The 72,089-nt window shown below is 40.4% G+C and overlaps 1 pseudogene; it reads right to left on the bottom strand.

The window, feature by feature from the left end:
• Nucleotides 1–21,684: 21,684 nt before the first annotated feature.
• LOC118650533 lies at nucleotides 21,685–22,568 on the bottom strand (annotated as a pseudogene).
• Between the last annotated feature and the right edge of the window lie 49,521 nt (nucleotides 22,569–72,089).

Below are 72,089 nucleotides of genomic sequence, written 5' to 3'. Positions count from 1 at the left end.
GTCTTTCCCTGGTTTTGGTATTAGGGTGATGCTGGCTTCATAGAATGAGCTTGGAAGTGTTCCTTCCTCTTGAATTTTTTGTAGTAGTCTGAGGAGGATAGGTTTTAGTTCTTCCTTGAATGTTTGGTAAAACTCCCCTGTGAAGCCGTCTGGTCCTGGGCTTTTGTTTGCTGGAAGCTTTTTGATGACTGCTTCAATTTCTTCCATAGTTATTGGCCTGTTGAGATATTTAGATTCTTCCTGATTGAGTTTTGGAATGTTGTATTTTTCTAGGAATTTGTCCATTTCCTCCAGGTTGTCTAGTTTGTTGGAGTAGAGCTGTCCATAGTATTTTTTAACAATCATTTGTATTTCTGTGGGGTCTGTTGTTATTTCGCCTCTATCGTTTCTGATTTTGTTTATTTGGGTCCTCTCTCTTTGCTTCTTGGTGAGTCTGGCTAGAGGTTTGTCAATCTTGTTTATCCTTTCAAAGAACCAGCTCTTGGTTTCATTGATTTTCTGTATTGTTTTTTTGGTCTCTATGTCATTTATTTCTGCTCTAATCTTTATTATCTCCTTCCTTCTGCTCACTCTGGGGTTTTCTTGTTGCTCTCTTTCTAATTCTTTGAGTTGTAGAGTTAGATGATTTACTACCATTTTTTCTTGTTTGTTGAGATAGGCCTGTAGAGCTATAAACTTCCCTCTCAGGACTGCTTTCATTGTGTCCCATAGGTTTTGGATTGTTGTGTTTTCATTGTCATTAGTTTCCAGGATGTTTCGAATTTCTTCTTTGATTTCATTGGTAACCCAATCAATATTTAATAGCATGCTATTCAGCTTCCAGGTGTTTGAGTATTTTGGGTTGTTTTTATTGTAGTTTATTTCTAATATTATGCCATCGTGGTCTGCGAAGACGCTTTTTATGATTTCAATTTCTTGAATTTGGGGATACTTTGCTTGTGACCCAATATATGGTCTATTTTTGAATATGTCCTATGAGCATTTGAGTAGAATGTATATTCCCTGGCTTTCGGGTGAAGTGTTCTGAAGATGTCTATTAAGTCCATCTGATCTAGTGAGTCATTTAGGATTGCTGTATCTTTGCTGATTATTTGTCTAGAGGACTTATCCAGTGCTGTCAGTGGTGTATTAAAGTCCCCTACTATGATTGTATTGTTGTCGATGTCTCCTTTGATATCTTCCAGGAGTTTTTTTATGAATTTGGGTGCTCCTGCATTGGGTGCATATATGTTTACCAGGATTATATCTTCTTGTTGTATTGATCCCTTTAGTATTATGAAGTGGCCTTCCTTATCTCTTGTTATGGCCTTCACTTTGAGGTCTATTTTGTCCGATATAAGTATTGCTACCCCAGCTTTCTTTTCCTTTCCATTTGCCTGAAAGATATTTTTCCATCCTTTCACTTTCAGTCTGTGTGAGTCCCTTCTAATGAGGTGGGTTTCTTGTAGACAGCAGATGTATGGGTCATGTTTTGTTATCCATTCAGCCACTCGATGTCTTTTGTTTGGAGCATTTAGTCCGTTTACGTTTAAAGTTATTATTGAAAGGTACTTGTTTGTAGGCATTTCTGTTTTTGTGTGGCTGTTTTCTTTCTGAGCTTTTTATTTCTTATTTTTATACCAGTCCCTTTAGCATTCCTTGCATTGCTGGCTTGGTGGTGATAAACTCCCTTAGCCTTTTTTTGTCTGTGAAGCTTCTTATTTCCCCTTCAAGTTTGAATGATAACCTTGCTGGATAGAGTATTCTTGGATTCAGTCCTTTGCTTTGCATCACTTTGTAAATTTCCGTCCATTCTTTTCTGGCCTGATGTGTTTCTGTTGAGAAATCATTTGACAATCTAATGGGAGATCCCTTGTATGTAACTTTCTGTCTCTCTCTTGCAGCCTGTAAGATTCTCTCTTTGTCCTGAACATTTGCCATGGTAATTATGATGTGTCTTGGTGTGGGTCTTTTTGGGTTCACCTTGTTTGGGACTCTCTGTGCTTGTGTGACTTTTTTCTTCCCCACCTCAGGGAAGTTTTCTGATATTATTTCTTCTAATAGGTTTTCTAATCCTTGTTCATCCTTCTGTTGTTCTGGTACCCCTATTATTCGTATGTTGTTTCGTTTCATGTTGTCCCAAAGCTCCCTTAGGCTCTCCTCCTGTCTTTTCATTTTTTTCTCCAATTGCAGTACGTTTTGGGTGTGTTTTGCTTCCTTGTCTTCTAAATCACTAATTCGGTCCTCCGCTTCTCCTAGTCTACTGTTGATACTTTCAATGGAGTTTTTCATTGCAGCTATATCACTCTTCATATCTTCTTGGGTCTTACTTAAGTTGTTGATTTTTTCATCTGTTTCTTCTCGCTTCTTCCATATGTTATCGATTTTTTCATCTGTTTCTTCTAGCTTCTTCCATATGTTATTGATTTTTTCATCTGTTTCTTCTTGCTTCTTGCTGAGGTTGTCGATTTTTTCCTCCATCCGGTTTATGCACTCTAGGACCCTTATTCTGAATTCTTTTTCTGTCATGTTGCATGCCTCTGTATTACTTAGCTGCTTTTCTGGAGAGTCCTCCTTCTCTTTCCTTTGGGGGTTTCTTTGTCTACCCATGTTTGATCTCACTGACATATCTAGACGTTGAGTCGTTCAGTGGCTGCTCCCTTGGTGGCAGTGACTCCTTGGTCTGCGGTTCCTCTTCGGGCGGTTGCGGTAGCAGCTGCTCTTCAGTTGGCAGCAACTCCTCTGGTGGGTGCTGCTCACAGCTGTGGTGGCTGTTCTGGCTGGTGGGGCGAGGTTTCACGTACAGCTGCTGTTCCTCAGCAGAGGGTGTGGTGCTCAGGAGGTTGCTGTTGCTTGGATCTGCTGTGTTGATTTAAAGGCACAAAATACAACACAACAAGGCACCACGTACCAGGCACTATACACAAATATATTCACGATATTAATAACCCCAAATAAAGGTGACCACCTGAATTAAGAGAATTAGGGGATAAGGAAGAAGGAAGAGAAAAAGAGAAAAGAGAAAAAAGAAAAGAAAATTAGGGACCAAAAAAAGGAGTGCAAAAATGAAAGTGGGAAAAAGGAGGGGGGAAAGTAAAAGTGAGAAAAGAAAGGAAAAGAAAAAAAAAGAGCGAAAAGAGAGAATGAAGTGGAAGAGGGGAAGAGACTTTTTATATGAGGAGAATGCTCCTATAGAACAGCCATTAATCCCAACAAATTCCAGCAACAGCTCCCTGGAGATAAATGCAAACTAGAAACAACCAATAATATAACGATGAAAATAGAATGGAGAACACTAATCCCAAAATAAAATAAAGAGAAAATAAAATGGCACTTTAAAAAAAATGGTAAAATGGTAGCAGTAATAATACTGGTTAAAAATAAGAAGGTAGTAATTAAAAGGGTAAAATCAGGTGATGGAAAAAAGAAGAAAAAAAAAAAGAAGAAGAAGAGGAAAAGAGAAAAAAAAAAGAAAAAAAAAGAAAAAAAAATTGGTTTCTTAGTTAAAAGGTGAAAAAAGAAAAAAAAAATATTGCAGTAGTGAAGGTCCTTCGGTTCTTCTATTCTTCAGTGTGGCTCGCCTTAGACCTGCCAGGTATTCAGGAGAGTGTTGAGTTTCCCTGCGATACACTGTTCCTCTGTGTTGTAAACCACAGTCCTTATTTTAAAGCAAGCCGCATTTGTTTCCCAGACTGCCTTATTTGGTGTTTAGCAAAGAGTCAGTTTGTGGGTCAGCCTCTGGGTGGCAGTGTTCTGGGGTTGGCCTCTGAGGCTACAGGGCCTCTCTGTCCAGTGGAAGTTCACTGCCCAGAGCTGGCTGCGTAAGAGTTACCAGTGCTGTGTTGTTGCTGGGATTGAAAATCCCTCTATAGGCCAGACCCTGTTAACTCCCAGGGACTGATCAGGTTATTTTAATCCTTGATCTCCTACAGGGTGGAATCTGGGTGTGGCTGTGCTCCTTGCCTGGGGGCTGGGGGGAGGAGTCTCACTCTCCGGAGAGAATGGCTGCCTCAGACGTGGGCTCAGGGGTGTCTCAGCACTCAATTCGCTGCCACCTCTCCCGGCCCCCCTTCTCTCCTCAGTCTCTCCCCAGATTCCACTCCTCCGCACACTCTCCCTCTCTTCAGCACAGGTGAATGTCTGTATCCGAAATGTCCCATGAACAGGGTTCAGTGAAAACAAACAAACAAACGCCGGCCGCGGAAACGGGGAAGGCTTGGTTTCTGTAAGCTTCTTCTCTTACCGGGACTGCATGGTCTGATCAGCTCTTCAGGCTGCCCCCTTTAGGCTCAGTCCTCTGTGATCACAGACCGAGCTCTCAATTCCCCCGGCAGCGCCAAGAATCCCGAGGTTCTCCTTTCCCCTGTTAGGGGCTGTGCCTGTCCCAAGGGACGCGGCTGTCTGCCACGCGGTCTCCCTCCGACTCTCTGGGCTCAGAGGTCTGGCAAACTTTCCTGCCCAAATCCCTGGTTTTTTTTACCTTTCCAAGGGAGTTCTGCTCTTCCCGGCTGTAAACTGTCTCGCCAGCTGAGGAATTTCGCCAATTCGGGGTGGATGTTACTAGTTTCAGCTGCTCACTCCATTTGCTCAGGGACACGACCTGGGACGCGTCTGCCTATACCGCCGCCATCTTCCTGAATCCTCTCTGAAATTCTGAGCTATTACAACATCTCCTCCTTTGGAAAAACAGCAAGCAAATACATGGGTCATGTTTTCTAATCCATTCAGCTACCCTATGTCTTTTCATTGGAGCATTTAATCCATTTACATTTAATGTTATTATTGATAAATACTTGTTTGTTGTCATTTTTATTCTTAATGTTTGTGTTTCTTCTTGCTTTACTGTTTCTTCTTTTTATAGCAGTCCCTTTAGCATTTCTTGCATTGCTGGCTTGGTGGTAATAAACTCTCTTAGCCCTTTTTTGTCTGTGAAGCTCCTGATTCCACCTTCAATTTTGAATGATAGCCTTGCTGTGTATAGTATTCTGGGCTTCAGTCCCTTGTTTTGCATCACTGTGTATATTTCATTCCATTCACTTCTGGCCTGGTGTGTCTCTGTTGGGAAATCAGTTGATATTCTAATAGGTAACTTTCTGTCTCTCTCTGGCAGCCTTTAAGATTCTTACTTTGTTGTCGGTGTTTGCCAATTTAATTATGATGTGCCTTGGTTTTGGTCTTTTTGGGTTCATCTTGTTTGGGACTCTAAGTGCTTCTTGGACTTGCATAGTTTTTTCCTTGCCAATATCAGGGAAGTTTTCTGTCATTATTTCTGCAAACAGGTTTTCTATTCCTTGCTTGTCTTCCTCTCCTTCTGGTACCACTATTATGTGAATGTTGTTTTGTTTTGCATTGTCCCAAAGCTCCCTTTGGCTCTCCTCTTGCTTTTTAAATTTTCTTTACAGTTGCTACTGTGTTTGTGTGTTTTTTTCTACCTTGTCTTCTAGCTTGCTGATGTGGTCCTCAGCATCTTTTAGTCTACTGTTTAAGCCTTCCATTGTGTTCTTTATTGCAGCAATGTAATTCTTCATTTGCTCTTGGTTTCTTTTCATGTTGGTGACATTCTCATTCAGCTCTTTATAATTCTCATTGAGTTGTGTGCATTTGTCATCCAGCCGTTTGATCATCCTTATAACCATTACTCTGAATTCTTTCTCTGATATGTTACTAGCCTCAATTTCATTTAACTCCCTTTCTGGTGACCTCTCTTTTTCTTTCCTTTGGGGATTGCTTTTTTGTCTTCCCATGTTTTGCTCTAATGTTTTAATTGTAGATCTGATTGCTTTGCTACCCAAGTTCTTTTGGAGATGGTGCTACTGGTGTGATCTCTCAGGTCTCATGGGCTTGGTAATCTAGCATAGCTCCCCACTTGAGCTATTTGAGTTCTCGATGTAAACCTGCAAGCTGTAAAGGTGCAATTGCAGTGTCTAGAAGTCAGCAGCCGTGGAGGGAGGTGTTCCAATTTTTGCTGTCTAGTGCCCTTGGTTGAAATCACATGTGCCCAGTGGGGAGGCACAGTGGGACCAAGGAACTGTTTGTTGGGGTGGTAGCGCTCAGGAGGCCTGCATTCTGGAAAGGTGTGACTGTGGTGTCCAGAGTTCTGCAATTGTGGGGTGGGAAGACTCAGCTTTTACTGTTGCCTCCATGGTTGGATACACATGCTCCCAGTGGTGGCTTACAGGGGCACCCACGGTGTGTTTGCCAACAGGGTGTACTGATGCACTCTGATGAGCCCTGGTGCTGAAGCCACAGGATTGTGGTGTCTGTGGGCAGGTATCCAAGAAGAGAGAATTCAGCATTTCTACAGCCCAGCAGTGTATCCCTGTTTGTATAAGTGCAGGCCCAGTGGGGGATCCAAGTGGTGCCCAAGGGCTGCTTGTGCAGTATTGGGCTTGGGAGGCCTGCACACTGGAAAAGCATGCAACTATAGTGTCCAGAGTTCTGCAACTGTGGGGTGGGAAGACTCAGTATTTGCTACTGCACCTGTGGTTGGATAGGCGCACTCTCCCAGTGGTGGCTCACAGGGGCACCCACAGTGCGTTTGCTAGCATGGCGCACTGAAGCACTCTGAAGGGCCCTGGCACTGAAGCTGCAAAATCGAGGCATCTCAATTGGTTTCAAGGGGCCTGCTCATTGGAAATGCGTGACTGTGGCAGTGTGTTTGCTGGTGCAGAGCTCTGATGCACTCTGAAGGGCTCTGGTGCTGAAGTTGTGCAGCTGGGTTCTCTGTGGGCATTTATTCAGGAAGAGGGAATTCATAATTTCTACTGTGGGGCAGCGCACCCTTGTCTGTACAAAATCACACCCAGCGGGGGCTCACAGTGGCTCCCAAGAGCTGCCTATCCAGTGGTGTGCCCTGGAGGCCTGCGCACTGGAAATGCATGAATGTGGTGCCCTGAGGTCTGCGGCTGGGGAGGGGGGAAGTTGTACTTACTGCTGCAGGAGCAGTGCACCTTAGGAGGTGGAGGTCCAAGTGTCCACGGGTCTGTGGGTGGGGCAGCAGGATTTTGGCTGGAGTGGCTGCCGGGTCGCGGGCAATGTCCAAGGCCTGTCTGGGTGGTGGTGCTGATGAGTTCCTAGAAGAGGCAGCTCTTCCCTTCAAGATGCATGGGCTCTGTGCCCAAGTCCTGAAGTCTGGGCAGTGCCTGCAGCAGTGGTAGTCTCTCCCTGTCCAAGAGAGCCTGGTCTGCCAGCCCCTGCTGCTCCTGCCAGATTTAACTGTCCCTCACTCATTCACACACACACCACACACATCCACACACTCTCCTTTCATCCCCTCATTCACTCACATTCTATCCCTCACCTCTGTCCTGCCAGCTGCCATCTTTTTCTTTTTTCTCTTTTTAATTTTATCTTCTCACAGAACCTAGACACAGAACCTAGACACAGAACCTAGAGACAGAAGAACTTCGCTGGAGAGAACATGGCAAAAGATCCTGGACAGAAACTGGCCACAGAACCTAGAGACAGAACCTGGCTACAGAACCTGGATAGAACATGGCAAGAGAACCTGACTAGAACCTGGTGACCGAACCTGGCTGGAGAACCTGGACAGAACCTAGCGAGGGAACATGGCTACAGAACCTGGCTGGAGAACCTGGAGAGAACCTAGCGAGGGAACATGGCTACAGAATCTGACTAGAACCTGGAGAACCTACAGAACCTGGCAATAGAACCAGGCAAGAGAACCCAACCATGCTGATCAACTGAAAAAAATAATAATAATTTTATCTTCTTTATCTATCTGATTTATTGATTTGTTAGCATTCTAGTCTCTGTTGTTTCATTCATATATCTAATTTTCCTCTTCTCAGTTCCTACACAATTTTTTTCACTACTCATTTTTTCTTCTCTTTTCTTTCTCTCATTTCTTTTTTGCCTGCTTTCTCATCTTTTTTTCTTTTCTTATTTTATGTCTATCTGCTTGCTCCTCTATTGTCTGTTTCAATTTTTTTCTTTTCATTTATTTTCTTCCTCCTTTATTTAAACCATTTCCTTCTACTATTCCCTAATCCTTTATTCTTATTTTCTTTATTTCATCTATGCATCTACATATAGCTCCCCTTCTTTGTTGTTGTTTTTTTTGTTTGTTTCAGCTTTTTGATTGTTTGTTTTGTTATTATCTCCTCATATTTTTCTTTAATTCTTTTTTTCTTTTCTCTTACCTAATTCTCTCTTCTCTGGCAGTTGATTTTTTTGTGCTCTAGGAGACTTGTGTATGTTTTTATTTTGTTTCTTTTGTTTCATGTTTTGTTGTGTTGTATTTTGTTTTGTTTGGTCAACAATTCCATAACAGCTGCATGACGTGGTCAGGGATGAACCACATAGTCAGCTAGCCTTGGAGGAGACTACATCCACAAAAGGGACAATAACATTCAAGAACCACTACAATAGAAGAACCCAAATAAGTCAAGTAAGGAGATTTCCTAGAGCAGCCAGCTCAGGAGATATAAGAGACTGCACCACTGGGTCTCACAAATACCTACTACATAAGATCACCCCACAAAGTCTGGGAGGCATAGCAGTTTGATCTAACACATAGAAAGAAAAAAAAAGGATCAGACAAAATTGGAAGATGGGGAGACAAAGAAAGAACCCCCAAATGAAAGAAAGGGATGAATTGCCAGAAAAGGAATAAAATGAAATGTAGGCAAACAATTTGTTAGATAACGAATTCAGAGTAATGCTTAATAAGGGTGCTCAAACAATTCAGTGAGAACTAAGAGCAACTAAATGACAATTATAAGGGACTTAATGAGAGCTACACCAACTTGAAAATAGAAATTGAAACAATAAATAATAATCAATTAAAAATGAGGAATGACATAGCTGAAATAAAGAACATCCTGGAAGGATTCCACATTAGACTAGAAGAAACTGAGGAATGAATCAGTAAAACAGAAGACAAGGTAGAAAAAACAACACCCATTCAGAGCAGCAAATGGGAAAAATAAACATTAAAAAGCAAGAAGAGAGTCTAAGGGAGTTTTGGAGAAACATGAAATATCACAATATTTGCTTTATAGTTGTTCCAGAAGGAGCAGAATCTGAAAGAGTAATAGAGAACTTGTTTGAAGAAATAATTGCAGAAAATTTTCCTAATCTGTGAAGGAAAAAGGCACTCAGTTTCAGGAAACACAAGGAGTCCCAATCAAGGCAAACAACAAAAGACCCACACTGCGGCACATATTAATTAAAATGGCAAATATTAAAGGCAATGAAAGAATCTTAAAGGTTGCAAGAGAGAGAAAGAAATTTACCTATATGGAAACTCCAATTAGACTGTCAGCTGACTTATCAATAGAAGCACTTCAAGCCAGAAGGGAATGGCATGAAGTATATAAAATAATGAAAACTAAGGGACTGAACCAAACACTACTCTATCCACTAAGGCTAACTTTTGAAATCAAAAGTGAAATAAAGAGCTTCACAGAACAAAAAAGGCTAAAATGTTTATTACCACCAAACCAGCACTGCAAGAAATGCTGTTGTAAGAAGAAGAACTAGAGAGAAAGAACACAGGCACAAAGAATAATAATAGCAATATGTAAGTGCCTATCAATAATAACCTTAAGTGTAAATGGATTAAGTGATCCAATCAAAAGATAGATAGGATACTTGAATAGATAAGAAAACATAACCCACATATATGAGTTCTACTAGAAACCCACCTCAGAACAAAAGACTCACACAGAAGTTAAGTGAAGAGATGGGGGGAAAATGGAAATGAATCCAGAATGGACTTCAACGTGAGAGCATAACAAGAGATAATGAAGACCACTTTATAGAACAAGAAAATATAACTCTGGTAAACTTTTATGCACCAATACAGGAGCATCCAAATATATTAAAAACTTCTGGAGGATTTTAGGGGAGAGATTGACAGCAATACAATCATAGTAGGGGACTGTTAACACCTTACTGACATTACTGGAAAGATCATCTAGACAAAAAAATCAACAAGGAAATAGTGATCCTAAAAGACACCCTAGATCTGATGGAATTGACATTTTCAGAACATTTCACCCAAAGCTACAGAATATACAATCCTCTTGGGTGTGCATGGATCATTATCAAAGATAGATCACATGGCAGGATACAAACTAAGTCTTTACAAGTTCAAGAAGATTGAAATCAGATCAAGCATCTTCTGAGATCACAATGGCATGAAATTCAAAATCAACTACAATAAAAACATAAAAGTATGCAAAAGCTTGGAGGCCAAATAGCATGTTATTAAACAATTAAAGTGTTAATCAAAAAGATCAAAGAAGAAATTAAAACTTCCTGGAAATAAATGACAATGAACACAAAACAACCCAAAATCTATGGGACACAGTGAAAGCAGTCCTGAGAAGGAAGTTAATAGCACTACAGGTCTACCTTAAAAAACAATAAAAACTTTTAATAAGCTATTTAATCATACAACTTAAAGAATTAGAAAGAGAGCAATAATATCCTAGGGTAAGAAGGATGGGGAGGAAAAAAAATAATAAAGATTATAGCAGAAATAAATGACAGAGAGACTAAAAAATAATATACAAAATGTCAATAAAAGCCAAGAGCTGGTTCTTTGAAAGGATAAACAAGATTGATGAACCCCTATCCGACTCACCAAGAAACAAAGAGAGAGGACCCAAATAACAAAATGAGAAATGAAAGAGGTGAAGTAACAAGTGGCCCCACAGAAATACAAAGGATCATAAAAAAATACTATGAACTATTATATTCCAACACACTGGACAATAGGGATGAAATGGACATATTCCTAGAATAAAAAATTTTTCCAAAATTCAATCAGGAATAATCAGAAACCCTGATTAGGCTAATAACAACTGATGAAATAGAAGCAGGGGAAAAAAAGTCTGGATGGCTTCACAGGGGAGTTTTACCAAACATTCAAAGAAGAACTAACACCTCTACTCCTCAAACTATTTCAAAAAATCTCAAAGGAAAGAATACTTTCAACCTCTTTTTAAGAAGCCAGCCTTATCCTAATTCCAAAACCAGATAATGACACTATAAAGAAAGAGAATTACAGGCCAATATCCCTGATGAACTTAGATGATAAATCCTCAACAAATATTAGCAAATCAGATCCAGCAATACATTAAAATGGTCATACACCATGACCAAGTGGGATTTACTCCAGGAATGCAAGGCTGGTACAATATTCACAAATCAGTAAATGAGATACATCACATAAACAAATTGAAGGAGAAAAATCACATGATCATATCAGATAAAAGGATTTGACAAAATCCAACAGAATTTTTTTTAATATGTATTTTATTCATTTTTTACAGAGAGGAAGGGAGAGGGATAGAGAGTTAGAAACATCGATAAGAGAGAAACATCCATCAGCTGCCTCCTGCATACTTTCCACTGGGGATGTGCCCGCAATCAAGGTACATGCCCCTGACTGGAATCAAACCTAGGACCCTTCAGTCCACAGGCCAACGCTCTATCCACTGAGCCAAACCGGTTAGGGCTCCAACAGAATTTTTTTTATAAAAACACCTGCAAAGTGGAAAAAGAGGGATCATACCTCAACACAATAAAGGCCATATATGAAAAAGCTACAGTGAAGATCATACTTAATGGGCAAAACTAAAGCCACTTCTCCTAAGATCAGGAAAAACAGAGGGATGTCCGCTTTCACCACTCTTATTCAACAGAGTGCTGGAAATCCTAGTCACAGTCATCAGACAAGAAGAAATGAAAGGCATCCAAATGGAAAGGAAGAAGTAAAATTCTCATTATACGCAGATGATATGATATTGTACGTAGAATATCCTAAAGACTACACCAAAAACATTACTAGATTTAGTAGAATTTGGCAATATAGCAGGAAACAAATTTAACACCCAGAAAATAATTTTTATACACCTATAATAAATTATCAGAAAGAGAAACTAAGCAAACAATCCCATTTACCACTGAATCAAAAAAAATAAGGCACTTAGAAATAATCCTAACCAAGGAGGTTAAAGACCTGTACTCAGAAAACTACAGAACATTGAAAAAAGAGATAGAGGAAGATATAAACAAGTGGAAGAATATACCATGTTCATGAATTGGCAAAATCAACATTATTAAAATGTCCATACTACCCAAAGCAATCTATAGATTCAATGCAATCCCTGTTAAAATCCCAACAGCATATTTCACAGATCTAGAACAAACCCTAGAAAAATTATATATAAATATAAATATATATATACATATCTACACTAATAAAAGAGAAACATGGTAATTGGCATACGACCGCTACCCTTTTCATTGGCTAATCAGCGAGATATGCAAATTAACTGTCAGCCAAGATGGCTGCCAGCAGCCAGGCAGCTTGAAACTAACATGAGGCTTGTTTGCCTCAGTGACGGAGGATCGTTGGAGGAAACCACCATTCCCCGCCTGCGGCTGCAGGCCTCTGAGCGGGCAGTTTAAGAAACATTGTAACAAATACCGCCGGACTTCAGCCAGCAGATTCGCAACATTGTAAGCAAAGGCCAGAAACCTACTTTCAGCCGCGGAGGCCTAAGAGCTGGAGCCAAGCCTCAAGGTAAAGCTGGCCCAGAATAAAAAAAGAAAAAAAGGAGCGGTTGGGAGCTTCAGTCACCCCCAGCCTGAAAACAGCCCTCAGCCCCTCACCCAGACTGGCCAGGCACCCCAGTGGGGACCCCCACCCTGATCCAGGTCACCCTTCAGGGCAAACCAGCAGGCCCCACCCATGCACCAGGCCTCTACCCTATATAGTAAAAGGGTAATATGCCTCCCGGCACCGGGATCAGCGTGACAGGGGGCAGCGCCCAAACCCCCTGAGCAGCCCTGCTCTGTGCCTGATAGGGGGGAGCTCCCCAACCCCCCTGCCCCACGGTCTCTGCTCTGTGTGTGATGGGGTAGAGCCATAACCTCCCCATCGGCCCTGCCCTGAGTATGAGAGTGGTGGCACCCCAAACCCCTGATCGGCCCTGCTCTGTGGGTGATAGAGGCCGGTGCCCCAACCCCCTGATTGGCCCTGCTCTGTGCGTGACAGGGGGTGGCGCCGCAACCTCCCCATTGACCCTGCCTTGAGTGTGACAGGGGACGGTGCCCCAACCCCCCAATTGGCCCTACCCTGAGCGTGACTGAGGGTGGCATCACAACCTCCCAATCTGCCCTGCTCTGTGCATGACAGGGGGCGGCGCCCCAACTCCCCAATCAGCCCTGCTCTGAGCCCAACCAGGGGCTGCACCTAGGGATTGGGCCTGCCCTCTGCCACCCGGGAGCAGGCCTAAGCCAGCAGGTCGTTATCTCCCGACGGGTCCCAGACTGCGAGAGGGCACAGGCCGGGCTGAGGGACCCCCCCTCCCCCCCAAGTGCACAAATTTTTGTGCACCGGGCCTCTAGTATATATATAGCCAGCAACTGGAACACCATAACAACTGAAATGAGTGGTCACTATAATGCCCACTGTGGCCAGAAAACTGGCCAGCCAACCTCCTGAAGCCCCTCCCCACAGCCGGCCCTACCCCCAATTAGCCTGTCCCACTCCAATTGGCCCGCAGCCTCTTCCCCCACCAGGCCCCACCCCAGTTTGCCCCCCCTACCCCGATCAGGGGCAGGGCCAGCTGGCCAACCACCTGCGGCCCCTCCCCTTGGCTATCCCCACCCCCAAGATGGGCCCCCACCACCCCATGGGCCCATGGCCCCACCCCCCAGCCAGCTCTACCCCTGATTGCCCCCCCCACTCTGATCAGGGGCAGAGCTGGTGAGCCAACCACCTATGGCCCCTCCCCCAGGATGCTGGCTCCTGATTGGACCCCCACACCATTTGAAGGGGGGCCAGTTCGCCCACCACCCACAGCCTCACCCCATGGCTAGCTCTGCCCCCAATCGGCCCCCCATCCCAATCGGGGGCGGGGCCCGCTAGCCAATTGCCCTCAGCCCCTCCCCCCATCAGACCCAGCCCTGATCGGGCCCTGATCCACCCCTATTGGGGCCAGGCTGGCTGGACCCCACCCATGCATGAATTCGTGCACTGGGCCTGTAGTATGGAATAAAAGAAGACCCCCAAAAGCCTCAGCAATCTGGAGAATTCTCCTATTCTTTGTCTCCCCATTTTGGCTGCCTATCTGGGTTTGTTTCTATATATTGGGTTGGTCTGCTATAACGCCCAGTATTGGTAGGGTGGCCTTATGTAGTAGGTGATCTGTGGAACCCAGTGGCACAGTCTTCCTCACACCACACCTGGATGTTCTAATAATGACCCTTGTGTGCATTGTGGGGGCCTTCCTGTTGTAATTGAATCTAGATTTCTATTGAAACATTCATGCCTGAGTTCACTCCTCAGGCTGGTTGACAATGAGGCTAAACCCCCAAAACAGTGTGAATGCTGCTGTGCAGGTTTTTATCACATGAAGCAGAATTCACCTCAGCAGGGTTTGGAGCATGTCAATATCTCCCTTTGTGACGCTTAATGTATTCTGCTCGTTACTGACTGAAGCTGGCCACTGAGTTTACTGTTTCTGGGCCTCTGGCACAGGCCAATCTCAGAAGGTATAGGTGACTGGCCCTGAGTACCCTGTCTGGAGATATCAGAGATTTACAGCTTGTGGTTCCCTCTGCTGGGGCTAGATGAGTGTGGAAATACCAAACTATACACGAAGGCCTGCTTTTCCTAGACCTGGGCCCAGAAGCAAGTTGGGCAAAGATTCAAAGTACCCAGAGATCTACCTCTGCCTATAGGCTGATTTTTAGTTTCAGTCACTTAATAAGTCTCTAGATTTAGAGCTCAGCAGGGTGTAAACTCCACAGGTTAGGATCAAGAGGGTTTTCAATGGGTCAGGAAATTGCTTACCCCCAAGGCTAAAATGCCTGGAGGTAAAGGTCTGTCTGAGAAAGTGAGCCTCTGCAGTTTAGGGGAATGATTCAGCATAGGAATCCAGGTTTCTATTTCTTCAGGCTCTTTCCCCAGAGACACCAACCTACCCTCTCCTCATGTCGGTTCTAGTGCAATCTGCCCTCCCTCTACTGGAACCCAAGGTGAGGGGCTGAACACTAAATTTTGTGTGTTGGCCCTTTAAGAGGATGTCTGCATTTCCAGCCATCTCTCTCTGGCAGACAGAAACCCCACTCCTTTTCACAGCCAGATGTTGTTATAAGTGCAGCTTATCCAGTTCTGTTACTCTGGGCTGGGGAGCCTGGTTTGTGGTTTAGGCCCAGACTTCTCAGGGGGAACCCCTTCATAGCTGAGATATCCATCTAGAACAGTGGTTATCAACCTTCCTAATGCCAGGACCCTTTAATACAGTTCCTCATGTTGTGGTGACCCCCAATTCATTGTTACAAATTGAACATAATTAAAGCATAGTGATTAATCACAAAAACAATATGTAATTATATATGTGTTTTCCGATGGTTTTAGGCAACCCCTGTGAAAGGGTCGTTCGACCCCCAAAGGGGTCGCGACCCACAGGTTGAGAACCACTGATCTAGAACTTCAGTTGCTGCCTGTGGGAGCCTGGCCAGTCCTTTTGTGACCACACCTCTACCACTCTTAATGTGGCTTCCTCTGAAAATCCTTGGTTATAAGAGTTCTCTCCAGCTAGTCTCTAGTTGATTATTCAGGATGATTTTTCTATATTTTAGTTGTAATTCTAGTTTGGTCCTGAGAGAATTTCAGTATAGCTTGCACTTAATCCACTGCCATCTCATAATCCCATTTAGTCCATTCACATTTAATCCAGTACCTGATATTTTTGGGTTTATGCATATCATCTTTACATTTTTCTATTTGTTCCACCTGTATTTTTTTAATTCCTTTTTCTCTGTTTTCTTGTTTTCCTTTGTGTTAGTCAACTATTTCTTCCTTCCTTTCTTTATTTTTCTTTTTTGTTAATTCTTATCCAAGGATATTTTTCCATTGATTTTTTAGAGAGAGTGCAGGGAAGGGGAGAGACAGAGGAAAACATCAATGTGAGATAGACACATCAATTGGTTGCTTCCCTCATACTCCACCACCAGGGTCGGGGATAGAGCCTGCAACCAAGGTATGTGTCCTTAACCTGAATCAAACCTGTGACATTTCAGTTTGTGGGACAACATTCTATCCACTGAGCTAAACCATCTAGGTCAACTAATAAATCCTTAATATTCCTATTTCCCTCTAATTTTTTCTACTTTCTTTAATTATTCTCCACGATAACTATTTTCTCAGACTAGAGGTTCCCTGAGGTATCTTCAACTGTTTACCATCTGATTAATTTTAACCCCATTTACCTTCCTCTGGCCCTTTTGCATTACTGTTATTTTGCATTTTAACTTTTACTTTCTTAAACCAAAGAAAATAGTATTATTTTCTTTTTATTTTGTGGGTTAAGTATTGACATTTATTCTTATATTTACTGTGCCTATTACTCCTTATTTGCTTAAGAAATTCCAAATTTCCTTTTGGGGCAATTTTTTCTTCTTGAAGAATTTATTATGACCTTTGGTTTATCTGAAAATATTTCTATTTTGTCTCAATTTTTTTTCAAAGATTTTTTTGGTAGATATTGAATTACATATATGAAATTATTTTATTTCAATTATTAATGATACTGGCTGTTTTCTTTTTTCCTTGAAAGATTATTTTTTAAAATCTTTATTTTTGAGAGTACTACAGATGTGCCCCTTTTTGCCCCATATTTCCCCCTTTCACCTGGTTTCCACCCTGTCCCAGGCCATCACCACCCTATTGTGTGTGTCCATAGGTAATGCATATATACATATAAGTTTTTTGGTTAATCTCTCCCTGCTCCCACTGACCCCTTCCCTCTGAGATTTGTCAGCCTGTTCCATATTTCCATGCCTCTGGTTCTATTTTATTCATCAGTTTATTTTGTTCATTAGATTCCTTGCTCATTTATTTTGATTTTTAGATTCTATTGTTGATAGGTATGTATTTATTGCCATTTTATTTTTCATATGTTTCTTCTGCTTCCTCCTCCTCCTCCTTTCCCTCCTCCTCCCCCTTCTCCTCCTCATCTTCTTAAAAAATACCCTTCAACATTTCATGTAATAATGGTTTGGTTGTGATAACTTCTTTAGCTTTTTTTTTTTTTTTTTTTTTTTTTTTCTGTGAAGCTCTTTAACTGACCTTCAATTCTAAATGATAGCTTTGATGGTTGTAGGTCTTTGCTATTAATCACTTTAAATATTTCTTGCCACTCCCTTCTGGCCTACAAAGTTTCTGTTGTGAAATCAGCTGACAATTGTAGGTGTGCTCCCTTTTAGGTAATTAACTGCTTTTCTCTTGCTGCTTTTAAGATTCTCTCTTTGTCTTTGACCCTTGGCATTTTAATTATGATGTGTCTTGGTGTGGGCCTCTTTGGGTTCCTCTTATTTGGGACTCTGTGTTTTCTGGACTTGTAAGTTTATTTCTTTCACCAGGTAGGGGATGTTTTCTGTCATTATTTCTTCCAATAGGTTTTCAATATCTTGCTCTCTCTCTTCTTGTTCTGGCACCCCCATAATGAGAATGTTGATATACTTGAAGTTGTCCCAGAGGCTCCTTAACTATCTTCAATTTTTTATTCTTTTTCTTTCTTTTTGCTCTTCTGATTGGGTGTATTTTGCTCCTTCATATTCCAGATTGTTTATTTGATTCTTGGAATTCTCTACTGTTGAATCTCAGTAAATTATTCTTTATTTTAGTTAATGTATGCTTAATTTCTGACTGGTCCTTTTTCATGTCTTTGAAATTCTCACTAAGATCCTTGAAAGTCTTGCTAAGTCCCTTGAAGCTCTCATTTAGATTCTTGAGCAAGCTTATTGCTCTTGTTTTGAACTCTGTATCTAGTAGTTTGCTTGCTTCCATTTAATTTATTTATTTTCCTGGAGATTTCTGTTCTTTCATTTCATGTTTCTTTGTCTCCCCACAGTTTGGCTGCTCCCCTGTGTTTGTTACTATATATTAGAGAGAGCTGCTATGTCTCCTGGAGTTGGTAGAGTTGGCTTGTGTAGTATTTGTTCTGTTTGATCCAGTGGCTCAGTCTCCCCAATCACCTGAGCTGGGCACTCTAGGTGAGCCCCTGTGTGGGCTGTGTGCACAGTATTGTAGTTGAGCTTTGGTTGCTGTTGGCATCACTGGGAGAAATTGACTTCAGGCCAATTGGCTGTGAAGAACATCTGTGACTACAGTGGCAGAGCTGTTGTGTAGGATTTAACCTTATGGAGCAGGACTTGCTTCAGTGGGGCTTTGGTGCTCACTAAGTCTGCCTCTTGAGTGTGTCACTTGTGGATGTTACAATATGGTATAGTCTGAAGCTGTCCACCAGGTGCATACAGCTTGGGTTGGGCTGCAGCTTGGATGGAGCATGTTCTCATGGAATCCCCAGGATGGAGCAAACAGTTTGAGCCAGGTTGATGGAAACTCAGATATGGCTGACAGTCAGCTCTGCAACAGGGGAGGTCCCAGCACAGGAACAATGACCCCTGTTTGCACCCCTGTCTGGGAAAAAGCTGCCCCCCAGTTCCTGCCCCAATGCCAAACAATCCTATCCTTATGTCCCTGGTTCCTTCAATGCCACCGTCCAATGCTGGATCTCAGAGAGAGCAGGATTGTGTATGTTCATGCATTGGCCCTTTAAGATGTACTACCTGAGTCTCCAGCAGCCTCCATGTCACTCAGCCACAGCCCTTACTTATTTTTATAGCCTGAAGTTTTGGGGACTTCTTTTCCAAGCTTTGGAACCCTGGGCTGGGGGTCTGGTTTGAGGTTTAGACTTCTTGCTTCTCACAGGAGGCTTCTGCAGATGAGATATTCCTCCAGATTAAAAACACACCACTTGTGGGTGTCAGACCAGCTCATCTGTGCCTCCACCAGTCTCAATGTACTTTCTTCTTTACTCTCTAGTTAAAGGACTTCCATTCAGCAAGCTTTCAGGTGGTTCTAAATGATGGTTGTTCTGTATTTTAGTTTTAAGTTTTATGTGTTTGTGGGAGGCAGCGAATACCAGCATTTACCTTCGCCACTATCTTTGTTCCTGAATATCTTTAGATACCGAATGTTTTTAAAGTGCTGAAGAAGTTTAGTGTTATTATTTGCTTCTTTAAAGACTTTCTTTTTCTTGTTGCTCTAAAAGTTTCTCTATTTTGTCTTTTTTGGTGTTCAATAAGTTTGCTAAGATCTTCCTGTGTGTGCCATTCTAGTATTTAGCCTGTGTATGCTTCCTGCTCTTCTTGCATTAATGAGCTGATGCTACTTATCACTTTGGGAACATTCTCAGTACTTATCACTACAAACATTGTTTTTGTCTTATTCTTTTTTTTTTCTCTTTCTGGATCTGCAATTACATATAAATTATAACATTTCATTGTATCTCATGTGTCTCAGACAATTTTCCTTATTTTTCTGTCTATAATTTAATTCAGTTATTTTCTTTCTATATATAAAATTAAGTTTTACTTCTCAAGGTGAAACTTTATACATACTCTTAAAATATGAAATTTTAAAGTTATTAGGCAAGGCAATCATACAAAGCTGTTTACAGCAGCAATTAAAGAAGTGGTAACATTTTACCAGTGTAAAATGTCACAGAATTCAAACCACAATTTGAATTTTCCACAATTCAAGTGCTTTATCACACTCAACAAGGTGTAGTCAGTTTTAAGATAAAATTCCTCCTGTGAGTATTCTGTTTTCAATCAAGTCTTTATCACACAGTAAGATATATGGCTGTGATGGTGATTCTGCAGTGCTTGTTTCAGCCATCTTTATATAGCCACTAGAGGCCTGGTGCACAAAAATTCGTGCACGGTAGAGTCCCTAGGCCTGGCAGACGATCAGGACCAATCAGGTTCCCCCCCTCCCCACCACCTCTCCTCCTTCCCTCACTGCCAATTGGGGCCTGCTGGCCAGGGGAAGGCGCCGCAGGAGGTTTCAATCCCCAGTTTGGAATGTGCAGGAGGCAGCCGATCCATGATTCTCTATCATTATTGATGTTTCTATCTCTAGTTCCCTCTCTGAAATCAATCAAATACATATTTTTAAAATGCAAGGTTTTTAGAGGAAGAAATGTAGGGCAAGGAAGCTATTGGAAAAAAAAGGACAGGGGGGCATTTGAGATAGTGCTCACATTTCAAATAGGATAACATAAGGTGGTCCTCAGGGGGTGACAGGTGAGGAGTGGCAGTGGGTGGAGCAGGGTACTGCGGACTGAGGAGCAGGCTATAATGACTGGGAATGTCTGTGACAGTGACACTGAGTATGTGTTGGGGCCGTCGCTGGGATCATTCATCCCCAAGAGGTTTTGATTCCGGATGGGAGGAGAAACACAGAGAACAGCTGACCTTTCTTAGCCTAGAAGGTGACACAGGCGGCAGGAGTGGAATGTTCTGCTTCCCTACAAATGTAAACAGTGTTTCCCTGGCTGGTTTGGCTCAGTGGATAGAGCATCAGCCTGTGGACTGAAGGGTCCCAGGTTTGATTCCAGCCAAGGGCACATGCCCGGGTTGTGGGCTCAATCCCCAGTAGGGGGCATGCAGGAGGCAGCCAATTAATGATTCTCTCTCACCATTGATGTTTCTATCTCTCTCTCTTCCTCTCTGAAATCAATCCTGCCACTCTCTGGCTGTGCTGCAGTGCTATTGGCGGGGAGGCTGAAGCCAGTTCTGAGCAGACTTAGTATACAAAGGGGCAGGCAGGAAGCCGGAAGCCGGAGCTGAGGTGGCGCAACCAGGCAGCACTGCATACACCATGGAGTGGGACGGGGAGAAGCTGTTGGAGCAACTGGCTTTGGAGTCGGAGGGACTGTGCTTCCTGAATGTCACCTGTGAGTCGCGAGCCATGGGACTAAGGGGAGCAGGTTGGGGGGCTCCGCCATGGTCAGTGCGTGGTCCTCCATGGTGTGCCAGCCGGGCCGGGCAGGGCCTGGGGAAGCTTTTCCCTCCTGAAGCCACTCTTCCCAGGGTGGCGGTGTCGGACCGCTTTTTTTTTCAAATTTTTTTTATTGCAAAGCAAGCTCTGGACTTGCGGTTCCTGGGATCCCTGGGCCATAGCATGTGCCTCCAGGCCTTGTTGCACCCTCTACCCCTCCTCCTACATTGAGCATCAGCCCAGCCTGTGCCCTCTCGCAATCCGGGACCCCTTCAGTGGTTCTCAACCTTCCTAATGCCACAACTCTTTAATACAGTTCCTCATGTGTGGTGACCCCCAACCATAAAATTATTTTTGTTGCTACTTCATAACTGTAATTTTGCTACTGTTATGAATCGTAATGTAAATATCTGATATACAGGATGTATTTTTATTGTTCGTGACCCACAGGTTGAGAACTGCTGCCTCAGGGGATGTCCGACTGCCGGTTTAGGCCTGATCCCCTCGGACAGGCCTAAACCAGCAGTCAAGACATCCCCCGAGGGATGTAGCAGTGCGCTAAGTGGCAGGTGGCCAGGGAGGAGCCCAAACCAGGGCCAGGTTCCACACAGCTCACGCTTATCCTGGCTTCTATGTCTGCTGCCACCACTTGGTAGTGCTGCCATAGATCTCCAGCCATGAGCCCGGCTTCTGGCTGAGCTGCGATCCCCCTGTGGGAGCACACTGACCACCAGGGGGCAGCTCCTGCGTTAAGTGTCTGCCCCCTGGTGGTCAGTGTGCATCATTGCAACTGGTCGACCGGTCGTTCTGGCCATTCCAGTCGCTCCGCCATAACAGTTGCTGGCCTTTTATATATGTAGATTCTCGCCCTAAACTGTACCCCAGCTGTTATTGACAAGCCAATATTTATTATCTTCTTTTACAACTTCAAAGCTATACCTAATCACCAAATTGCCATAATCCAGGTCTTCACTGCTGTAGTCTGGCTTCTTCATAGAAACTATCCTGGCTTGCATCTATAGCAACAGAAATGGGCCCCACAATTGCCACTGCCTTCGTAAGGGACTTATCCTTCTGATGGGTGTCCACAAAGCCAGTGTCATTGGCAACAGAATCCTTGGGCTTATATTTGCAGGATTCAACCTTTGCATGATATGGATAGGATTTCTCTAAGCCCACGCCTCCATTGTACTTAACATACTATAAGGCATTATCCATTAAGCCACAATTGCAGCTCTCATTGTCTTGAGACTGATAGTAATCCACAAGGTTCTGCTCACTCAATGGAATACATCTGCCAATTTTCCAGAACCCCTGTCCTTCTGGTGCACCAGTTGCATTAAAATTCCAACAAGAATTGCACATACCTTGTCATTCACAATAATTATATAACATTTCTCTTTCCAGTCCACAGATGGGGGGATCTCTACAAGGAGAAGGTCCCAACCACTTTATTTTTCTTATGCTTCTGGTTTTAAAGACCATTCACCACCTGCCTTAATTCTTCATTGGTTATGTTAACAAAGGCATTTATTGCCATGATGAAGCTGTTTCTCTTGGTTGTATCCTGATTGTGCAGGTCAGTTTCATATTTTTCTCCCACAGTGCTCTCCTCCATCCTCTTTATTCAAGTCATATAATTTTCTTTGTATTGCCTTCCACTGGCTCCATTGTGCATCTAAATTTCCATCAAGTGTGGAGCAGCTGAAGCCATTCCTAAGAAAAGGACAGTCAGGAAGAGTGAAGGATTCATGCTTCAAAAACTGCTTCCTTGCCCTAGCCGGTTTGGCTTAATGGATAGAGCTTCAACCTGTGTACTAAAGGGTCCCCGATTCTATTCCAGTCAAGGGCACATTCCCTGAATGTGGGCTCGACCCCACAGTAGGGAGCATGCAGAAGGCAGCCAATCAATTATTCTCTCTCATCATTGATGTTTCTATCTCTCCCTCTTTCTTCCTCTCTACAATTAATAAAAATATATTTTTTTAAAAAACTGCTTCCAGAGGATATTGATGGATGCAGGGAGTGGTCAGTCTGAATCCCAGTGGGTGGGGTTCAGGCTGCCCTGTCTACTAGGCCAGAGCTGGGAAAGGTGCCTCCTGGGGCCACCAAACCCTTCAGTTCCAAAGCTGATTCCCTGGTGGCCCCTGGATATTTTCTATTAACTTTTTTTACAGAATTAATCTCCTATTACATGAAACTGTTAACCTATTAATTCAAGTTGTATTTTTTAACTTCTAGAATTTGTACTCATTTCTTCTTACAGATACCAATATTCTATCAAAATTCTACACCATTAATTTACTTATTCATTTTTTTTTGTTTGTTTTCTTTATCAGTTACCAGAAATATATTAAAGTCCTTGTTTCCAACTCTAGTATCTAAATCACTAGGTCTGTTTATTTTGTTTCCTGCTTCTCTTAGATTCAGTCATGGGTACTGAGCATATAGAAAATCTCTTACAGATTTGTTGTGAACAAACTACTCTAAAATAAGAAAGTTTATTTATTAAAAAGTTCATTTATAAAATAGTTTTAAAGGAGGAACTTTGAAGATTAAAAAATGGTATATCATGTCTGTTTTCCCTATTCCTAGTATATAGCCAGGCATAAATTATATATAGCTAGGTGTCAAGCTAAAGTGAGTTTTCATTACATGAAGACTTAATATTTTTCTACTTGTACATAAATATGAATAAATTATATGCAGGTAACCTATGCCAACCAAAGTCAAACACAATTGATTATATTTGTACTCTAACATAATTTCACTAAATCTGATCCATACATTTAGCATGTAGGCTATTTGAAAAGAGTGTTACATGAGTTGAGGGAAAATTTATTGAAATATGTTAAGTATACAAATATTTTTAATATAGTTCTAATAACATGATACTTCTAGCTTGGGAGTTCCTTCTTTCACCATTAAATCCCTTTCAATATAACCTTTGATACACAAAAATGTATGCAGTATATGTTTTATAAAAACTTCTGCTTTTTCTTAACACATGGCTATTATACTACAATATTAAAATCTACATATGAGTCATTTTATATTTGCTTATTAGGACAACATTGCTCTCAGTTAAGCACTTATCTATAATTTTTACTGGAATGGCAATTTTGTAACTATGAAAGTTTCAACACTTTTGTTCTTAGTTTAATCACTCATTTTAATAATCTTTAAATTATCTCCTTGTCCAGTTAATTTTTCAACTTTATAATTTTTAAAATGTCATTTCAAGAAAGACTATAAAATATTCCAATTTAAATTAAATATTTTACCTTAAAAAACAAGAAAGATAGAGTTTTCACTTTGTGTGCTAAATACATGGGTGAAGTTGAACAAATGGAGGATTTCACTCCTCTCCAGACTCTCATGTATTTCTGACTCTTTGTAGTTTAAATTTCAGATGTCATCAAATTAAATTTATGTGCAGTGGAAATAACCCAATTTATCCATCTTTAGTTATTGAGAAAACCAACTTACTACCTTCAGTGTTGCTATGAATTCAGCGCTCCAGGTAAGAGCTTCATTCCCATGCAGCATTCTTTCAACTCTGTGGGTCACTGGCAGAGTTAGTTACTAAAGGATCTTGAGGTGGTGGTGTGTGTTTTTTCCTCTAGATAAAGAATCACAAAAAAAAGATTCCTGAGAGAACCAGACACAGAGAAGTTGACTCGTGCCTCCAAGCAGTGTAATTTAATATTGGGGTGAAACATCCAGTGTTAGGTTCTTATCATCAATATTTCTGGAAAAAAAAAAAATACAGACCTTACAACAAAATAACGTACTTTCTTGCTGGAAGACAATTCCAGCATGACAGCAGGGCTGAATCTGGGAATGGCTGATGGCATTTCCCCAAACATGAATAGGATACATTAAATTGATTGTTTGCTGCCAGACAGCTAAGAGCATCTTAATCTACATGTAATATTGCCTCCTACTGGCCAAACACCTGAACAGCCTTAGGCTAATTCTCCCTAATCTGACAATGGACTCTGTATAGGAAACCCTGACCCTTTGAAGTGTATATCTCTGCCTTGCCTCAGGACAATTTGTGTTAATAAAAAGAATGGGGTCCTGAGACAAGGAGATCTTAGTTTCCTTTAAACTAAGCTCCTCTGACCCCCAAATGCCTTTCAAAATTATATTTCGTCTCTGGACTATTAGACACACAGCCCCTTCTCCAGATTTCCTGAACCCTTCTTAATGCTGGAACAAAAACCCCGGCACTTTCTTAACATAGTTTATCAAATACAAGGAGTGGGTTGAGCAATTATGCAGCCTCTAGCATCTTACATTGCAAATAGAAGCAAGCCAGATTTAAAAATTACTTACAGCTCCCTCAGTCAATCACATAAGGGTACTGCTGAGAAGATCTAAATATCTTAGCCACAACAAAGACAACTATTTTCAGGGAGGAAACTACAGACATAAAATGCTCAAAGCTGCAACTGGCCCCAGAAGGGCTGCACCCTGGGCAAGAGAACAGTGGGTCTCAGCAAAACAAAACCCATCGCCTAACTCCCCAGTGAGGAAGGAGGCAAAGCAACTATTTGTAGACAACAGCTATCCAGGGAGTCTCGGGGCACAGAGATGGCACAACCCTACACTTTTGAATAAATATACAGAACATACATCATTGGCTTTTCTCCAAAGCCCCACATTTGACTGCTGGCAGCAGGAAATGAACGAATGGTAGCTGGTGGGCACAGGGGAGGAAGAAAAGAATATGCTTAAGAGTCTCAGAACACAAACGACAAAGCTGCCTGCTGGTATCATGGGCATATATACAGGGCCCACCTCCCTATTTTCCTGCTGATAGGAACTGCACAGGCCACACTGGTCAGGACAGGAGAAGTGCTATAATCCAGAGAAGACCAGAAAAACTTTCTACATGTCAAGCTGCTTCAGGTTGGAGCCTCATTTAAAGGCCTGGATGAAGAAGAGCTTCTGCGTTGGTGAACATGTGAGATTTGTAGAGAATGGTGCCCTTAGAAGGAACAAAGAAGCTCTGTGCCCTTTTTCCATACGTTGCTCTGTGCATCTCTTCTGTTTGGCTCTTTGTGAGTTATTTCCTTCTTAAAAAAACAGTAATCTAATGTTATCTAAAGTATGAAAGGTCAAAGAAGAAGTCCTAAAAATACACCAGATTCTTTAATAGACAAAAAAGCATCTGCATTTAAAGTAATGTTCTTGAGAAATATAATGAAAAGACAGTCTTTCAAATTCTTTTCAAGTTTTAGAAAGAAAACCCTTTCTTTCCAATGATTTGAACAATGAAAGCCATCCAATAGTGAAAGAGTGTGCCGGGGATGACCAGTGGCCCCTGAATGAGGGATGAACAGATTACTCAGACACAGTTTGACTGTGAAAGAGAGGGCTAAGGGGCTCCTGGCTCTAGCAGCCAGAGCAGCCTTGATTGCCTGCCTCATTAGACTTTTACTGCAGTTTTTATCTTTAGATACAATCAGTAGGGTGAGTAATCTTGAGAGGACACATGTGTTTACATTGTCCTCTAGGCAAGGGAATCCAGGGATTAAGCATAAGGATTCCAATAAACACCCAGGGGTCTGCATATGCACAGACTTGTCAAGGAATAATTAGGGTCACCGCCTTTCATACTCCCCTAAGTCTCCTGAAGTTGGATTTCCAAAAAACAGGGCAGGCAACCTTCCACACACTTCTCTTTTATCAGACTGTCCTCCTTACAAACTTTCCAACCAAGTCTCATGCTTCCCAACATCTCCCCCTTTTTGTTTTGCTGAATGTAGATGACAGAGGGAGGTGGTGAACTTTCTGCTTTGGAATGTCAGGGTCCATGAAGCACATTTACTGCTCCAGGTCCGATTTTACAGACTATAAGAAAAACAAAAATAGCAATGGTTAGTTATCTGGAATGCATGGAGTGTGAGTATGCTCCAATAATTGCTCAGCCTCTGCCATCTGCTTAATCATTCTGCAGGTTATTCCAGGGGCTATCTGGGTCTGGTGAAGGTGCAACATTCAATTTTGTGGAATCCCCAGGCTCAGATTCTTCATTTATGGAAGAGAATCGGTCCCGTGCCATGGTAAGGTTTAATCTGGCGAGCTGGAATCCACAGCAGCCCTCTGGGGGTGGAAACATATGCATATCCTCTCCCCAATGTTAATGACTCATTAGGTTCCATCCAGTTATTAGTGTCCACATCTCACCAACAGACTTATGGTTTCTGAGATGGGGTTAGTGAGGACTGAAAATCATCATTCAAATTAAAAAAAATTAAGGGTAAAGAATTCTTTAGATAGTATTATAGCCGGGTCCTTGAGTCCCATATTCCCCCTTTTTTGTTTTACTAGCATACCTTTCAGTGTAGCATGTGTACATTAAATGATGATGGCCTGCCCTAGTGGATTGTAAGGGATTCCCATGGAATGCTGGATAGACCAAGTTCTGCAAAAGGCAGAGAAGCAACGGCTGCTATAAGCAGGCCCAATTTCAGTTTTATCTTGGTTAATATAGCTACAATTGGAAAGAAGTCTCATTAAATTAATGCAAAGAAATGTACTGCCGCTTATTAAGAATTGCCAAAATACTGGAGGGACAGGTAGGGAGAGAAATATATAATTTACCAAATTTGTGTTAAAAATGTACCTTATACCTGAAAAAAAGTTTAAGAATCACCAATACTTGGCAAATGACATGGAATCTTGTCCTTTCTGCAAAACACAATATTCCAGAATAACAATTAGGGCTTAAAATGGAAGCATAATATGGTTATTATTATTTGACAAAGCTTCCCATATACTTTAAGCAGAAAATTTTCCTTCATGACAGAGAAACAAACACTTGAAGCATTCCAGGGCCTACTGGGATGATCTAAAGCTAATTCTAGGTCAAGAAAAAGTTTCTTAAAATCCAAACCCTGGCCCTAACTTGTTTGGCTCAGTGGATAGAGCATCGGCCTGCAGACTGAAAGGTCCCAGGTTCAATTTTGGTCAAGGGCATGTACCTTGGTTGCAGGCACATTTCCAGTAGGAGGTGTGCAGGACGCAGCTGATCGGTGTTTCTCTCTCATCGATGTTTCTAACTCTCTATCCCTCTCCCGTCCTCTCTGTAAAAAAATCAATAAAATATATTTTTTTAAAAAATCCAAACCCTCGAACGATTATTAAATATATTTTATCAAAAGACAGACACAGACCAACATTACCTGGAACATCACATCTGCAGAACCATCCTAGTCATTCCTCTGCCTCAGAGCAACTGGAAGCACAGCACAGAAGGCTGAGTTGAAGCCAGACTACCTCGCCCTGGCTGGTTTGGCTCAGTGGATAGAGCATTGGCCTGTGGACTGAGGGGTCCCGGGTACGGTTCCGACCAAGGGCGCATGCCTGGGTTGAGGGCTCGATCCCCAGACGGGACGTGAAGCTAATCAATGATTCTCTCTCATCATTGATGTTTCGCTCTCTCTCTTCCTCTCCCTTCCTCTCTGAAATCAATAAAGAAATATTAGGGTTTTTGGAAGATGGCGGCGGTATAGGCAGACGCGTCCCAGGTCGTGTCCCTGAGCAAATGGAGTGAGCAGCTGAAACTAGTAACATCCACCCTGAATTGGCGAAATTCCTCAGCTGGCGAGACGGTTTGCAGCCGGGAAGAGCAGAACTCCCCTGGAAAGGTAAAAAAACCAGGGATTTGGGCAGGAAAGTTTGCCAGACCTCTGAGCCCAGAGAGTCGGAGGGAGACCGCGTGGCAGACAGCCGCGTCCCTTGGGACAGGCAGAGCCCCTGACGGGGGAAAGGAGAACTGCGGGATTCCTGGCGCCGCCGGGGGAATTGAGAGCTGGGTCTGTGATCACAGAGGACTGAGCCTAAAGGGGGCAGCCTGAAGAGCTGACCAGACCATGCAGTCCCGGTAAGAGAAGAAGCTTACAGAAACCAAGCCTTTCCCGTTTCCGGGGAAGCGTTTGTTGTCCGGCCGGCGTTTGTTTGTTTGTTTTCACTGAATCCTGTTCATGGGACATTTTGGAGACAGACACTCACCTGTGCTGAAGAGAGGGATAGTGTGCGGAGGAGTGGAATCTGGGGAGAGACTGAGGAGAGAAGGGGGACAGGAAGAGGTGACAGCGAATTGAGTGCTGAGACACCCCTGAGCCCAGGGCTGAGGCAGCCATTCTTTCCGGAGAGTGAGACTCCTCCCCCAACCCCCAGGCAAGGAACACAGCCACACCCAGATTCCACCCTGTAGGAGATCAAGGATTAAAATAACCTGATCAGTCCCTGGGAGTTAACAGGGTCTGGCCTATAGAGGGATTTTCAATCCCAGCAACAACACAGCACTGATAACTCTTACGCAGCCAGCTCTGGGCAGTGAACTTCCACTGGACAGAGAGGCCCTATAGCCTCAGAGGCCAACCCCAGAACACTGCCACCCAGAGGCTGACCCACAAACTGACTCTTTGCTAAACACAAAATAAGGCAGTCTGGGAAACAAATGCGGCTTGCTTTAAAATAAGGACTGTGGTTTATAACACAGAGGAACAGTGTATCGCAGGGAAACTCAACACTCTCCTGAATACCTGGCAGGTCTAAGGCGAGCCACACTGAAGAATAGTAGAACCGAAGGACCTTCACTACTGCAATATTTTTTTTTTCTTTTTTCACCTTTTAACTAAGAAACCAATTTTTTTTTCTCTTTTTTTTTCTTTTTTTTCTTTTCTTCTTCTTTTTTTTCTTTTTTTTCTTCTTTTTTCCATCACCTGATTTTACCCTTTTAATTACTACCTTCTTATTTTTAACCAGTATTATTACTGCTACCATTTTACCATTTTTTTTTAAAGTGCCATTTTATTTTCTCTTTATTTTATTTTGGGATTAGTGTTCTCCATTCTATTTTCATCGTTATATTATTGGTTGTTTCTAGTTTGCATTCATCTCCAGGGAGCTGTTGCTGGAATTTGTTGGGATTAATGGCTGTTCTATAGGAGTATTCTCCTCATATAAAAAAGTCTCTTCCCCTCTTCCACTTCATTCTCTCTTTTCGCTCTTTTTTTTTTCTTTTCTTTTCTTTTCTCGCTTTTATTTTCCCCCCTCCTTTTTCCCAATTTCATTTTTGCACTCCTTTTTTTGGTCCCTAATTTTCTTTTCTTTTTTCTCTTTTCTCTTTTTCTCTTCCTTCTTCCTTATCCCCTAATTCTCTTAATTCAGGTGGTCACCCTTATTTGGGGTTATTCATATCGTGAATATATTTGTGTATAGTGCCTGGTACGTGGTGCCTTGTTGTGTTGTATTTTGTGCCTTTAAATCAACGCAGCAGATCCAAGCAACAGCAACCTCCTGAGCACCACACCCTCTGCTGAGGAACAGCAGCTGTACGTGAAACCTTGCCCCACCAGCCAGAAGAGCCACCATAGCTGTGAACAGCACCCACCAGAGGAGCTGCTGCCAACTGAAGAGCAGCTGCTACCGCAACCGCCCGAAGAGCAACCACAGACCAAGGAGTCACTGCCACCAAGGGAGCAGCCACTGAACGACTCAACGTCTAGATATGTCAGCGAGATCAAACATGGGTAGACAAAGAAACCCCCAAAGGAAAGAGAAGGAGGACTCTCCAGAAAAGCAGCTAAGTAATACAGAGGCATGCAACATGACAGAAAAAGAATTCAGAATAAGGGTCCTAGAGTGCATAAACCGGATGGAGGAAAAAATCGACAACCTCTCCAAGAAGCTAGAAGAAACAGATGAAAAAATCAACAACTTAAGTAAGACCCAAGAAGAAATGAAGAGTGATATAGCTGCAAAGAAAAACTCCATTGAAAGTATCAACAGTAGACTAGGAGAAGCGGAGGACCGAATTAGTGATTTAGAAGACAAGGAAGCAAAACACACCCAAAACGTACTGCAATTGGAGAAAAAAATGAAAAGACAGGAGGAGAGCCTAAGGGAGCTTTGGGACAACATGAAACGAAACAACATACGAATAATAGGGGTACCAGAACAACAGAAGGATGAACAAGGATTAGAAAACCTATTAGAAGAAATAATATCAGAAAACTTCCCTGAGGTGGCGAAGAAAAAAGTCACACAAGCCCAGAGAGTCCCATACAAGGTGAACCCAAAAAGACCCACACCAAGACACATCATAATTACCATGGCAAATGTTCAGGACAAAGAGAGAATCTTACAGGCTGCAAGAGAGAGACGGAAAGTTACATACAAGGGATCTCCCATTAGATTGTCAAATGATTTCTCAACAGAAACACATCAGGCCAGAAAAGAATGGACGGAAATTTACAAAGTGATGCAAAGCAAAGGACTGAATCCAAGAATACTCTATCCAGCAAGGCTATCATTCAAACTTGAAGGGGAAATAAGAAGTTTCACAGACAAAAAAAGGCTAAGGGAGTTTATCACCACCAAGCCAGCAATGCAAGGAATGCTAAAGGGACTGGTATAAAAATAAGAAATAAAAAGCTCAGAAAGAAAACAGCCACATAAAAACAGAAATGCCTACAAACAAGTACCTTTCAATAATACCTTTAAACGTAAACGGACTAAATGCTCCAAACAAAAGACATCGAGTGGCTGAATAGATAAAAAAACATGACCCATACATCTGCTGTCTACAAGAAACCCACCTCATTAGAAGGGACTCACACAGACTGAAAGTGAAAGGATGGAAAAATATCTTTCAGGCAAATGGAAAGGAAAAGAAAGCTGGGGTAGCAATACTTATATCGGACAAAATAGACCTCAAAGTGAAGGCCATAACAAGAGATAAGGAAGGCCACTTCATAATACTAAAGGGATCAATACAACAAGAAGATATAACCCTGGTAAACATATATGCACCCAATGCAGGAGCACCCAAATTCATAAAAAAACTCCTGGAGGATATCAAAGGAGAGATCGACAACAATACAATCATTGTAGGGGACTTTAATACACCACTGACAGCACTGGATAAGTCTTCTAGACAAATAATCAGCAAAGATACAGCAATCCTAAATGACTCACTAGATCAGATGGACTTAATAGACATCTTCAGAACACTTCACCCGAAAGCCAGGGAATATACATTCTACTCAAATGCTCATAGGACATATTCAAAAATAGACCATATATTGGGTCACAAGCAAAGTATCCCCAAATTCAAGAAGATTGAAATCATAAAAAGCGTCTTCGCAGACCACGATGGCATAATATTAGAAATAAACTACAATAAAAACAACCCAAAATACTCAAACACCTGGAAGCTGAATAGCATGCTATTAAATATTGATTGGGTTACCAATGAAATCAAAGAAGAAATTTGAAACATCCTGGAAACTAATGACAATGAAAACACAACAATCCAAAACCTATGGGACACAATGAAAGCAGTCCTGAGAGGGAAGTTTATAGCTCTACAGGCCTATCTCAAAAAACAAGAAAAAATGGTAGTAAATCATCTAACTCTACAACTCAAAGAATTAGAAAGAGAGCAACAAGAAAACCCCAGAGTGAGCAGAAGGAAGGAGATAATAAAGATTAGAGCAGAAATAAATGACATAGAGACCAAAAAAACAATACAGAAAATCAATGAAACCAAGAGCTGGTTCTTTAAAGGATAAACAAGATTGACAAACCTCTAGCCAGACTCACCAAGAAGCAAAGAGAGAGGACCCAAATAAACAAAATCAGAAACGATAGAGGCGAAATAACAACAGACCCCACAGAAATACAAATGATTGTTAAAAAATACTATGGACAGCTCTACTCCAACAAACTAGACAACCTGGAGGAAATGGACAAATTCCTAGAAAAATACAACATTCCAAAACTCAATCAGGAAGAATCTAAAAATCTCAACAGGCCAATAACTATGGAAGAAATTGAAGCAGTCATCAAAAAGCTTCCAGCAAACAAAAGCCCAGGACCAGACGGCTTCACAGGGGAGTTTTACCAAACATTCAAGGAAGAACTGAAACCTATCCTCCTCAGACTACTACAAAAAATTCAAGAGGAAGGAACACTTCCAAGCTCATTCTATGAAGCCAGCATCACCCTAATACCAAAACCAGGGAAAGACAACACAATGAAAGAGAATTACAGGCCAATATCCCTCATGAACATAGATGCCAAAATCCTCAACAAAATCTTAGCAAATCGGATCCAGCAGTACATCACAAAGATCATACACCATGACCAAGTAGGATTTATCCCAGGGATGCAAGGATGGTACAATATCCGCAAATCAATAAACGTGATACATCACATAAACAAATTGAAAGAAAAAAACCACATGGTCATATCAATTGATGCAGAAAAAGCATTTGACAAAATTCAACACCCATTTTTGAGAAAAGCTCTCAGCAAGGTGGGAGTAGAAGGATCATACCTCAACATAATAAAAGCCATATATGACAGGCCCACAGCCAACATCATACTCAATGGACAAAAACTAACACCATTTCCCCTAAGAACAGGAACAAGACAGGGATGCCCCCTCTCACCACTCCTGTTCAACATAGTACTGGAAGTGTTAGCCATTGCAATTCGGCAAGAAGAAGAAATAAAAGGCATCCAAATTGGAAAAGAGGAAGTAAAACTGTCCTTATTTGCAGACGACATGATATTATACATACAAAACCCTAGAGACTCCATCAAAAAGCTACTGGACTTAATACATGAATTTGGCAATGTAGCAGGATACAAAATTAACCCCAAGAAATCCGAGGCATTTCTATACACCAATAGTGAACTTTCAGAAAGAGAGATTATAAAAACAATCCCGTTTACCATCGCACCAAAAAAATTAAGCTACCTAGGAATAAACTTAACTAAAGAGGTAAAAGACCTCTACTCAGAAAACTACAGGACGTTGAAAAATGATATAGAGGAAGACATAAACAGATGGAAGAACATACCGTGTTCATGGATTGGTAGAATCAACATCATTAAAATGTCCATACTACCCAAAGCAATCTATAAATTCAATGCACTTCCCATTAAAATACCAATGGCATACTTCAGAGATCTAGAACGAACTCTCCAAAAATTCATCTGGAATAAAAAAAGACCCCGAATAGCTGCAGCAATCCTGAAAAAGACCAAAGTAGGTGGGATCTCAATACCAGATATCAAGATGTATTACAAAGCCACTGTTCTCAAAACTGCCTGGTACTGGCACAAGAATAGGCATATAGATCAATGGAATAGAATAGAGAGCCCAGAAATCGGCCCGAACCAATATGCTCAATTAATATTTGACAAAGGAGGCAAGAACATACAATGGAGCCAAGATAGTCTCTTCAATAAATGGTGTTGGGAAAATTGGACAGATATATGCAAGAAAATGAAACTAGACCACCAACTTACACCATACACAAAAATAAACTCAAAATGGATAAAGGACTTAAATGTACCACAGGAAACCATAAAAATTCTAGAAGAATCCAAAGGCAACAAAATCTCAGACATATGCCGAAGCAATTTCTTCACTGATACAGCTCCTAGGGCACTTGAAACTAAAGAGAAAATGAACAAATGGGACTACATCAAAATAAAAAGCTTCTGCACAGCAAAAGAAACCATCAACAAAACAACGAGAAAACCCACTATGTGGGAAAACATATTTGCCAATGTCATATCTGATAAGGGCCTAATCTCCAAAATTTATAGGGAACTCATACAACTTAACAAAAGGAAGATAAACAATCCAATCAAAAAATGGGCAAAGGACCTAAATAGACACCTTTCAAAAGAGGACATTCAGAAAGCCAAGAGACATATGAAAACATGCTCAAAGTCACTAATCATCCGAGAGATGCAAATCAAAACAACAATGAGGTACCATCTCACACCTGTCAGACTGGCTATCATCAACAAATCAACAAACGACAAGTGCTGGAGAGGATGTGGAGAAAAAGGAACACTTGTGCACTGCTGGTGGGAATGCAGACTGGTGCAGCCACTATGGAAGACAGTATGGAGTTTCCTTAAAAAACTGAAAATGGAACTCCCATTTGACCCTGTGATCCCACTTCTAGGAATATATCCCAAGAAACCAGAAACACCAATCAGAAAGGATATATGCACCCCTATGTTCATAGCAGCACAATTCACCATAGCTAAGATCTGGAAACAGCCTAAGTGCCCATCAGTAGATGAATGGATTAGAAAACTGTGGTACATCTACACGATGGAATACTATGCTGCTCTAAAAAGGAAGGAACTCTTACCATTTGCAACGTCATGGATGGAACTGGAGAGCATTATGCTAAGTGAAATAAGCCAGTCAATGAAGGAAAAATACCACATGATCTCACTCATTCATGGATAATAGAGACCATTATAAACTTTTGAACAATAATAGATACAGAGGCAGAGCTGCCTCAAACAGATTGTCAAACTGCAGCAGGAAGGCCGGGGAGGGTTGCAGGGCAGGAGGTAGGGGGGTAAGAGATCAACTAAAGGACTTGTATGCATGCATAGAAGCATAACCAGTGGACATAAGACATTGGGGGATAGGGGAGGCTAGGGGACTGTCTAGGTCGGGGGGATAAAATGGACACATATGTAATACCCTTTGTAATACTTTAAGCAATAAAAATTAAAAAAAAAGAGAAATATTAAAAAACAAAAACAAAAAAAAACAAAAAAAAAACAAACAAAAAAAAAAAAAGACAGACACAGAGAGAAACCAAGATGGTGGCATAGATAAACACCGGAGTTTGCTGCCTCGAACAACCACTTCAAAAATACAACTAAAAGATGGAACAGACATCATCCAGAATCACAGGAAGGCTGGCTGAGTGGAAATTCTGAGTAGAAGGAACAGAAAAGCATACTGAGACTCAGAGGAGGTGCAGTGCGGAAGTAAAATACTAAGGTACAGAGGCACACACTGAGCGGGCTGGCGGCTGAGGGCGTGGTTGTCGTTTTCAATCAGGAGGGAGTCTCAGGCTCTGAGCTCCAGTTCTGGGCAAGTCTCTGGGGACCCAGACTTATACGGGAGAAGCAGGACTGTCTGACATTGGTCAGAACTCCAGGGCAGCTTTCTCTCAGAGGGACTTGCAGCGATTGCAGAGACACTGAGAAGTGGAGCCTCTGAGAGCAGCCATAACTGCTAGCCCCGCCCTGTTGATCCCTTGGGACCTGCCCCACCCAAGCCCTGCAGGGAGGCTTTTGCTGGATAGCCTAAGGCAGAGGCTAGATTATCACTTCCCTAGAGATCCAGGAGCCAGTGTACCCAGTGGTCAGAGTGGGACCATCCAGTTTGCAGCTTCATGGAACCATAAAGGACACACTCAGGGGGCAGACTCAGTGAGCACCAAAGCCCCATTGAAGCAAGTCTTGCCCCAGAGGGGTGTCTCTAGCACAGAAGTTCTCCCACTGCAGACACAGCTGATTCTCACAGCCAATTGGCCTGGAGGTCAATTCCTCCCAGTGATACCTACAACAATCAAGGCTTAACTACAACAATACTGTGCACAAAGACCACAAGGGGGTGCACCAAGAGTGTCCTCCTCAGGTAATTGGAGAGGCTGAACCACTGGGCCCTAGAGGACACTTAGCACAGAAAACCACTTTATTAACACAGGGAAGCATAAAAAATGTGGAGACCAAAAAAAAAAAAGGACACAAATGACAGAAATGGAGTAAAACAAACTACTGGATATAGAGTTCAAAACCACACTTTTAAGGTTTTTCAAGAATTTTCTAGAAACTGCCGATAAACTTAATGAGACCTACAAGAAATCTAATGAGACCCTCGAGGTTGTGATAAAGGACCAACTAGAAATTAAGCATACACTGACTGAAATAAAGAATATTATACAGAATCCCAACAGCAGACTAGAGGATCGCAAGAATCAAATCAACGATTTGAAATATGAAGAAGCAAAAAACACCCAACGAGAAAAGCAAAATGAAAAAAGAATCCAAATATACGAAAATAGTGTAAGGAGCCTCTGGGACAGCTTCAAGCGTACCAACATCAGAATTATAGGGGTGCCAGAAGAAGAGAGAGAGCAAGATATTGAAAACCTATTTGAAGAAATAATGACAGAAAACTTCCCCTACCTGGTGAAAGAAATAGACTTACAAGTCTAGGAAGCACAGAGAACCCCAAACAAAAGGAATCCAAAGAGGACCACACCAAGACACATCATAATTAAAATGCCAAGAGCAAAAGACAAAGAGAGAATCTTAAAAGCAGCAAGAGAAAGAAAGTCAGTTACCTACAAGGGAGTACCCATACGACTGTAGGCTGATTTCTCAACAGAAACTTTTCAGGCCAGAAGGGAGTGGCAAGAAATATTCAAAGTGATGAATGCCAAGAACCTACAACCAAGATTACTTTATCCAGCAAAGCTATCATTCAGAACTAAAGGTCAGATAAAGAGCTTCACGGATAAGGAAAAGCTAAAGGAGTTCATCACCACCAAACCAGTATTATATGAAATGCTGAAAGGTATCCTTTAAGAAGAGGAAGAAGAAGAAAAAGGTAAAGATACAAATTATGAACAATAAATACACATCTATCAACAAGTGAATCTGAAAATCAAGTGAATAATCTGATGAACAGAATGAACTGGTGATTATAATAGAATCAGGGGCATAGAAAGGGAGTGGACTGACTATTCTTGGGGGAGAATGGGGAGAGGGGGATGCGGGAAGAGACTGGAAAAAAATCATGCATCTATGGATATGGACAGTGGGTGGTGAGTGAGGGAGGAGGGTGGGGTGGGAACTGGGTGGAGGGGAGTTATGGGGGGAAAAAAGAGGATCAACTGTAATAATCTGAACAATAAAGATTTAATTAATAAAAAAATAAAAAGACAGACACAAACATAGGCTAGCAAACTTCAGTTCCCATAATTAAAAGATGGCCTTTTTGTAAAAAAATAAATAAAAAATACCTGATTAATATGAAATATAACCATTTTAATAATTTATAGAACTTTTGATTCCAGGGTAGAAAAAGCAGGAAATATATTTTCCCTATTAACACATTAGTTTATTCTCTAACTTCTTTGGTCCTTGGGTGTGGTCAGCAAATGACACTAATTTGGATTTCTGCTATCAGTGTCCCGGAGTACATTGACATAAGCTATTTACCATCTGGTTATAGACTCAGATTAGGGAGGCAAAATGCAAATCATTTACTCTTAAGTGTCCTTGGTTTAAGGAAGATAGGATTTAATAGATGGCTCCAAATTGCTGTTTAACTGTCTTAGTTTCCCTATTTTACTTTTCCTGGCTTACTGGCCTGTGTCATTTACATAATTTCCTTTTGACATGTCTCTTCACAAAATTCTACAACTTTCACAAACTTTCTACAACTTCACAAATCTTTCTTCAGAAACCTTACAACTTTCAAAAATAACCAGCTTTAGAATCCACTTTCTTTTTCCTTCAAAATACATCTCTGTGCCTCATGCTTTATTACACCAAAACCATAATTTATAATTAGTTAGAATTATTAACTCTTAGAAACCTTAACTTTTAAGTGGCATGTAAGTAATTAACACTCCTCAGATTAACAATACATTCACATTTTAAGAGATATTTCAAATAAAATACAGGACTTATTCATTAATTAATGTTTCAGTACTATTTAATACAGCAAACTGCAAAGTTTTAAGTTACCAAACACTTTTGAAAACTATGTTTAGGCATATATAATTACCACTGAAAAAGCTTTATCATATACCCTTAATTTTAGATATATTTACTTTGCCTTAACAACTTTGAGATTTTAAAGCCAATTATTATTACCCAAGGCATTTTCCTGAAAATTTTGTAACAGAGATAACTCACTGGCCTTCAGTGATTTTAATGTTAAAGTACTATTTATTATTATTATTTTTTTACAAAAATGGGAGTGGCCCCCCACTGCTATTTCTGAAGCTTGCTAGAAGGCACTTCTACAAGTTTGATCCTCCTAGGAAAAAGACTTGAGGGGTTTAAATGATTATTTACCATATTTTTTTCTTTCTGAGTAGACTAACAACATGATACCTTACATATAAGAAGAGATCTTAAAAACAGAAACAGAAAAACCCCTACAGTAAATAAATGAATACTCATAAAAGGGTGGACTGGGAAATTAGCCTTAGAATCTTCAAACTAAATCCCTCAAAGATAAGAAAGCAAGCAAAAAACATCAATCAGCAACCAAGTTACATTATAGACAGACAAGAACTTTCACTAGCTATGAGATGCCAGTAACTGATGACCTGAGAGGGAGAGCAGGAAGGACTGCAAAGATGAAAAATTCTTTTTTTTAAATCAAAATCCAACAACTTTTATTGTTTAATTATTACATGTCCCCTTTTTTCCCCGGGTTAACCCACCACCCCCATGGCTACTTGCACCCCCTAGGGCAAGTCCCCACTACCCCAGTGTCTGTGTCCATTGGTCATGCTAATATGCATGCATAAAAGTCCTTTGGTTTATCTCTAACACCCCTCCCCTGCCTTCTCCCCAAGTTTGGATGTTCTGCTCAGTGCCACCTTGTCTCTGGATCCATTTTTGTTCACCAGTTTATGTTGATCATTATATTCAACATATGAGTGATATCATATGATATTTATCCTTCTCAGACTGGCTTATTTTGCTTAGCATAATGCTCTCCAGTTCCATCCATGCTGTTGCAAATGGTAAAAATTCATCCTTTTTTACAGCAGCCTAGTAATCCATTGTGCACATGTACCACAGTGTTTTAATCCATTCATCTGTGGATGGGCATTTAGGCTGTTTCCAAATCTTAGCTATTATAAAATTGCTGCTATGAACATGGGGTATATATATTATTTCTGATTGGTGTTTCTGGTGGTGTCTTGGGACATAATCCTAGAAGTGAGATTATTGGGTCAAATGGGATTTCCATTTTTAACTTTTTGAAGAAATTCCATACTGTTTCCAGAGTGGCTGCAGCAGTCTGCATTGCCACCAGCAGTGCACGAGGGTACCTTTTTCTTCACATCCTAGCCAGGACATGTCATTTGTTGATTTATTGATGATAGCCATTCTAGCAGGTATGAGATGGTACCTCATTGTTGTTTTGATTTGCCTCTGTCTGATAATTAGTGACTGTGAGCATGTTTTCATACATCTCTCGGCCTTCTGTATATACTCTTTCAAAAAGTGTCTACTTAGGTCCTTTGCACATTTTTTGATTGGATTGTTTATCTTCCTTTTGTTAAGTTGTATGAGTTCCCTATAAATTTTGGAGATTAAAACCTTACCTAAAATAGCTTTGGCAAATATGTTCTCCCATACAGTAGGCTTTGTTGTTGTTTAGTTGATGGCTTCTTTTGCTGGGCAAGAGCTTTTTATTTTGATGTAGTCCCATTTGTTTACTTTCTCCTTAGTTTCCATTGCCCTAGGAGCTGTACCAGTAAAAATATTGCTATGAAATATGTCTCATATATTTTGCTGCCTATGGAGTCTTCTAATATTTTTATGGTTTCCTGTCTTACATTTAAATCTTTTAACCATTTTCAGTTTGTTTTTGTGTATGGTGTAAGTTGGTGATCTAGTTACATATTTTTGCATATATCTGACCAAATTTCCCAGCACCATTTATAGAAGAGACTGTCTTGACTCTATTGTATGCTCTTGCCTCCTTTGTCAAATATTAATTGAGCATAATGGCTTGGGTCTATTTCTGGGATCTCTGTTCTGTTCCATTAGTCTATATGTCTGTTCTTGTGCCAGTACCAGGCAGTTTTGAGAACCATGGCTTTATAATATAGCTTGATATCTGGTATTGTGATCCCTCCAACTTTGTTCTTCTTTCTCAGGATAGCTATGGCTATTCGGGGTCTTTTTTTATTCCAGATGAATTTTTGGAGAGTTTTTTTTAGGTCTGTGAAATAGGCCATTGGAATTTTAATGCGGATTACATTAAATCTATAAATTGCTTTGGGTAGTATGGACATTTTAATGATGTTGATTCTACCAATCTATGAACACGGTATATCCTTCCATTTGTTTATGTCTTCCTCTATCCCTTTTTTCAATGTCCTATAGTTTTTCGAGTACAGATCTTTTATCTCCTTGTTAAGTTTATTCCTAGGTATCTTAATGTTTTTGTTGCTATGGTAAACAAGATTGGTTTTTAGTTTCTCTTTCTGTGAGTTCACTATTGTTGTATAAAAATAGTCATAGATTTCTGGGTGTTAATTTTGTATCCTACTACATTGCTGAATTCACTTATTAAGTCTAATAGTTTTTTGATGGCATCTCAGGGTTTTCTATATACAGTGTCATGTCATCTGCCAATAATGACAGTTTTACTTCTTCTTTTCCAATTTGGATGCCTTTTTTCTTCTTCTTGTCTGATCGCTTTGGCTAGCACTTCCAGGATCATATCCAACAGGAGTGGAGAAAGTGGGCATCCTTGTCTTGTTCCTGTTCTTAGGGGAAATGGTATTAGTTTTTTCCCATTGAGTATGATGTTGGCTGTAGGTTTGTCATATAAGGCTTATTATTATGTTGAGATATGATCCCTCTATTCCTACTTTGCTGAGAGTTTTTATCAAGAAATGGTGTTGGATTTTGTCAAATGTTTTTTCTGCATCGATTGACGTGATTAATTAGTTTTTGTCCCTCAACCTGTTTATGCGATGTATCGCATTTATTGATTTGTGGATATTGTACCATCCTTCCAACCCCAAAATAAATCCTATTTGGTCATGGTGTATGTTCTTTCTAATGTGATGCTGGATCCAATTTTCAAGAATTTTGTTGAGGATTTTAGCATCTATGTTCATCAAGGATATTGGACTGTAGTTCTCTTTTTTTGTGGTATGTTTATCTGGTTTTGGAATTAGGTTAATGCTGGCTTCATAGAAAGAGCTTGGAACTATGCCTATCTCTTGAATTTTTGGAATAGTCTTAGGAGGATAAGTTTTAGTTTTTATTTGAATGTTTGGTAGAACTCCCCTATAAAGCTGTCTGCACCAGGGCTTTTGTTTGCTGGAAGATTATTGATTACTGCTTCAACTTCTTCAGTAGTTATAGGCCTGTTAAGATTTTTAGATTATTCCTGATTGAGTTTTGGAAGGTTGTATTTTTCTAAGAATATGTACATTTTGTCTAGGTTGTCCAATTTTCTGGAAGAGAGTTGTTTATAGTATTTTTTCATAATCCTTTGTATTTTTGTGGGGTTAGTTGTTACTTCACCTCTTTCATTTCTGATTTTGTTTATTTGGCTCCTCTCTCTTTGCTTCTTGGTGATCCTGGCTAATGGTTCATTAATCTTGTTTATCCTTTCAAAGATCCAGCTCTTGGTTTTATTGATCTTTTGTATTCTTTCTTTTTGTTCTCTATGTCATTTATTTCCTCTATGATCTTTATTATTTCCTTTGTTCTGCCTACTCTGGGCTTTGATAGTTCTCTTTCTAATTCTTTGAGTTGTAGGGTTAGATATTTTATTACCATTTTTTTCTTGTTTTTTGAGGTAGCGTGTAGAGCTATGAAGTTCCCTTGCAAGATTGCTTTCACTGTGTCCCATAGATTTTGGATTATTGTGTTTTCATTGTTGTTTGTTTCCAAGATGCTTTTTATTTCTTCATTGATCTCTTTGGTGACCCAATCATTGTTTAATAGCATGCTATTTAGCCTCCAAGAGTTTGATTTTTTTTCATTGTTTTTATTGTAGTTGATTTCTAATTTTATGTAATTGTGGTCTGAGAAGATGCTTAATATGATTTCTATCTTCTTTAATTTGAAGAGACTTAGCCTATGTCCTAATATGTGGTTTTTCTTTGAAAATGTCCTGTGTGCACTTGAGAAGAATGTATATTCTGTGGTTTTGGGGTAAAATGTTCTGAAGATGTCAATTAAGTCCATCTGATTTAGTGAGTCATTAGGATTGCTGTTTCTTTGCTGATTTTTTGTTTACAGGATTTTTCCAGTGGTGTCAATGGGGTTTTAAAGTCCCCTACTATGACTCTATTGCTGTAGATCTCTCTCTTTATATCTTCCAGAATTTTTTTATGTATTGGGGTGCTCCTGCATTGGGTGCATATATGTTTACCAGACTTATATCCTCTTCTTGAATTTCTCCCTTTAGTATTATAAAATGGCCTTATCTCTTATTATGGCCTTCACTTTGAGGTCTAATTTTGTCAGATATAAGTATGCTACCCCGGTGTTTATTTCATTTCCATTCACCTGAAATTTTTTTTCCGTAACTTCACTATCAGTCTGTGTGAGTCCTTTGTCCTGAGGTGAGGCTCTTGTAGACAGGAAATATATAGGTTACACTTCTTATCCATTCAGCTACCCTATGTCTTTTGATTGGAGCATTTAATCCATTTATATTTAAGGTTATTATTGATAATTACTTATTTGTCGCCGTTTTTATTCATTATTCTTGTGTTCTTTTTTCCCTTACTATTTCTTCTTTTTACAGCAATCCTTTTAGAATTTCTTGCATTGCTGGCTTGGGAATAATAAACTCCTTTAGCCCTTTTTGTCTGTGAAGCTCCTGATTACACCTTCAGTTTTTTGGGTTTTTTTTCTTTTTTTAAAAAAAAATATTTTTTTTTTTATTGATTTTAGAGAGGAAGGGAGAGGGAGAGAGAGATAGAAATATCAATGATGAGAGAGAACCCTTTGATCAGCTGCCTCCTGCACGCCCCCTACTGGGGGATCGAGCCCGCAACCCAGCATGTGCCCTTGGCCCGAATCAAACCTGGGACCCTTCAGTCCACAGACCGACGCTCGCTCCATTGAGCCAAACCCATTAGGGCAACACACCTTCAGTTTTGAATGATAGCCTTGCTTGGTATAGTATTCTTGTATTCAGTCCCTTGCTTTGTGTCTCTTTGTATACTTCATTCCATTCCCTTCTGGCCTGGTGTGTTTCTGTTGAGAAATCAGTTGATATTCTAATGGGAGATCCCTTGTAGGTAACTTTCTGTCTCTCTCTGGCAGCCTTTAAGATTCTTGCTTTGTCATTGGTGTTTGGCAATTTAATTATGATGTTTCTTGGTGTCTGTATTTTTGGCTTCAGCTTGTTTGGGACTCTAAACTTCTTGGACTTGTCTGAGATTTTTCTTCCCAATATCAGGGAAGTCTGTCATTACTTCTGCAAACAGGTTTTCTATTCTTTGCTCACTTTCCTCTCCTTCTGGAACCCCTATTATGTGGATGTTGTTTCATTTCATGTTGTCCCAAAGCTCTCTTAGGCTCTCCTCCTGTTTTTTAAGTTTGTTTGGGTTTTTGTTGTTGTTTTTTTGTTTGTTTGTTTGTTTTGTTTTGTTTTTATAATTGCTGCTCTGTTTGGGTGTATTTTCCTACCTTGTTTTATAGCTCACTGATGGATTCCTCAGCTTCTCCTAGTCTTCTGTTGATGCTTTCCATTGTGTTCTTTATTGCAGCTATGTCATTCTACATTTCTTCTTGGTTCTTCTTCATTTCTTCCTGATTCTTACACATGTTGTTGACTTTGTCTCCCATTCTTTTCAGTGTCCTTATGACCATTGCTCTAAATTCTTTCCATGACAAATTTCTTGCCTCCATTTCATTTACTTTCTTTTCTGGTGATTCCTCCTTTTTTTTCATATGGGGGCTGTTTCTTTGTTTCCCCATTTTCACTCCTCTAAGGTGTCTAGTTATGTGTCTCACTCTCTACCATGTTGACCAAAAGGCACAAAGTTCAACTTGAGAAGACACGGCAAAGAGGGAACAAAATAGGAATGTATCCACGACACCGATAACCCCAAATAAAGGTGACCACCAGAGAAAAGAGAATTATGGGAGAGAAAAGAGCATAAAAGATGGTATTGAAAAAGGAAAAATTTTAAGAGAGAAATAAAAAGAAGGGGAAAGAAGGACAAAGAAAAGAAAAATATATATACATATATATGGGGAGAAAACTCCACAAAACCAACAACTAAACCAAAAATTTCAAACAACAAACACCCAGAAAAAAAAGGAGAGGAGCTGAATCTGAAGAGGCAGAGCTTATTTACAGAATGTAAGGTAAAGGAATTGAATGAAGTGGGGAATGGCCATGATTCAATATAGAGGAGGTAGAAAGAGAATGAGTGTATAAGAAGAAAAGTAAAAAAACACAAAATACTCAATAAAAAAATAATTTAAAAAATAATAGTAATTAAAAATATATATTCTAATACACACACACACACACACACACACACACACACACACACTAGAGGCCTGGTGCACAAAAATTTGTGCACTGGGGGGATCCCTCAGTCTGGCCTGCCCCCTCTCACAGTCCGGGAGCCCTCAGGTGATGTCCTACTGATGGCTTAGGCCCGCTCTCCATGGGGAGTGGGCCTAAGTCACAGTTTGGCCTCCCTCTGTGGGAGGTGACCAGCCGATCAGGGGAAGGTACCACTCCCATCACCCCCTCACTGCTGTTGCCTCTGGCCTCCCTCTGAGGGAGGCAACCTGGCAGTCAGGGTATGAAAAAGGGGGAAGTGAGGAAAGAATGGTTGGCATAAAGGAATAAATGAGATAAAATAAGGTTTAAAAATAAAATAAAATAAAATAAAATAAAAATATAATTCAGAACACTAATCCAAAAAACAAACACAAAACAAACAAAAAATGTTAAAAAATAATAAAAGAAATAAAAGAAAAACAATTTTTAGTTTCTTAAATAAAAGATTTTTTTATAAAGTGAAGTAGTAAAGTTCGTTCGATTCAGTTGAGTATTTAATGTCCCATGGGGGCTGGTCTAAGACCCCTCTCCACTGTTCTGTCTGCCACATCTCAGCTTCCTGCTAGATAGTCAGCACAGTGTTGAAGCTCCCAGCGATCCACAGCTCCTCTGTGTAAGATGCCACAGCCTTGGTGTCAGCCAGGCGGGGCCACTCTGTCAGCCTGCTTTCAGTTATATTTACACAGGTATCTATTTCTGACACTGCCTTTAGGTGGCAGTGTTTCTGTATTAGTTTCTGGGACCAAATGGCCCCTTAGCCCAGTCCCCAAGGGCTCCCTGGGGGTATTTCAAATCTTTGTTTCCCTTCCAAGTTCAAGGCTGGGTGCGACTGCACTGCTAGGAGTTGCCTGTTCTTCAGGAGAAATATGTCTGTTCAGGATTGGAGGGATCGGACTGTCCCAGAGCTGGCCTCCTGATCACCTCACCCTACTTTGTTCTCCAGCTTTCACAGAACCACCTTCTCCTGCACTGCAGCCATGGTGAATATAATTGAAAGATCCTATGTATTGGGTTTAGCAAGTAAAAGCAAGGAGATTATAAAGACAGAGCCACCGCACTGCTGTATGTTTCTCTCCCCTTGGCACTGCGTGGCCAGTGCAAAACTTCAGGCTGCCTTCCTGGGCACAGCCTCCCACAGCTGTGGACTAGGATCTAGATTCCCTGGCTGCCAGCAGTCCTGTGGATACCCTTCCACAGTCAAGCGCTACCATTGTCCCCAAGGGACAAAGTGTTGGTTCAGCATAGTCCAGGCTGCATGCATTTCTCCCTCAAGCCCAGATACCCAGTCCCACCAGTTTCCAGGCTAGCTCTGACCTTTCTGTCCATGGATTGCCTCTCCAGCTGTGTTTAATTTGCCAATTCTGGGTGGATGTTATTCGATTCATCTGTTTCTTCTATCTGCTCCATGAGAAGGCACCAAACCTATCTGCCTATTTGGCCACCATTTTGTCTCTCCCTGGACAAACTGTTTTCCTCCCCAGAGATTAAAAATTCTTGGCAGCCACTGGGACATTCCTGCAATCCCTGCCACATGTCAGCCCACCACAAGTAGCTGGAGCCTCCAGCAAAGTAAAATATGCCTCATCTTTACACAAATTAAACCAAACAACAAAGATACATAAAACAACAATCAACAGACACTCATATACAGGTGCGCATGACACACAGACAAGGCTTAACAAATCAGAATTCTTTTCATGGATCTTTCAGTTGTTTTACATTGCCTGGGACTTACAGCCAGAATAAGCCCAGAGAGTTCCCAGGTAGGGTGTCCAGTGAACACCCACAAACAGCCTGTTGTTCACAGACCTCATCATATTCTGCTCTCCATAGCAAATATTGACTGGCATCTAAAGTCGTTTTAGCCAAATAGTCCCAAGGCATCATTTTCAGACAAAGCATTAAGGAGTCCTTTTGTAAACAGACTGTTAGTACCATTTTCTCTAGTTGATGAGCTTTCCCACACCAGGGGGTGGAGGATCAGGGCCTTAGGTATTATAGGCTTTACAGGCTCTACCTCAGGAGGAGGAAGTGGCAAATCCTCCTGGCATTCTGTAGGCTTTTGGTCCTCAATATGCAGTGGGCAAAATGCAACTCGAACAAGAGCCCACATAGTTAAAGATGAAAAAGGCACTCATTTTCTCTAGGCCTGATTTCTCTTTAAATTCTACCTACTTGTTCCCAGAGATCAACATTTAAGGTTCCATCATCAGGGAACAAAGGATTAAAAATTATAGGCACCATTGGCTTTTAATAACTTTTTAAGTAACAGAGAAATGTTACTCAGTGGACAGTTTCTGTCCTATTGTGAAACCTTAGCTGAAAAACAATTCCCTCGAACTTGGAAATCCCAAGTAGGCACCAATGACTTACTGTGGAGTTACTTTCGTTCCCTTTCTCTTCGTTTTCGAGGGTTCCTCCACGTCCCGTTGCATTCCTTGGTCCTCCTCACACGGGGCACCACCTTGCCAGGGCTGACCAGCAGCCCCTGAACCACGGATGAACAGATTACTCAGACACAGTTTGACTGTGAAAGAGAGGGCTAATGGGCTCCTGGCTCTAGCGGTCAGAGCAGCCTTGATTGCCTGCCTCATTAGCCTTTTATTGGAATTTTTATCTTTAGATACAATCAGTAGGGTGAATAACTTTGGGAGAACACATGTGTTTACATTGTCCTCTAGGTAAGGGCATCCAGAGATTAAGCATAAGGATTCCAGTAAACACCCGGGGGTCTGCACATGCACAGAGTTGTTTGGAAAGGTCAAGGAATAATTAGAGGCACCGCCTTTGACACTCGCCTAAGTCTCCCCTAAGTCAGAATTCCAATAAACAGGTAAGGAGACCTCCCACAAACTGCCCTTTTATCAGAATGTCCTCCTCATAAACTTTCCAGCCAAGTCTCATGCTTCCCAACAGAGTGGCCACTGACGATAAACCTGGGTGGAGGGCGGTAAAGGTGAGTGTAAAGGTGGGGATAATGGAGGACATCTGTTATACTGTCAACAGTAAAATAAATGAATAAATAAATAAATAATTGGAAACAAATAATAATATAAAATAAAAGATGAAAGCCCCCCCCCCCAAATATAAACAATACAAAACATAGTGAAATAATCATCTCTCCAATGGAATTCTGAAAGAGTGAAACCACAAAGAAAATTTTAGGACTAATAACATACATTTTCAAATCAAATACCCCATTTCACTTGACCTTACAGTGAACCAATCACCAGGGTTCTGTTGTCATTTAATTTTAAGACAAAGATTATTTTAAGACTTTGGTTAATGTTTACATTTAAGAGAAATTATATGCCAACCCAGAACATGACAGAAAATTATCCAATTTGTATAATGTTCCTACAAATGCATATTTGGAAGAAGAGAAAAAAGGCCCTGGTGAAAGTCATTGTGCACAGTTTCTGGAATACAATTAAAAAAAACAAAACACTCTGCTGTGTTCATCCATTTCATCACATCAGATAATTTTAAAAACTATAAAAACAGCTGATTCTATCTCACATTAAGTGAAATCATCTTTAAATATCATTTTGGTTCTCAAGTAAAATGTAAAATGGTTATTCATATTTGCAATCTGAAATAGGAGTTTTGATAGCAAAAAGTGATCTGACTATACTGCCATGGGTCACTATTGCACAGGAGCTGTTCTGGAGGAATATCGAGAGGATGAGGATGAAGGTCCATGTTGCTGGCTTCTTTTGAACTCTCAGACTTTGAGAATGTGGCAATGGGAAGACTCAGAGTGTGATCCAACCCCAACACAATACCCACAATAGGCCTGTTTCTTTGTTGTTGTTTTTTTCATATGCCCCTAAGAGCTTTGAGGCTGGGAAACCATTTGCTCCCTGCCCCAGCCACCTAAAATTATGGTGAATAAGTTTCTAAGGATGTTTATGAGTTATAAATACATGTCTAAGTGACATTTGTCAGAGTACTCTATTAATGACATATCATCACTGAGATATAACAACTTAGTGGTATATTTGCTCACTTGCTCATTTATTTATTCACTTAATATCCATTAATTATTTACAGTGTGCCAGAAAACTGGACATATGCCTGAGTTCTGCTTTCCATGTTTAATGACGCAAAAATAAGAAGAGATAATTAAAATATAGCTGCCATCTTACAGGAAGCTAACTTAGTCTAAACTTGGGACAAAAGGTTCATAAAATAAATCCTTCTTGAGGACATGTTAGTTGAGCAGTCTTAATATTATGGTTTGATTCATGAAACTACTGAGGACCAATTAATGAAACCTCTACACATTGCCTTGCCAAGCCAGATATGGGTACTGATTAGTAAATATATTGTAGCTACCAGGTCATTGGCCCATATACTTTCCACCCACCTGTGGACGAAAGGGGCCACATGCTAACCTAACAAGCTCAGGGAAGGCCTGTATGGCAGTCTTGCAAACTCAAAGATCTAAAGTAACCACAAAGGATAGTCTGAAATTAAACTTTAACTAAAAGCAGTTATGGTAGGTAGTCACCTCCTAGGCTGGTAACCTCCCTGACAAGGTCACTCTTTACCTTAACTGAGCTTATTGTCTTTTTGCATCTACAATAACATATCATTGAAATGTCAGGGTAACTTGTAACTTCCCTTTTTTTTCCCCAGACTCCTCAGGGCACAACCAAATGCCCTGCACCAGGACAAACTACCACAAATTCCTTAATTGTTATTGTTATCCTGTTAATTGTTGACTGTTAACTATCCTGTACCCATCTAAGTAAAAGAAGTATGTGTCTATCATTTTACTTTTTATTTATTTATTTTTTAAAATATATTTTATTGATTTTTTACAGAGAGGAAGGGAGAGAGATAGAGAGTTAGAAACATCGATGAGAGAGAAACATCGATCAGCTGCCTCCTGCACATCTCCCACTGGGGATGTGCCCGCAACCCAGGTACATGCCCTTGACCGGAATCGAACCTGGGACCCTTCAGTCCACAGGCCGACGCTCTATCCACTGAGCCAAACTGGTTTCAGCTATCATTTTACTTTTTACATAATCCCAGAGGTCCCCCCCCACCCCCTGCCTGCTTTGCTTTCTCCTGCCTCTCTAATCTATCACCAATGGATTTCAAATAACCCATATATGTCTCCTCCTTTGATTGCAATGTATAAAAATAGATGAAAAACCACCATTCTCCAGAGCATTATCCTAATCTGTTGAGATTATGCTTCCTGGCAATTGTTGACAGTTTGGCTCAAATAAATTCACAAAATGTCTTTACAGGTTTGAATGTTTTTACCATAACACACCCTGTGTCACTCCCTTTACGGTGAAGGATATTTAATAGCTATTTGGGGCATAAAATAGAGAAGGTAATAAAAAGTGACCATGAAAATGTGAATACCTGAGTATATTCTTGCTCTGTCAGCTGAGAGGCCTAAAAGCAATTAAACTCCAGGAGCAGTGAGCACACACGGTGCCAAGATCCTGGTTTCTAACACTATTCTCTAGTGAAAAGAACCTGTGCTCTTTGAAGAAACAGATGATTTCAGGGCTGAGACAGAAAATATCAAAGATAAGCCTGGTCATGTGTAGTGCCAGTACATAAGGTAGTGCTTACAAAATCCACATGACATTGATGGAGTTATGTCCAAAGGGACACATAAACCAATTGAAAGTGCTCCAATGGTCAAATCAGTGCAATTTGAACAACTAACATCTAACACAGTAACAAATCATAACTCAATTCTTTTAATAAATATCCATATTGATATTTGTAGATTAATGATTAATTGCATAAACAACTAAATGTAAAAGAATAGCTAAACCCTTGCAGAGTATTTTAATATAGTTTATGAAACCATGGTTCCTTGAGGTAGAGCATATCTTCTCATCCCTTAAGTGTGGGCCATGCATAGTAGTGTTATTCTAAGGAGTGATGTGAGGAAAGGTTGGGGAAAATATATGTATAGTGAAGAATCTGGACAAACATGACCTCAGTCACATCAACAGTGTGAAGTCATAATGATACCATGCATCCTTGGCATGATGTGAAGAGAAGGGTAGGTCACTTCTGTTGTCTCCCCCCAAAACTGTAATGTCAATCTCACCATGAGAAAACCACAAGCCAAATACAAATTGAGAGTTTTTCTACAAAACTCCTGACAAGTACCCTTCAAAACTGTCAAGATCATTGAAAACACCTGACAAGTACCTTCTTAAAACTGTCAAGGAATTTAAACATCTGACAAGTACTTATCAAAACTGTCAAGGTCATTGACAACAAAGCTAGTCTGAGAAACTGTAATAGCATAACTATTAATATAATGTACTTTCCTGGGTGAAATTCTGGAATAAAAAACCACAAAACTTTAGGTAAAAATTTAAGTAACCTGAATAAGGTATGAAGTTTATTTAATAATAATGTATCAATATTGGGTCAGTGGCTGTGACAAATATATTCCAGTAATATATATGTTAACAATAAGGGGAACTGAGTGTGGGAACTCTATATCTTTGCAAGTGTAAATCTATAACTATTCTTAAATACTTATTTTAAAAAGAGATGCAAGTTGAGATTTCCAACCAGTGGTGGAGTAAGTGGAAGCTACACTGACACTCTCCCAGAACCAAATTGGAAATAGTACTATAATACAGAAAAACCACCCTGAAAAATCAACTGAAGACTGGCAGGGGAGAACTTCAATAACCAAGGACAGAAATTGGAGACCTCGTAGAGAATGGTAAGAAGTGTGGAGTCTCAAAAAGGTTTGGCCAGGTTCCTACAGACAGCAGCTGAAGTTCCGGAGGGATATCTCAGCTGTGGGGGTTCCACTGAGAACTCTGGGGTTTAAACCCCAAGCTTGGCTCCCCAGTCCAAAGTACCAGAACTGAGAAATGTTCCCATAGAACATCTGACTGTGAAAAGCACCAGGGTTGCTGTCTGCTACTGAGAGATGGATAAAAATGCAGACACCATCTTAAAGGTCCAATGCACAAAATTTTGTATGCACCTACTCACCTTGACCTTTGGCAGAGGGAGGGAAGAGTGGACTGGAGCTGTGTGAGGAGAGTCCAGGGTTGGGGGCTTTTGCAATGGAGCTCAAAGGGCAGCCACCCTTGTTTCCTATGCTGAGTCATTCTCTCACGCTGCAGAGGACATATTTATTTGGTGAACCTTTGCTATCCAGGCGGTTTTTGCCTGGATGGAAAGCAGTCTCCCCATCTTGTAGGAAGACCACTTGCCCACCTTGTGGTACATACCCTGAGGCTAATCAAGACTGAGCATCAATTGGACTGCAGGCAGAGACAGATCTCTGGGGGCTTTGAGTCTTTGCCTGGTCTCCCTTTGGGACAGGGGCTATGGAAAGCCGACCACAGTGCACATCTTGGTCCTTTTCAAAGGCACCCCATCCTAGCAGAGAGAGCCATAACCTGTGGATTGCTGATAGCTACAAACAGGGTACTAAGGGCCAGTCACACATAGCGTCAGACATTGTCCTGCACTAGAAATTGGGAGTCATAGCACATCTACCTAATACATAGACACAAACCCAAACAGGCAGCCAAAATGGGGAAACAAAAAACAAAAACCAAACCAAACAAAACAAAAAAAACAAATGAAGAAATAAGAGAATTCTCCAGAAGAAAAGCTAAATAAAATGGAGATAAGAAATTTATTAGATATTGAATTCAGGATAATGATGGTAAAGATACTCAACAGTAAGAGGAAGATTTCACAACTATGAAAAAAATGACATGGCACTAATAAAGAACACATTGGAAGGAATACAAAGCAGATTAGGAGAAACCAAGGATCAGATCACTGAACTAGAAGACAGAGTAGAAAAAAATCAGTCAATTAGAGACCCAAAAAGAAAAAAAAAACAAAATTTAAAAACAGGAGGACCGTTTAAGGGAGATGTGGGACACATAAAAAAGAAAAATATTCACATAATAGGAGTGCCAGAAGTGGAAGGAAGTGGGAAAAGGCTAGAGAATGTTTTGAAGAAAAAATGGCAAAGAACTTCCCTAATCTCATGAAGGAAAAGGTCACACAAGTTCAGAAGGCACAGAGAGTCCCAATCAAGAAGAACTCAAACAGACATCATAATTAAACTGCCAAAAATTAAAGATAAAGAGAGATTTTTAAAGGCAGCAAGAGAAAAGGAGCTCCCATATGCTGCCAGCTGATTTTTCATTAGAAACACTCCTGGATAGAAGGGCATGGAATGAAGTATTCAAGGTAATGGAAAGCAATTATCTGAAACCAATATTACTATAACCAATAAAGATATCATGAAAAATAGATGGTGAAATAAAGAGTTTCCCAGACCAAAAAAAAAAGGCTAAAGGAGTGTATCACCACCAAACCAGCACTGCAAAAATAAATGCTAAAGGGAACGCTGTAATGAGAAGAAAAAATATATAGAGGGTGAAACATTGGCATAAAGAATAAAATGACAATAAATAAGTACCTATCAATTATAACATTAAGTGTAAATGGATTAAATGCTCCAATCAAAAGTCATAGGGTATCTGAATGGATACAAACACATGACCCAACTATATGCTATCTACAAGGGACCCACCTGAGAACAAAACATTCACACAGTATGAGAGTGAAGGGACAGAAAAACAATTTTCCACGCAAATGAAAACGAAAAAAAACGATGGGGTGGCAATACTCATACCTGACAAAACAGACTTCACACTGAAGGCCTTCACAAGATACAATAAAGGTCTCTACATAATACTAAAGGGATTAATCCAACAAGAGAGTATAACCCTGGTAAACATATATGCACCCAATATAGAAGTACATAAATATATTTTTTAAAAACTGCTGGAAGACTTTAAGGAAAGATTGACTAAAATACAGTCACCAGAGGGGACTTTAACACCCTACTGACTTCACTAGATAGGTATTCTAGGTAAAATCTTAACAAGGAAACAGTGACTCTAAATGATACACTGGATCAAATAGATTTAATTGACATTTGTCAAACATTTCACCACAAATATGCAGAATATACATTGTTCTCAAGTGTACATGGATCATAAAAAAATAGACCACATGTTAGAATACAAATCAAGTCTCTAATGTTCAAGAATATTGAAATCATATCAAGCATCTTATCAGATCACAATAGAATGAAATTAGAAATCAACTACAGTAAAAACACTCAAAAACATTCAAACATATGGAGGTTAAATAAAATGTCATTGAACAATGATTGGGTTACCATGACATTAAGAAAAAAATAAAAAACCTTCTGGAAACAAATTAAACTGAACATACAGCAACCCAAAATCTATGGAACACAGTGAAGCAGTCCTGAGAGGGAAGTTCATAGGACTATAAGCCTACCTCAAAAAACAAGAAAAAATATTAATAAACTATTTAACCCTACAACTTATAGAATTAGAAAGAGAATAATAAGAAAATACCAGAGTAAGTAGAAGGAAGGAAATTATAAAGATCAGAGCAGAAATAAATGACATAGAGACTAAAAAAAATGCAATAATTCAATGAAACCAAGAGCTGGTTCTTTGAAAAGATAAAAAGATTGATGAACCTTTAGCCAGACTAAATAAGAAAAAAAAAACAGAGAGGACTACAATAAATAAAATAAAAAATGAAAAGGGAGAAGTAACAACTAATACCACAGAATTACAAAGGATTGTAAGATAATGCTATGAACAACTATATGCCAACAAGCTGGACAATATGGATGAAATGGACAAATGTCTAGAATAATAGAATCTCCCAAAACTGAATCAGGAAGAATCATAAAACCTGAATATGATAATAACAACTGATGAAATAGAAGCAGTAATCAAAAACTCCCAGCAAACCAAAGCCCTGGTCTGGATGGCTTCACATGGGAGATTTAACAAACATTTAAAGAAGAATTAACACCACCAAAACCGGTTTGGCTCAGTGGATGGAGCATCGGCTTGTGGACTGAAAGGTCCCAGGTTCGATTCCGGTCAAGGGCATGTACCTGGGTTGCGGGCACATCCCCAGTGGGAGATGTGCAGGAGGCAGCTGATCGATGGTTCTCTCTCATCGATGTTTCTAACTCTCTATCTCTCTCCCTTCCTCTCTGTAAAAAATCAATAAAATATATTTAAAAAAAAAAACAAAGAAGAAGAATTAACACCTATACTCCTCAAACTATTCCAAAAAATCTACAAGGAGGCCAGCATTATCTTAATTCCAAAACCAGATAAAGACTCTACAAAGAAAGAGAATTATAAGCCAATATCCCTGATGAACATAATCTAACATTCTCAACAAAATATTAGCAAAATCAGATCCAGCAATTTATGTAAAAGATCATACACAAGGACCAAGTGGAATTTATTCCAGGGATGCAAGGCTGGTACAATATTTGCAAATAAAAAAATTGAGAGACAACACATAAACGAATTGAAAGACAAAAATCATATGATCATATCAATAGATGCAGAAAAAGCATTCAACAAAATCCGACACCCATCTAGACTAATAAAAGGGTAATATGCTAATTAGACTGGACATCTTCCAGATGTCCTTCCAGACAAAGTCACAGTGGCAGGGGCTTGCTGAGGCAAAGGTGGTTAGGGGCTATTAGACCGGCAGGGGAGGACAGTTAGGGGTGATCAGGCCAGTGGGGGGGTGGGCAGTTAGAGGCAATCAGGCCAGCGGAGGGGGGGGGGAGGGCCAGTTAGGGGGCAATCAGGCCAGCAGGCAGAGGCAGTTTGGGCTGATCAGGCAGGCAGACAGTGGTTAGGAGCCAGTGGTCCTGGATTGTGAGAGGGATGTCCAACTGCCAGTTTAGGCCTGACCCCACAGGGACATCTCCCAAGGGGTCCAGGATTGGAGAGGGTGCAGGCCCAGGCTGAGGGACACCCCCATGCACAAATTTTGTGCACTGGGCCTCTAGTCCTATATAAGAAAAGACTAATATGCTAATGTCTGGTTGTCTAGTGACCGGTCAACCAATCAAAGCATAATATGCTAATGATATGCTGAAGCTACTCAACTGCTCGCCATGACGTGCACTGACCACCAGGGGGCAGATGCTCTGACTGGTAGGTTAGCTTGCTGCTGGGGTCCAGCTGATAGAGATTGAGTGAGATGGGCCGGACATGCCCTGGAGCCCTCCCACAGTCCCTCCCCGGCTGGCCAGCCCTGTTTGGCACTGGGCAAGATGGTGCCGGACATGCCCTGGAACCCTCCCGCAGTCTCTGCCCAGCCCAATCATGCACCGGTGGGGTCCCTTGGCCTGGCCTGTGCCCTCTTGCAATCCAGGACCCCTTGGGGGATGTTGGAGAGCCAGTTTCGGCCCCATCCCATAGGCCACTCCCCTCGGGAAGGCACCAGATGTAGGGCTCATGGCTGGTGAGCACTGCTGTGGCAGCACAAGCCTTTCCCAATCTGGACTGATTGGGTGCGAGCCTGTGGCAGACGCAGTGGGGCCAGGATGAGCGGGAGCAGCAGGTAGGAGCTGCAGGCAGCGTTCAACTCTGGGTTTTGGCCCTATCCCCTCAGGCCACCCAGAGGGGCCCCGCCCATGCATGAATTCATGCACAGAACCTCTAGTTTTTCAGAAAAGCTCTCAGCAAAGTGGGGATGGAGGGATCATACCTCAACTTAATAAAGGCCATATTTGACAAACCTACAGCCAACATCATACTTAATGAGCAAAAACTAAAACCATTGAACAAGAATAAGGCAAGGAAGTCTGCTTTCACCACTCTTATTCAAAAGAATACTGAAAGTCCTAGCCACAGCAAACCAACAAGAAGAAAACATAAAAGGCATCCAAATTGGAAAGGAGGAAATAAAACTCTCATTATTCACAGATGACGTGATATTTTACATAGAAAACCCTAAAGACTCTACAAAAAACTACTATATTTAATAAATGAATTTAGCAATGTAAAAGGATACCAAATTAACACCCAGAAATTGATGACATTTTTATATACCAATAATGAATTCTCAAAAAGAGAAACCAAACAATCCCATTTATAATTACAACAAAAAATTAAGATATCCTATATAATTAAAACCCAGAGACCAAAATGGTGGAATGACCAGAACAACCAGAGACCAGAACGACAGGGAGCCCTCACCCCAGCTGGCCACACCCCCCAACAGGGACCCCCACCCCAACTGGGGGTGTGGCCAGCCTGCAAACCCACCATAGTCCCTCATCCCAGCCAGCCCCACCCACCAGTGGGGACCCCCACCCCAATCCGGGGCCCCCATCAGGACAGTCCAGCCAACCCCAACCCGTGCACTAGGCTTCTATCCTATATAATAAAAGGGTAATATGCAAATTGACCCTAATGGAAGAATGACCAGAACAATTGCTTGACCAGTCACTATGAGGTGCAATGACCACCCCTCAGTCCCTTTCCCTGGCTGGCAGATTCCAATCACCCGATAGAAAATGGGGACTGGGGGTGGATGGCAGGGGACATGGGTGGTGCCAAGCCAAGGAGCCCGCCCCACCTGTTGCCTCACACACAGAGAGAAATCCGTGGCAGGGGCAGGGCTTGTGAGCATGCGGGAATGGTCAACGTCTTGGTCCCTTCCCCCAGCTGTCAGGCTCTGATCACCTGATGGCAAAAGGAGAGCCAAAGTGGGTGGCGGAGGGGGGCAGGGCCCTGATCGCAGGCTAGGCCTAGGGAACATGCTCATGCACAAATTTCATGTGCCGGGCCTCTAGTTTAGGAATAAACTTAACCAAGATGGTAAAAAGACTTGTACTTAGAACACTACAGAACGTTGGAAAAAGAGATAGAGGAAGTTATAATCAAGTAGAAGAATATACTATGTTCATGAATTGGTAGAATTAACATCATTAAATGTCCATACTACCCAAACCAACCTATAGATTCAATGCAATCCCTATAAAAATACCAATGGCATATTTCACAGATCTAGAACAAATACTCCAACAATTTATATGAACAAGAAAAGACCCTGAATAGCTGCAGCAATCTTGATAAAGAAGAACAAATTTGAAGGAATCACAATACCAGATATCAAGTCATACTACATAGTCACTGTACTCAAAACAGACTGGTACTGGCACAAGAACAGACATCTAAATCAATGGAACAGAACAAAGAACCCAGAAATTAACCCAAGCCATTACACTCTATTAATACTTGAATAGGGAGACAAGAACATACAATGGAGTCAAAACAGTCTCTTCAATAAATGGTGTTGGGAAAATTGGACAGATATATGCAAAAAAATAAAACTAGACCACTAACTTACACCACACATAAGAATAAACTCAAAATTATAAATGTAAGTTTATAAAAATCTTAGAAGAAACCATGGAAATGAGTATGCTATTTCCTCAAAAAATTAAATATGTCATTTCCAGTTGACCCAATGATCCCACTTCTAGGAGTATATCCTAAGAAACCTGAAAAACCAATAAGAAAAATGTATGCACCCCTATGTTCAGAGCAGCGCAGTTTACAATAGCTAAGATCTAGAAACAGCCCAAGTGTCCATCAGTAGATGAATGAATAAAAAAACCCAAAAAACTGTGGTACATTTACACCATGGAACACTATGCAGCAATAAAAAAGAAGGGTATTTTACCCTTGAGACAGCCTGGAGTAACCTGGAGAATATTATGCTAAGGAAATAAGCCAGTCAGAGAAAGACAAGTATCATAAGATCTCACTCATATGTGAAATCTAATGAATAAAACAAACTGATGAACAAAATAGATCCAGAGACATAGAAACATGGAACAGACTGTGGAATCTCAGCGGAAAGGTAGGGGAGGATAGGCGGGTTGGAAGGAATCAACCACAGAACTTGTATGCATATATGCATAACCCATGGACACAGATAATATGGTAGTGAAAGCCTGTGGCAGGTGTCAGGGTGCACTAGAAGAGGTCAAGAGGGGGAGAGGGGGACACATGTAATACTTTCAATAAAAAAAGATTTAATAAAATAAAATATTTAAATTTAATTTTAAAAAAGGAGTTGCAAGTTTATAATTCCAGGGAAGGGCTCATTTTGGTGGCAAGAGTGATGTGATTGTGATCTCTCATTCCCTCTCTCTTCTCCCTCCTTTCCCTGTTGAGAGGCAAGAGGGGCTTCTTATGTCAAAGGGGCCTCTGTCATATGGGCCCCTAACTCTGGGATAGATGTGGATATTCTGAAAGGGTGAAGCCTCAAAAGGGGAACAAGCTGTCACTATCCCAGAATGCCTGGTTACAGATCATGATGATTACCCTGCAGTTGCTTTCTATCTAGAATTAAATATATATACTCTCTCCAAAGAAAGGATAATTTTTTGTGAGACTTATTTTTAAATCACCATTTGTTCTTTGAGTACACAGTGACGACATGTTTATAGTCATAAAAACATAGTACAAGTAGGAAAAATAGATCATCTTTTGTCCTCACTTAGATAAACAATGAACATTTAGAAAGTTTTAGGTTGCTTCTGTCAAGTCCCAACACCACTATATGAGCTATGGCAACCCGAAGCTGTGGTTCCAGCTCTATGATGGAACCTCTGAGTCAGTCTCTGCTATGCTGAACCAGCCTGAAGGTCAGCCAAGGTCAAGAAATAGCTTTGGGATGCATCATCAGCTTTCTCCTCCCTGGGGGAGGCACCTGGCCTCCTGGCTGGTGCAGGGCCAGATGCACTATAGCATATTATCCTGTGGATCTGCTTTCCAGTCTCCAACTGCCTCTGCTCTCACCAACCCTTCACTCTCCCAACGTGACAGCATCTCTGTGCCAGCCCTGCCTGTCTGCTCGCTGATATCAAGTGTGGTTTTCCTTCTGGCATATTCATCTCACCAGTCTGACTACTGTATGCTCTATGACTAAGCAGAACTACACATGGGCTGGCACTTCTTGGGGTGCTTAACCGATCCATGGTCCTTGTATGCAGGCGTCTGTCCTCAGGGGACAATTGTGTGGGAAGTCAGTTGTCCTTACCAAACTCTAGAGGGCTGGGACAGGCGGGGCTAGTGGAGACAATTCAGAAGGGTGCCGAGTGCCTTCTAATAGCCCCTACACATACCCTGTAAACAATGTGTACTGCTTTTTGACTTGGGTGTCTGAAACCACAGAAAATTACCACTGATATGCATTACCTTCCTGGTGACAACATTTTGCTCCACAAAGTGCTGAATGCAGGTGATCAGGTCACATTCATGAGAAAGTATGGTGCAACATCACAGTTCTTCCACAGTGATGAGCGAAAGTCTGTTAGTCAGTGCCCACTTTCTTTCCCACAATTTCTAAAGAGAGGCAGCTGGACATAAGGCCATGTGCCAGTGCCAGTTGTTAAATATTTTGAGCATCACTCCTGGGGGTGAGAGCACCATGGATGGATTGGATTTGAACCTTTGACAGAGGGATTGGTGTGTATATTTTTTGATGACTTACTAAATGGGAAACAATTGATCAAGATTCTTCCTCTTCATGCTCTCTGAATGTCTTCAAAAAAAGGAGTCAGTGTGTGTGTGTGTGTGTGTTTGCATGTGCGTGCGTGCACAAGTGCAAATATAGATTTCCTACTTGTGCTATATTTTTATGACTATAAACATGTCGTCACTGTTACTCAAAGAACAAGGCACAGTCATTCACTGAATGCACCATATAACAAATAGATTTTCCTGGATATACTGAAGTATTATGCCGAGATAAAACAGTTTCAAAGAAAACAATATGCAGACTATTTATCAAGAAATATGATAACTTACCCCAATTAATATTATGCCATCAATGAGGTTGTCACTGATTTTAAAACTGTTTAATCCATTATACAGATGCAATTGCAATAAACATTCATTCTTTCATTTATACTTCTTCCTAAGTATATTTTTAAATACACTCCTTTTCTTTATTCCCTTTAATTGGATTTCAATACCTCAGCTATTATGTTTACTTTTTTTCCTCTCTTTTCAATAAGTGGAAATTTTTAAAAAGTCATATTTATCTTTAAAAATAAATAAATCTATTTTTTATTAAATTAAATTATTAAATTAAACAAGAATCTCTATCAACTTAAGGTGACATTATCTGAACTTTAAAGAAGAAACTAATCTTTACTTTAAAAAATTTCACCCTGCTCTGGCCAGGTGCCTAAATTGGTTGGGGTGTCATCCCATACACCAAAGCTTATGGGTTTAATTACTGGTCAGGGCACATACCTAGGTTGTGGATTTGATCCCTGGTCAGGGATCTATGGGAGGCAACCAACCAATGTTTCTCTCTCATCTCTCTCTCTCTCTCTCTCTCTCTCTCTCTCTCTCTCTCTCTCTCCCCACCTTCTCTCTCTCTCTCTAAAAGCCAATAAAAAATCCTCTAGTGAGGATTAAAGAGTTATTTATTTTTAAATTTCACCATGTAATGAAAACTGTGCCATTACTACATTAGTAACTACTGAATCTAAACTCAGCCAAGTGACTGGGATGATTGTCATATGTCCTGCCACCTGTAGAAGGCCTGATGCTTCTTCCCACTATTAGAGAAGAGGGGAAGCCCACACAAAAGAGGCAGATGACAGACTGAGGAATCTCAGAGGAAAAGGAGTGGGTGGGTGGGCAGGAAGATTTAACCAAAGAGCTCATGTGCATGCATGCATAATCCATGGACACAGACAATAGTGCAGTGAAGGCCTGGGGAGGGCAGGCAGGGAGGAAGGAGTCAATGGGAGGAAAAGCAGGGATATCTGTAATACTTTCAACAATAAAGATAAATTTTAAAAAGAGGAGAGGCAGATGAAATATACCTGCAAAAATCCTTTTTAAAAAAGAGACTTCTTTTGAGGTTGATTCTGGGAGAAATGGTGGATTCTTCACAGGGATTTAAAACTTCCTATTCAGTGTGAGAGATTCTGGCTCAATGTAAAGTTTACTTGGTAAACCACCTGCTCTCAGATAATCATCATATTAGTCACTGAAAGATTTTATCGATATTTTTTCATTCATGTATAAAGGATTCCAGAATATCATGCCGTGCACTGGTCACAAGGCACAGTCATTTACTGAGTGCACCATATAACAAATGTTCTTGTCATTCACTGGTCCTCCTTTAGAAGTAAAATAAATTGACTTGATAATTTATCCTTTGGGGATAATATTTACAATGTATAATAAGGGTACTTTTTAGAGCAGTGATGGTGAACCTATGACACGTGTGTCAGAGGTGACACACAAACTCATTTTGGGTGACACGCATCGACAGAGACAAAAAATTGCATAATTCAAATATTTGTCTCTCACAACGGCCAGAGTTGGGCATCACTAGAGTAATATTATTACTCACGTTACTCATGATCAATAATGCAATTCTAAAACCGGATGTAAACATGTACATCGGTGTTGCGTAGCAAAGGTACATAGTGAAAACATCCAAGATACATTGTTCCAATATTGACATTAATATAAAAAAGGTTAAGAATTGCACTATAAAGAGATTAATCTTTTCTCATGACATTTTATTTTTACTCGAGTGACAAAATGCCCAATTCTGGAAACGGCCTCGTTATTGTCAACATGTGCCTCGGGTAATCTTCCCGTGCGTTCGGGTGCATTCGGCAAACAGACAAACTTGATCGCCATGTTCGTTAGGAGACAGGAGTGGGAGGGTTAGAAGAAAAAGATATACAGTGCAACAGTGCTCGATGAGACATTCTGCGTGTCGGATAATTGATTACAGCACCATATATTTGTTGGTTATACATACTATCTTTGAATTGTTTTGCACCAGGAGTCAGTGCAACAACACTGCAAAAAGTTAATAGGTAAGAAACCTATCAACCTTTTATAAAAAAAACGCCATGATTTATATTTATTTATTTTTGTAGCCTTGTGATGGAGAATCAAAAAAAATAAAAAGCAAGATTGAATGATAAAGGAAGTGGAAGTAGCAGTAGCCGACCCTTTCAAGACATATGGACCGAGATGTACGGGATTGTTGACAGAAACAACAGATCATTGTGCATACTGTGTAATGAAACGGTAGTAAGCAGAACGTGGAATGTAAAGAGACATTTTGAAAGTAATCATTATCAGCTCTTGAAAGAAAGTATCGATGAAAGTAAGGAATACATTTCTAGGCAGCTACACCTCTATAAAAGTCAATCAAATTCCATCATTAAATTTGTAAGATGCTCTACAAATTTAATATCAGCAAGTTTCTGTATTGCTCACTCCATAGCTCAGCATGGAAAAGCCCTCAGTGACAGAGAATTTATTAAGGAAACATTTCTAAGATGTGCACCAGCTCTATTTCACAATATGAAAAATAAAGATGATATTATTAAAAGAATTTCTGAGTTACCATTCAGTAGAAATACTATCAAAAACAGAATAATAGATCTTAACAAAAATGTACAACATCAATTAAAAAAAGACTTAAATAGTTGTAAATATTTTTCGATTTCTCTTGATGAAACTACTGATGTCACATCAGATGCTCGGTTGGCCATTATTGCTAGATATTCTGATGATCTCACAATGAGAGAAGAGTTGATAAAGTTAGAGAATCAATGCCAATAAGTACATCAGGAAACGAAATATGTAAGGTTATTATAAAAACATTCAGTGACATAAACATTGATATCTCTAAAATTGTGTCAGTCATGACAGATGGGCACCAAATATGGTGGGAAAAAATGTGGGATTCCTGAAATTGTTTATGGAAGCTATTAGACATACACTTGTACCTTTTCATTGCATTATCCATTGGGAGGCGTTGTGTGCCAAATCGGTATTCTCAGAATTGAATGATTTAATGTCAGTTGTAACAAAAATTGTGAATTTTATAGCTTCTCGACCCCTTCACAAGCGAGAATTTTCTGCACTTTTACAGGAAGTTGATTCAAACTACAGTGGATTACTGATGTTCAATAATGTGAGATGGCTGGGTCAAGGAAAAGTACTTGAGCGATTTGTGGAGTGCTTTGAAGAAATTATGGTATTTATTGAGAATAAGGATCTGGCAAACTTTCCTCAGATCCATGATCATAAGTGGGTCAGCAATTTGATGTTTTTCACAGATCTCTCTGTTCATATGAATGAACTTAACTTAAAATTACAAGGTTTTAGCAAAAGCATTGACGTTTAGAGGATTCTTCCAGTGGTGTCAATGGGTTATTAAAGTCCCATACTATGATTGTATTGCTGTTGATCTCGCCCTTGATTTCTTCCAGAAGTTTTTTTTAATGTATTTGGGTTTTCATGTATTGGGTGCATATATGTTTACCAGAGTTATATCCTCTTGTTGAATTGCTCCAGTTAGTACTATGAAGTGGCCCTCCTTAACTCTTGTTATGGCCTTCACTTTGAGGTCTATTTTGGCAGATGTAAGTATTTCTACCCCAGCCTTTCTTTCATTTCCATTGCCTGAAAAAAAAATTTCCATCCTTTCACTATCAGTATATGTGAGTCCTTTGTTCTGAGGTGGTCTCTTGTAGACAGTAAATGCATGGGTCATGTTTTCTTTTCCATTCAGCTACCCTATGTCTTTTGATTGGAGCATTTAATCCATTTATGTTTATGGTTAGTATTGATTGGTACTTGTTAGTCACCAGTTTTATTCATTATGCCTGTGTTCCTTCTTCCCTTTCTATTTATTCTTTTTACAGCAGTCCCTTCAGCATTTTTTGCATTGCTGGCTTGGTGGTAATAAACTCGCCTAGCCCATTTTTGTCTGTGAAGCTCTGTTTCATCTTCAATTTTTATTGATAACCTTGCTGGGTATAGTATTTTGGGGTTCATAACTTTGCATAACTTTGTATATTTCATTCCATTCCCTTCTAGCCTAATGTGTTTCTGTTGAAAAATCAGTTGATATTCTAATGGGAAATCCCTTGTAGGTGACTTTCTGCCTCTCTTTGGCAGCCTTTAGGATTCTTACTTTGTCCATTGGTGTTTGCCAATTTAATTATGATGTGTCTTGGTGTTGGTCTTTTTGGGTTCATCTTGTTTGGGACTCTGTGTGCTTCTTGGACTTATGTGGCTTTTTTCTTCCCAACATCAGGGACATTTTCTGTCATTATTTCTTCAAACAGGTTTTTTATTCTTTGCTCTGCTTCCTCTCCTTTAGGCACCCCTTTTTGTGTTATTCCAAAGCTCCCTTAGGCTCTGCTCCTGCTTTTTAAATTTTCTTTCCAGTTATTGCTGTGTTTGTGTGTTTTTTTCTACCTTGTCTTCTAATTTGCTGATGTGGTCCTCAGCTTCTTCTAGTCTACTGTTGAAGCCTTCCATTGTGTTCTTTATTGCAGTTATGTCATTCTTCATTTCCTCTTGATTCCTTTTCATGTTGGTGACATTCTCATTCGACTCCTTATAATGAAGATTTTCCCTTTCAGAAACTTATATTCTAGGACTATTCAGTGGTTCTCAACCTTCCTAATGCCGAGACCCTTTAATACAGTTCCTCATGTTGTGTTGACCCCCAACCACAAAATTATTTTCATTGCTACTTCATAACTGTAATTTTTCTACTGTTATGAATTGTAATGTAAATATCTGATATGCAGGATGTATTTTCATTGTTCGCAGCCCACAGGTTGAGAACCTCTGGCTTAAGGTAACTTAGGAGAAAGGAAGGTACAAATATTTCTAATTGTTCTTGGTATTTCTCATTTCCTTTCTTATTACTAGAACACCAAGGTGTTGAGCTAGGCACCTGGCTGCCCCAATGGAGATTACATTGCCTGACACCCTGACAGTAAGTGGGGACTCACGCTTCTTTCTTTTTACAAACTTGCTAAAGGTAGGTAACTATACCTATAGTGAATCTAATTTTCACATGTTTCAGGGAATCTATGATTCGGAATGCAGGAACCTGAAAGCACTGCATGGGCTTCACTTTTGATTTGCTCATCACCCAGAAGTAGGGCATTGTCTGCTGTTCAGTTGTTAGAAGGTCAGGTGATTGCTGGAACTCATCACAGAGGGACATAGGAAGAAAAAGAGAAAAATGCAAGTGTGTATAATCTAAAATCACATGGTAATTGATAGAGGAATTAAAAAAGAGATAGCACTTTGTTGTTGTGTATTTTAGGTACATTAAACCTTCATCTGCCATCAGATGAAGTGTATAGGTAATGGGTAAAATTGCTTCAGCAAGAATGATGGACAAAAACCCCATAATTTTAGAAAAGTGGAGGTCACCTTCAGAAGAAATTGCCAACAAAGTTAATAGTAATCCTTACCTCTTTAGGAGTGGTACTGGGCAAGCTGTGCAGAAGGCAGGGCATTCTTGCTCTTAATTTTAGCACTCAGTATCATTTTATTTCTAAATATGAGCATACTTTAGTAAAAATGAACACACACATGACTCTGGCTCTGGTTCTGAGTGACACCAAATGATTTTTCAATGTGGGAAAAAATCTGCAAAACACTGTGCAGAGAAAGCGCCAATATATATATACTGGATGGGTTTCCACCCAGAGGCTAACTGTTTATAATTTTCAGAAAATTGTGCCTTATTTGGTATGTTCCATCTCTGCTTGTCACAGGAGGAAAAGTACTCTTCTTTAACCCAGCTTTTGATCTGACTTTTACCAAAGTGATTAGTTAGCATTCTGTTTTCTTATTTCCTCATGAAGAATTATTGGAGCTTTCAGAATATTAGAACATGATTTTGCTTCTGTTATATAAATATTTAGCTGGACACGGTTTTTTTAAGGATATGTATTTTTTTATATGAAAATGTTCTTATGGTATGGCATTTTACTCCAAAAGATGTAGCTTGTTGGATGTTAAAAAATAAAATAAAACAAAGCCATAGTTAATAACAGTGCTAGACCACAGGAGAATGAACTGTTAGCATCTCGTGTGAAAATCTACTAGGAGTATCTGATGTTTTCCTGTAGATCTTATTAAAATTGAAAGCCACAGGAAAATAAATACATTTCCCCTTTAACTCCACAAGATCTCTTGCTCACCTTACACGCATTAATTAAATACATCAGTATATCACATCTTCAAAATAATTTTATTTAACATTCCTCTTTTTATATTACATGAGTCACAAATCAACTTTTTTTAAACTCCAGAATAACAGTTTTTCTTCTATTACTGCCAAATTGAAGGTAGCATGTTTTTTTACAGCAAGCTCTCTGAAGGGTAGAAGGTAATGTGCTTCAAGCTCCAGAAGGTGCTTGTCCCATGGAAGTGAACTTCAGAATACTCCCAGGCACAGCCAGGACTCATCAGAGGGATGCCAGGTCTTAAAGACACTTGGCAGTATTGCCACTGCAGATGTTCAAGTCAGAAGATCTCGTCTTGGCTCATCTTCAAGGAGAGTGAGGTCTTTGTTGAACTCTAATGGGAACTGGCAGCGTTCTTTGATAGGTGTTAAGGTTTTAAGGGAATGAGATAGTGACATTAAATTTGCAACAGTTATTTTGAAAAACCTTCAAATCCATAGAAACAACCCTATTTCTGCTATTAAATGACTTTTGGACAAGTAATGTAATTACCTTCACATTACTTTTATGTTTGTGCACTTGTATGTGTTTTTTCCATTTTTTTTCCACAAGCTGAGTTTCTAGTTTTTGTTTGGGTTCAATTTTAGGTGGTTGGAATAGGTTAAGTTCTCTTGAATATGAAGCTTTTCTTTATAACCTTCATCAGCAATACTCTAACATTACATCTAAAATTTAGGAATTTCTTTGTCACACATCTATAAATAAAAAAAAATTCCAAATATCATGTTTTCTTGCAAACAGGAATCCTATATTATGGAATTATGAAGAAAGGCATGGACTTTATTTTTATATTCTAAGGTTTAATCTGTCTAAGTCCAAAATGTTAGTGTTAATAATTTCCACAGGTCTGTGAAAGCTACTCCTAGATCTGATTCTGTGCCAAGATAATACAACCCATTTTTTCCCCTAAGGGAAATTGGTATACTTTCTCAATCCACATTTTCTATGCTACTTGACTCTTACATCTGCCGCCAGCTAGGACTCTGCCTAACACATTGCTGCCATATTTTCAAAAATAATTCACTGTGTCTGAAAATATAGATGCCATTGATTTCTATGTCCTGTCTGTGGATTCTCCAGTTCTTGGAATAAATGCTGTCTACAATAGCACTAGCTCTTACAGCCTGATCAAACCATAGACAGCCTGCTGATTTGGCCTCCCAACTATTCTGTATGAACTAAGCTCTAGAAGGAATTTTCACAGGAGGTCAGTGGTGGTAGGATGCACCCACAGCAATAGCATAGATTGCATCATTGCATATTTATGGTCTTTTGTGAGCCTGCTACATTCTAATCATCTTGAATCAAGGTAATGATGCAACATTAGCAACACTATTTTCTCTTGTTCTAGAGTATTTCTGAAGTTTTCTCTACAAATTGAAGTCTTAATTATGCATATATCAATTATTATAGTATGTTTGATGCACTGAGACTCTGAAAGTCTATTGAGATATAAGGTGTTTTAGGCTATTTCTCCAAAAACTAAAAGTACAGGCATACTAAACTTTTTGAAAATTGTCTAGATTTTGTATTTTTGTCTTTGCATCCCATCTATCATTCCTACAATTTTAGATCTCTCAATTTGTTATAGTCAATCTCCTCCTGTGGATATAGAAACTATAGAACTCCTCCTGTGGATAGAAACTATCAAAGCTTTATAGAGTTATTAGTAAAGTAAGAAAAGGTTCCAATCAGGACATTTTCTAATGGACTCTGCAATGTCCATTTTGGCTTGCTTGGGGTTGCCCCCTACCTTTTATTGTGTATATTCCCCTGTCTTTACTAGATTCTAAGTCTAGTAAGATTTGTAAGTCATGTTCCAGGATTCCATAGAGGTGCTGGAAAGCACCACAGATGGGAAATAGACCCCAGGTTTCTTCCTGGCCAAGAAAGTTAATGTTGGCAAAAAGGTTGAAAAACCACAGTTCTGGATGGATGAGGTTATTTAACAAATTACATATAGGTAAGTGAGAAGGTAAAGTCCATGAAGATATAAAGAGTAGATGTATTGAATTCTTCCATTGACAAATGTATTATCTATTGATACAATTATAATAAAAACAAGACCACCCAAACCACAAAAGTCTTTAAACAAAGAAAAATGGGAGAAGATGAAAGGTTACAGAGTATTCTAGTTGGTTTTTAAAAATTAGGATTGGCTAATCTTTGGGGGTTGTGCTGAAAGACTTCTCCCTTAATATTAAACTCCTGTGAATGTCAAGAAAAATTTAATCCATATGTTTTGATTCAATTAGTCTTAACTCATTAAATGTTTTTTTAAAGCTATTTGAAATTTGAGAAACTTTTTTATGAGTTTTAGTAATCCTTTGTTCTTTGAATTAGAAAGGAGAATTTTGCCAAAAGTTAATGGTACTTGAACCTCAATACACTTACAGGCATTTAAACTGAGAAAAAAGCCCAGTAACCTATCACAACCAATGACTTGGGTACTTGCAAATTCACTGCCACTTGATACCCTTCCACAGGCCTGATGGTACTGGATTGTTTATTTTACATGTGGCTATGGATTTGCCTACAAAATAGATATTGCTGCTCAACTATGGTAACATCTATGAATGGAACACAAATTCAAGTTACCACCAGTCTTTTAGGAAAGTGTATTAAATCCTATCTAATAAAAGACTAATATGCCAATTAACCACCACTCCGCAACAAAGATGGTGGTGCCCATAGCGGCTGGGCAGGAAGCTGGAGGCGTCACCCCAGCAATGTGAGCCCAGCAGGCAAGCGGGCCACAGGCAGCACCCAGCAAGGCCTGCTGGATGGTGGCAGTGGCGACCCGCAAGCAGGCAAGTGGGCCCACAGGCAGCACCCAGCAGGGCCTGCTGGGCAGTGGCAGCAGCGACCTGCAGGTAGCACCCAGCATGGCCTGCTGGGTGGTGGTGGTGGTGACCCGTGAGCAGGCAAGTGGGGCCTGCAGGCAACACCCAGCAGGGCCTGCTTGCCCATTCCCATGGTGTGGAGCAGGCAGGCCCTGCAGAGATCAGAGAACCATGGGGAGTGGGCCCAAGCTGTCAGTAGCACATTCCCTGAGGGCTCCCGAATTGGAGAGGTGCAGGCCGGGCTGAGGGACCTCCCCACCCACTCTCCCTCACCTCCCTGTGCACAAATTTCATGCACTGGGCCTCTAGTAAAAATATAATATTCTGGGAAGCAGAAGTCACTACCCTTCTTTACTTTGTTTCTTATTGTTACAGGTCAGAATATATAAATTGGTTAAATTAAACTTGGCAGTCAGCATATAACAGTTGAACCAAGGGAGTGAACATTTTTCCATTTAAGAGGCACTAAACATTCAAATGCAATATTTTCAGGATTCATCAGAACAATGTCTGAAAAGAAACCGTGTTTGCAGAGAACACAGGCTTGCTGAATCATATTGGTGGCTTGTGTTCTATTAAGGTTTATCTGAAGTAGCTATAGATTTTCAAGACCCTGAGCCCTGTGTTGGACTTGGTGATGATGATGCAAACAGCCATGAAGAAATGTTGTCTCTGGCTTAAGAGTAAGAAGTTGTTTTCTGTTAGTTTTCTGTTTGTTTTAATAGGTTGAATGATGAAAACTATTCCTAGATAGAAAGAAAAAGTTTTTAAGACACACAGAAGCCATATTTTATAACCATAGCATATTGAGTATGGAATTTGAAGAATCAATGTATTAAAAATTCCTTTATAGCCGAAACCGGTTTGGCTCAGTGGATAGAGCGTCGGCCTGCGGACTGAAAAGTCCCAGGTTTGATTCCGGTCAAGGGCATGTACCTGGGTGCGGGCACATCCCCAGTAGGAGATGTGCAGGAGGCAGCTGATCGATGTTTCTCTCTCATCGATGTTTCTAACTCTCTATCCTTCTCCCTTCCTCTCTGTAAAAAAATCAATAAAATATATTTTAAAAAAAATTCCTTTATAGCCAGAGACATGGCTCATGTAGATCCAAGTTTCAAATATCTCATGAAAGAAGCAGAGAAGCCAACATTGTAGAGAAGCAGTGGTGATAGCTACATAATTAAATCCAAGAAAGAAGATGCTACTAGAAAATGATGTAATCATGTAGGCATCTGTAATATCAACATTATTTTCCCCTGTAAAAGATTACATAACACAGAGATGGATGACATTGTAAACCCCCCTGGGTGAGGAGGAGGAAATCCACCTGAGGAGATCTGGTTTTTCTTTTTGTTTGTTTGTTTGTTTTTTGCCTTTTAACAACTTGGTATTTTTTAATTAAAATTCTTTATTATTTAAAGTATTACATGAGTCTCCTTCGCCCCCCCCCCCCGCATTGACCTCTCCCCAGCTACTCCGATCCTCACTACTGTCTGTGTCCATTGGTTGTACTCATATGGATGCATACAACTCCTTTGATTGATATCTTACCCCCTATCCCCCTGCCTTCCCTCATAGGTTGGATAGTCTGTTTGATACCTCTATGTCTCTGGTTCTATTTTTGTTTATCAGTTTATGTTGCTCATTATATTCTATAAATGAGTGAGACCATGTGGTATTTATCTTTCTCTGACTGACTTATTTCACTTAGCATAATGCTCTCCAGTTTCATCCATGCTATTGCAAATGGTAAGAATTCCTTATTTTTTACAGCAGTATAGTATTCCATTGTGTAGATGTACCACAGTTTGCTAATCCACTCATCTGTTGATGGGTACTTAGGCTGTTTCCAAATCTTAGCTATTGCAAATTGTGCTGCTATGAACATAGGGGTGCATATATCCTTTCTGACTGGTGTTTCTGTTTTCTTAGGATATATTCCTAGAAGTGGGATTACTGGGTCAAATGGGAGTTCCATTTTTAGTTTTTTGAGGAAACTCCATACTGGTTTTCACAGTGGCTGCACCAGTCTGCATTCCCACCAGCAGTGCAAGAGGATTCCTTTTTCTATGCATCCTCTCCAGCACTTGTCCTTTGTTGATTTGTTGATGATAGCCATTCTGACAGGTGTGAGAATTTGATGTTTGGATTTACATCTCTTGGGTGATTAGTGATTTTGAGCATGTTTTTTTATGTCTCTTTGTCCTTCTGTATGTCCTCTTTTGAAAAGTGTCTATTTAGGTCCTTTGCCCATTTTTTTTTATTGGGTTGTTTATC

This window comes from Myotis myotis, unplaced genomic scaffold, assembly GCF_014108235.1.
Source record: "Myotis myotis isolate mMyoMyo1 unplaced genomic scaffold, mMyoMyo1.p scaffold_m19_p_3, whole genome shotgun sequence".
In the NCBI taxonomy this organism is placed as follows: domain Eukaryota; kingdom Metazoa; phylum Chordata; class Mammalia; order Chiroptera; family Vespertilionidae; genus Myotis; species Myotis myotis.
Note: the sequence above shows the minus strand (reverse complement) of the source record. Positions and strands in the feature narration are given on the sequence as shown.